General features: G+C 49.5%; 3 protein-coding genes and 1 pseudogene across 3 annotated transcripts; 2 read left to right on the top strand and 2 right to left on the bottom strand.

The window, feature by feature from the left end:
- The first annotated feature begins 29,784 nt into the window (after nt 1-29,784).
- LOC136475285 (probable CCR4-associated factor 1 homolog 7) lies at nt 29,785-30,954 on the top strand. The gene has a single exon (XM_066472837.1). The coding sequence runs from the start codon at nt 29,898-29,900 to the stop codon at nt 30,759-30,761; it is 864 nt and encodes a 287-aa protein (XP_066328934.1). The 5' UTR covers nt 29,785-29,897; the 3' UTR covers nt 30,762-30,954.
- A 2,232-nt stretch (nt 30,955-33,186) lies between these two features.
- LOC136475284 (pentatricopeptide repeat-containing protein At5g27460-like) lies at nt 33,187-36,208 on the bottom strand (annotated as a pseudogene).
- Nucleotides 36,209-39,741: 3,533 nt separating this feature from the next.
- Nucleotides 39,742-44,263, bottom strand: LOC136475283 (two-component response regulator ORR23-like). Its single transcript, XM_066472836.1, has 6 exons — nt 43,298-44,263; nt 42,703-42,855; nt 42,113-42,526; nt 41,937-42,013; nt 40,141-41,331; nt 39,742-40,028 (listed from the first exon to the last, which is right to left on the bottom strand). Exons 1-6 carry the CDS (start codon nt 43,434-43,436, stop codon nt 39,960-39,962), a joined length of 2,043 nt encoding a protein of 680 aa, XP_066328933.1. The 5' UTR covers nt 43,437-44,263; the 3' UTR covers nt 39,742-39,959.
- Nucleotides 44,264-54,179: 9,916 nt separating this feature from the next.
- On the top strand, nt 54,180-62,212 carry LOC136478480 (uncharacterized). The gene is made up of 5 exons (XM_066476947.1): nt 54,180-59,112; nt 59,196-59,815; nt 59,901-60,642; nt 60,731-61,139; nt 61,218-62,212. The coding sequence occupies exons 1-5, from the start codon at nt 58,195-58,197 to the stop codon at nt 61,640-61,642; spliced, it is 3,114 nt and encodes a 1,037-aa protein (XP_066333044.1). The 5' UTR covers nt 54,180-58,194; the 3' UTR covers nt 61,643-62,212.
- Nucleotides 62,213-70,243: the final 8,031 nt, after the last annotated feature.

The raw sequence follows: 70,243 nt of genomic DNA, 5'->3' as shown, positions 1-70,243 counted from the left end.
AGGATAGGGTTTCACATCCCGCAGTGGAGTCGATGATTTGGTCAATTCAGGGCAATGGGAAAGGGACTTTTGGACATGCTTTGTTTAGACTGGTGTAGTCTACACACATTCTCCACTTCCCATTTTTCTTCTTAACTAATACAGGATTAGCTAACCACTCCAGATGGGACACTTCTTTGATGAATCTAGCCGCCAGGAGCTTCTGTATCTCTTCACCGATGGCCCTGCGCTTTTCCTTGTCAAATCGGCGCAGGCGCTGCTTCACCAGCCTAAAGCTGGCCTAGATGTCCAAGGCGTGCTCGACGACCTTCCTCGGTATGCCTAGCATGTTCGAGGGACCCCACACGAACATATCGGCATTCGCGTGAAGAAAGTCGACGAGCACGGCTTCCTATTTGATGTCGAGGGTGGCACTAATCCTCAGCGCCCAGTCGTCGGGGTAGGTGGGATTGACCGGGACGAGCTTGATGGCCTCCGCAGGCTCGAAAGTCCTAGCGTGACGCTTGGAGTTGGGCGCCTCGCTACCGAGTTGGTCGAGGTTGACGATGAGGGTCTCGGCCTCTATGATAGCCTCGGTGTACTCGATGCACTCGACGTCACAGTCGTATGCATGCTCGTACGTGGACTCGACAGTGATGACGCCGTTGGGGCCCGACATCTTGAGCTTGAGGTACATGTAGTTGGGGATCGCCATGAACTTGGCATAGCACGGTCGCCCTAGGATGGCATGGTAGGTTCCCTTGAACCCAACCACCTCGAAGGTGAGGACCTCCTTGCGGTAGTTGGAGGGAGTACCAAAGCAGACGGGCAGGTCGATGCGCCCGAGGGGCTGTGTGCGTTTCCCCAGCACATTGCCGTGGAAAGGAGCGGCGCCACCCTGGAGCTGCGACTGGTCGAGCTCTAGGAGCTCCAGGGTGTTGGTGTAGAGGATGTTGAGGCCGCTGCCTCTGTCCATCAATACCTTAGTGAGCCAGGTGTTGCCGATAATGGGGTCAACGACAAGTGGGTACTGCCCGGGGTTCGGGACGTAATCGGGATGGTCGTCCTGGTCAAAGGTGATTGCCTCCCGAGACCAGTTGAGGTACCGGGGAGCGTCCACCTTCACCGAGAAAACCTCCCAACACTCCCTCTTCCGCTGTCGTGCTGTGAGGCACGCCGAAGGCCCGCTGTAGATCATGAAAGCATTGTGCACTTCGGGGAATCCGTCGTCCTTGTCGTCGTCCTTGTCACTGGTGCCCCTCTTCTTGGCATCGTCGTCGGGGAGCCCGAGCTTGGCGTAGTAATGCCGGAGCATGGTGCACTCTTCAAGGGCATGCTTCATCGGGCCCTGGTGGTAAGGGCAGGGTTTCTTGAGCATGTCGTCGAAGAGCCCGGGGCCTCGAAGATTTTTGCGCTCTGTGGCCACGACTAGGCCGGCCTCGAGGACGTCCTGCTTCCCCTGGTGACCCTTTTTCTTTTTCTTGGGGAGGTGGGGAGCCAAGTCCCCAGGGGCCTCATCCCTCTGCTTCCCCTTGGCGTCATCGTCGGGGAAGATGGCCCCAATGGCCTCTTCGCCCGAGGCGAAGTTGGTGGCGATGTCGAGGAGTGCGGCCGCCGAGGTTGGTACGTTCTGACCCAATTCTCAGACCAAGTCTCGGCAGGTGGTGCTAGAGAGGAAGGCCTGGATGATCTCTGAGTCACCAACGCTTGGCAACTTAGTGCATTTCTTGGAGAAGCGTCGGATGAAGTCTTGGAGAGACTCGTCTAGGCCCTGGCGACAACTTTTAGGTCCCAGGAGTTCCCAGGGCGCACATACGTGCCCTGAAAGTTCCCAATGAAGACCCTTACCAAGTCACGCCAGTCATGGATCTGTGAGGGAGGGAGATGTTCAAGCCAGGCTCACGTCGAGTCTGACAGGAACAACGGGAGATTGCGGATGATGAGCAGGTCATCGTCCACGCCACCTAGCTAACAAGCCAGGCGGTAATCGGCCAGCCAAAGTTTGGGATTGGTCTCGCTGCTATACTTCGTGAGGTTGGCTGGTTGTCAGAATCGGGCCAGAAAATGAGCAGCGCGGATGGCTCTGCTAAAGACTCGAGGACCAGGCGGCCAGGGGAAGGACTGTGGTCTTCCCCGCTGTCATAGCGGCCACCTTGGTGTGGATGGTAGCCCCGTGCGGGCCCCTCATTGTCGTGTTGTCGTTGCCTGCTGACCACCTCGTGGTCGCCCTATGCCTCGCGTTGGTTGCCGAGGCAGTCATGCAGCAAGGGGACCCTGTTGATTGTTGGTGCGCGAGTGGGTTCGGGATGAGCCGAGGCCACCCTATCCTGCCAAGGTAGTGTCGTGGGAAGGTTCGAGGCACCTCCGCACTGTCGGGAGGCGGAACTCTCGGACTGCTACACCGCGGTGGTCTCAGGGAGATCCCGGAGCTCGACGCGGACCCATCGCCCCTCCGTAGTAGAGGGCTCAGGCATCGTTCAGACTAGCATTGCCGCAGCCGCGACATTATGGCTAGCGTGATTGAAGATTGGGGGTTGCTCACCCCCTTCATCATCGTTGATGCGGTGGTGGACATCGTGGGCCCTCCATCGGGCTCCTCCACCATCACCGCGACCCTGCTGCTCCTGCTCGAGAGTGTCTCGAAGCTGCTACAGAAGGAGTCAATCTTGCTCGACCTTGGCCTGAAGCACACGGAGCTACTCTAGGTCTGGGCGTCGAAGTTGTTCGAGGGCGAGGCTCTCATTCCGAAGCGGGTTACGGTTGCCTACCCCCTCATCCTCATCGCTCGTGCTCAGCATCCCGAGTCCGACATGGAAGCACTCACGAGTGGGGTCGTAAGTGCCTTCATCATCAGAGTCGGAGTAGCCAAAGCAGTAGTCGCTCATGGCCAGGAAGCGGCGCATGGCTTTAGGGTCGCAAAGTCCAGAGAAGTCCGCCCCGGCCCACGCCTAGTCTTCCTCCGAGGAGTCAGCGTGGGTGTGAGTCAGCGTTGGTGGCGTCCTAGGGCTCTATGTGAGCATAAGCGTAGGCGGAAGCATAGGTGGTGGTGGCATTTCTCAACCCAAAGGGGTACGGGGATGGTGCTATCGCCAGGCTTTGCTCCACCAAAGTCGATTCCTTAGGAGGTGGCGGGGCCGAGATTGATGACGGGGCATCATCGTGCGCCACCGGTGCCTTTCCCTTGTCTAGGCTTAGGCTAGACAGGTCCCCAACCAGGGGCCTTGTGCCAACAGCTAGGCGTGGGATACCAGTGGAGCATGGCATGTCGCCCTGAGTTTGCATGGTGTCGGGGTGGCCCCACTCGTGTCGTGCCTGGCGAGCGCGACGAGAGCGGCCGCCTGGGCGCCGCCTATGCCTAGGTTGTGGGTGCGTGATGTCATCATCGGTCGGTGGGGCTCGGGGTGTGAGAAGTACCATATCGTACTCACATCCTAGAGACATGAACTCTAGGCTCCTGAGCCAGATCACCGTGCTGAGACACAGTGGTTATACGGGATCTGCCATCTGGAACTTGTTAGGGAGATGAAGCTGACACACAGAACCCCTACCTGACGCGCCAACTGTCGGTGTTTCGGACCAGCGGGCCCTCAACTAACTAGTAAAAATGCACTGTGTGCCCCTAATCCCGGATGGTAATGTAAAGAGACATAAGGTTTGTACTGGCTCGGGCAATGGGTGCCCTACGTCTAGTCTGAGATATCGATCTTGTATTTCTTGCACCAAAATGCTCATAGTAGGGGGTTACAAGCAAGGTGAGAGAGGGAGTTAGTCCCAGGTCTCTACATGGAGCGGTGTGAGTTGCTTGAGATGTAGATCTCAGGCAGCAGGTAAACATGTGTGTTACAGAGCGTTGCTTGCACGTGAGTGAGTGAATTCATCCGTCTGCCTATGCGTGTCCCCTAGAAACGGCCCCGGTCCCTCCCTTTTATAGTTGAAGGGGGGTCAGGGGTGATACATGCATTCGCTATGCGGCATCCTATGAACAGAGGTGACATGTTCGAGCCCTGTAGCCTGTTACTATGGTGGCATGGTTGAGGGAGTGGTCCTGCCCTTGAAGTGTTGGAGCAACATGCTGGTCACATCTGATCTTGTGCGACATGGGAGCTCCAGTGATAGCTTGACGTAGGGCCTAGCAAGCGACGTGCTGGTTGCTGTGTGTTGACCATGTGAAGAGCCGAGGTTTAGTTAGTGCCGAGGCCGAGCCATCGTGGGGGGCCCGGCGGGCGTGAATCTCGAGGTTGCCTAGACCTTAAAGTAGACTACCGAGGCGTGGAGGGAGTGGTTGGGCATGTACACTGATTCCGAGGCTATAGTAACCTGACCCTGACTCTGCACGCCACGTTGTCCCTGGAGCAGGAGTTAGGTAGCACAGCGCAGTACGAGCACCGGTCGTGGGCATAGCACCAAGCACAGCAGCTGGTAACCCCTGCCCTATCCTGTCTGGATGGCATGGCTTCGATGTGACTAGCGTCCAGTCGGCCACGCCGCTGTGTCAAGCCATCGTTCGGCTGATATTGTGGGAGCGGTTGAACACGCCGGGCGGACGTGACATCTTGTCCGAGAAGTTGGTCGAGGCGGAGGCGATGGGGCTATTTTGCCGAGCCGTCCTTGAGCGAGGCGGAGAATCGGCGTCTCGTCCGAGGCTGTACGCGCATGGCCTCAGGCGAGATGAAGAATCGGTAGGCCATTTGAGGCCTCTCGTGCGAGGCCTCTAGCGAGGTGGCGAGTAGGTGGCCTCGGACATGGCCAGGGTTTAACCAATAGTTGTCTCTTGGCTTTGATTTTGACGGGGTATAAGCGATTTTTTTTATAGTTGCTTAGGGGACCCCTTCTTGTGGTACCCGACACATGGCATACTACATGATTCCTATCATACTAGTAGGACTCTTAGGATAGAATATTTATGTAGGTGGGTTTCAATCAACTCCTGTAGCTTAATGCACATCAACATAATAATAAATGCTTGAAAAATAAGGGTTATGCACCGGGGCTTCTCTGGGTAAACCATCATTATACTATGTTGGTCGGCTCCATCTTTGGGATGTGATCCAACCATCTCCATCTTCTGGACATGGTCACATTACACCGGCTTCTGGTTTAACTCCATAGGCCATCAACCCATCCATCAACCACCAACGCACCTAAATGATATGCATAGATGCAAATGAATGCTTAATTCAAACAAGCGTAACAAAGACATTTACAAACACTAGAAGACAAGCAAAACGTCAACACGGTGAAGGGTAACTAAACGTGGGAGGTTTGACTCTCATCCTCTCCTAGCGACTTACTTGCGAGTTACTACTATCAACCTAACACAAGTAAGCAAAACAACCATTTGCATTTTAAACATACAAGTGAAAGCTTATCATAACATGCCAAGCACACTTCTACTTACTAAACACACTTTGCCTAGTCATCATATAAAACAAGTAGTATAGACAATATATTAACCCTAATCTAAACACCTAACATATATAAAAGCTTTAATAATTACAACCAAGGAATAAAAAGGTGACGCACCAAACATCTTTTTTGGACATAAAAAATTTATGGGTGATACATCTTAACTAAACATAACTACCGCATAAATTTTATAATTTTAGGACTAGCAAATTATTTACTAGCAATTAATTAAGATTTAAAAGCAATAAAGGCATGTAACACATGATAAATCAATAACTCGGTAAATAAGCATCCATTGTACATGAAATTTTTACCATAGCACAAGCATGCAACAAGTAACCTACCATAATAATTTCACAGCAATTGGATTCATATAACAGCAGATATGAATTTAACATTAAAAACATAGACAAATATCTATAGCAAAACTTTTGTACTAAAACATGTCATATTATATATCTACTGCATAGATCTACTTGTGTGGAGTGTAACAAAACTGGTTTGACATTTTTATGCTTTTTCTACAGTTTACTATTAATTTTCAAAGTTTCAGCCGAATAAAACATAAAAGAAAAGGAAAAACCATAAAAGACAAACACCTTGCACAGTGGCCCCTGAGCTTTTCTTGAATCAACCCGTAGTCTAGTAGTACTATTCATGTGAGTAACAAGATTTACATTGGGAACCCAAGAAAAGCTTCTATTTAAGCGCGAGGTCCTTTTCTTCTTCTTCTTCCTCGTCTTCACTGAGCAGAGGAGGGCCGCGGCAGGGCCGATTTCTGGCTGTGGAGGGCTAGGCGCGTGACGATGGACTAGTGGAGGGGTGAGCAGGCCTCGCGGAGACCTAGGGCTATCCATGGCCTCGCTAGAGGTGGCCCAAGGTGGTCTAGCCGTGGACGCCAATGGCTAGCGGCTACGGTGGCAGGCGACAGCGGCGCCGTGGGGCGCGGCGGCTGGCAAGGGTAGGCTCCTAGGAATTGGGCAGACATGGAGCGCCCACGGCTAGGTGAAAGCTCTAGTTTAGTTTTGGTTAATTGATGAAACCCTAAGTGCTAACCTAGTTTATCAAAGTGATTATGAGATAGGTAGCACTACTCTAAGTGATGAAGTAATGACGAAGATCATGACGATGGTGATGATCAAATGCTTGAACTTGAAAAGAAGAAAGAGAAAAATAAAAGGCTCAAGGCAAAGGTATAAATAGTAGGAGCCATTTTGTTTCGGTGATCAAGACACTTAGCGAGTATGATCACATTTAGGTTAGATAGTCGTACTATTAAGAGGGGTGAAACTCGTACTGAAATGCGGTTATCAAAGTGCCACTAGATGCATTAACTCATTGCATATGCATTTAGGATCTAGTGGAGTGCTAACACCCTTGAAAGTATTTTATGAAAATATGCTAACACATGTGCACAAGGACACTTGGTGGTTGGCACATTTGAGCAAGGGTTAGAAACTTCACTGGTGGAGTGTCCGCCCATAGAGTGCGGATAGTCCGATGGTGCCACCGGTGTCCTATACAAAAAAGACAGAGGTTCACGCAGTGATCGAACGCTGGTGGCGTAGTGACTAGACGCTAGGGTCCTACGTCCGGTCAATAGCACCAGTGAGCACGTGTCTCGGTCTTGTGACCGGACGCTAGCATGAAGAGTGATCGAACGCTGGCAGGGTGCGTCCGGTCAGTGCTGATGTACACTGACGTGAGGCGCATAGAGGAAATGTTGAGTAACCGGACGTCAGGTGAGTCTGGTCGAGCTTGACCGGACGCGTTCGGTCATGAAATTTTGCGTTTGAACCTTACTAGAAACGACCGAACGCTAGGGTCCTGCGTCCGGTCACTTTCTAACTGACGTGTCCGGTCATCACTTGACCGTTGAGATCAGACGATTTGCGTTTGAAGCCGATGACACGTGGCACGCATCGCGTGACTAGACGTTGAGGTCCAGCGTCTGGTCGATTTGACCGGAGCGTCTGGTCACCCTATGTTGTGCCCAGTGAAGGGGTACAATGGCTCTATTTCATGGAGGCTTCTATTTAAGCCCCATGGCTGGCTCAAGCTCATTCTCTTGGCCATTTTGCATTGACATAGCAACATTATGATCTTAGCCAAAGCCCTCCCACTCAGCTTCATCATTGTTTCATCATCATTGTGAGATTGGGAGAGAATCCAAGCGCATTGCTTGAGTGATTGCATCTAGTGGTGCTTGGCATTCGTGTTTTGCTGTGGGATTCACTTGTTACTCTTGGTGGTTGCCGCCACCTAGACGGCTTGGAGCAGCGAGGATCGTTGAGCGGAGGTTGGTGATTGTCTCTAGCTTCGATCGTGGTGATTGTGAGGGGTCTTGTGCCTTCTCTGGCGGAGAGCCAAAAGGTAACTCTAGTGGATTGCTCGTGTCATTGAGTTACCTCACTTGTGGATAGGTTCTTGCGGTGTCCAATTGTGTGGATGAGGTTCGTGCAACACCTTTTAGCCACTGAACCACCAAGTATTGGTCGACATAACGGGGACTAGTGTGCCGACAAGCACGTGAACCTCAGGAAAAAAATTGGTTGTCTCTTGCCCTTTGGTATTCTCCCGGTGATTGATTTAGTATTCATCTTGTGATTGGTTCACTCCTCTGCACGGCGGTATAATCACCCTACTCTCTCATTTATATTCTTGCAAACTAGTTGTGGCAAGCTCTTTAGTGTAATTAGAATTGAGAGCTTGCTTTGTTATGTTAAGTTCATCTAGTGGAGCTCTTTAGAGTAGTAAGATTGAGAGCTCTTAGTGAGTAGTAACATTGCAAGTTGTGTGTCTAGTAATCATTGCAACTAGAATTGTTGGATAGGTGTCTTGCAACCATTGTAGAGCTAGAGCAAGTTTGCATTTTGCTATTTGTTGTACTAATCAAATTGCTCTAGTTGATTTGTAGATTTTTAAATAGGCTATTCACCCCCTCTAGCCATATTAGGACCTTTCACTAGGCCCTGCTCATGCCAGGGCAGGGCGCAGTGGCCTGGCCGCGTGCGTGCAACACGACGGTGACTAGAGCAGGAGCCACGGTGGCTCCCGACAACGCGGCTACGGCGAGCGCGTGTGGAGCATAGCGGAGAGCGAGGCGGGAGGTGGGGCGAGCTCAACTCAGCCTGCGACCAAGTGCAACTGCAAGGACTATGGCGCTCGAGCTTGACCCCGAGCTCAGGCATGGTGGGTGCTTGCGAGCAGCAGAGCAAGGGAGAGGCTGAGGGAGAGCAAGCAGGGTGCGAGCGAGTGAGCTGCGTGAGCTGGGCGTGTAAAAGAAGGAAGGGAGGGGGAGCTGCGCGGCATGTGTAACACCCTCGGTGTTACATCATAAATCATTTACTAAAACATATCATGAGCATCATGTTTATGTGTTAATGCATGTGATGAAGTGTGTAGATCAATTTCTGTAACTCAAAACGATCAACTAAATTGCGGAACGAAAGTTGATTCGATAGTCATGTTATATCACTTAGGGTTTAAAACCAATTTTTATTAAGCAAAAATGCTATAGAACATGTATGTGATACTTAAATAAAGTTTGAAGTATAAACTTTGTAGATGGCAATGAAATACTTATGGTCGAAAAATGATATTACTAGTTAATATTTCCACTAGCTTAGAAATCGCAAATGAAAATCAAATTTAGCTCTAAAACTTAGAAATTTTCAAGTCTGCCAACAGCTAGACATTGCTATGTTTAACAATTTATTATGAGAGATTGGGTTAAAGGGTGCTGTAGTGTTATAGCTTGATTTGGTAGTCTCATGTGCCATCTTGAGCATGGTGAAGACGATTTAGGTTTAGGAGCAACTGTCTGGTCACGTTGAAGGCTTTGAAAATCGTGCGTGTCACGGTTTTGGGCTGGTTGGCTACGTGGCCATGATCACCGTGCTTAGGCGCTTGGCATCGCCACATTGGTCACACATGTGCGCGCGCACTACTGTGAGCGGCTAGCCATGGCTGCCTCTGGCCTGGCTAGGTCTCGGCTGCCGTTGGCCCCACCGCACGGAGCCGTTGCCGCTGCTACCGACTGCCCCGCACGTGCCGCGACGGAGCTGCTGCCGACACCATCAACTCACCGTCATGTTCGCACTATCGACCTGCCTCGCGTCATGACGCTACCGCTACCGATGCCACTACAATGATGTGCTGCTGCCACTTGCCTTGTCCTAGTTCGCACATGGGCTGCCTCGTGCCATCGTCTCGCCTTAATGGCACTACGGTCACGCATGCCGCGCCCTCACCTACCTCCATGCTTGCACATGGTTTGGCCGTATTGTCATGTAGCGGGTGCGTAGATGCCGCCCTAAGTCTGGTCGGACGTGTCCCACCAAGGCATAGACGAGCGAAACCCACTACCGCGCCCGTCTCTCTCTCCCTCTGTTTTTTGCCGCTGTCACGTCATGTCATGGTGAAGCCAGAGAGCAAGCACCTCTCATCAATTCCTCATGCTCGCGTCTCCACCTTCACGCCGCCTCTCTAGCTGACCCTACCCCACCTTAACTCGCGTCACGCTGAGCTCTAATTTTGGAGCTTTGCCCGCCGCCATGCCGTTAAGGCCCGTCATCGCCCGCACCGTGGCCAGCCTCCACCATTTCACCCCGCGCTAATTCCTCTACACCACTAGCCTGCCTTGGCTCCCTTTTCATCGTGCGCACACTAGTCGTAGCTCTAGTGCCGCCTCCTCGATGCTGATGTGGCTGTGCCTTTACAATCCATCGTTCACCTCGTAGTGTGCATGTGGCTAGCCTTGTTTGGGTCATCTTCGGCCGAGCTGGCTTCTCAATAAGGTCACTGGTGAGTGGTCGTTGCTTACCCGCTACCCCTGCTGCCTTGTTGTTGCTGCGGCTTGCCTAAACGCCATCGCCATTGTCGTAGGGTGCGCACCATCATGGAGAGGTCCCTCTACGGTGTCCTGGCTCATGCAACCGCTGCCCATCGTCTCGCATCCAACCCTAGGTGAGCATCGACCTCGTAGATAGGTCAGCGGGTGTCCCGTGTGGCCGGCGTAAGCGCCAGTGCCACCGCTCGCCGCGCTGGAGCGCGTGGGGATGGCCGAGGACCTTGCCGTTGTAAAGAGAAAGATCTGGGGGTTTTATTGCAAAGTTGTTGTATATAGAAATAGTAATATGGACTGTGGGTTGTTTTGCTCATAGTCCAGGGGCATTTTTGCAAGAGTGTCGAAGCGCGCGGGCTTCCTCGCCATGGGTCGCCTCCGCGCGTGGGTCGCGCCTCACCTATGGCCCATAGCGTGCTCGCGCATGCGCGCGCGTTGCGTCGCGTGGGCCGCGTTGGGCCAAATTGAGTTTATCTTTTTCGTGGAGAATAGAAATAGCTTTTCATTCTAATTCTGAGCTAAACTTTGATAATTAATATAAAATAATGTAGATGTCCAAAAATTGTGAAACAAATTTTGTTAAGTTTCTAAAATTATGCTCTATCTATTAGTGTATTTAGTTCATATATATATTTGCTGATACTAGGAGGTATTAAATCATTTGAGAATGCTTAATATTACTAGGTTAGATATTGTAGGAATTTTTGTGGCCAAATAGTGATAGCTTTAGCTTTGAAAATTTTACAGTAGCTTCGTGGTATTATTATGTGCTCACTGTAATTTTTGTAGCTTTAGCATAGGCTTAACATAAGGGTAGTTAAATGCTCTTTGTTTCAAGTATACATTAAATCATTAGTAGAAATAAAGATAAATTCTCCATTTGTAAAGCTAGGTGTTTGAAACCAACACTTTACTTGATGAAAATGATAGCTATCTTAGTATCTTAGTCATTAGAGTTACCTTAGTAGATTGGTAGATGTATTGTTATTTTAAGAGTTGCTGTTGTCGTAATACTAAGTGTTGCATCATCATCGCATGCATGTAGAGAACGAGTTGGTGGAGATCGTGACCAATGGAGATCACGAGTTTGAGGAGGTGATTGAGGAGTACAAGGAGGAAATCCTCGTGCAGGAGGAGGTCCTAGAGCCGTCACTGACTGGCTAAGCTAACACCCGCCTACCTAAGGCAAGCCCTAGTGCATAACCCTTATTTTGAATAAACCTACCTATGAGTCCTACTAGCATAGGTCGAGTCGCTACTATGCTTAGGCTATTAGTAATGTGAGTAACCTGCATGTAGGCCGAGTCCTACTAGCATAGGCCATTACTCACAATAGGTGATTATTATTATCACTTCCATGATAAATGGTGAAAAAGAAATAGAGACTGGACAGGGATATGGTATGGGTATTGGTGGGTGTAAGAGGTTGTGTCCCATAGCCAATGGGGCATAACTTGGTTGTACTGTTTTCCCTGTCCATGTTGGTTAAGGACCGACCGTTGCATTGGATTCTAGTTAGGTCATAGACTTATTATCCTAAGCACATACTTGTTTATAGGAGTAGGGAAGGCTCATTGCTCTCTTGTCATGGGTTTCGGCTCTTTCTGGACTGGCTGATTGGAGACGAGGATGGTGGAGGTCTAAGCACCACACTGAGTCTGAGACTCAGGTGTGGGGGCTTGGAGTCCAAGTTTGGACGGGGACATTGTCGATGTTTGACCACCGATAGCCTGCCACGGGGGTCCCTGGGGCAGTATGTTCGGGCTTCAGCGTATGCGGAACTCAACGGTTAACGCAAGAGGCAGTCGATTTATCCTGGTTTAGACCCTCGATCGTTGATCGAGTAATAGCCCTACGTCCAGTCGGCGTTAGCCTTTGCGTTGGATTGATTGTCCAGTGTCGTGTTGTACAATTGTTGTCCTTTTTGTCTAGGAGCCCTGTCCTCCTTTATATAGTCAGGAGGCCAGAGTCCTAGTCAGTTTATAATGAGAGTTACTAGTAGGATTACTGAATAGTACTTCTACTAGGATTATAAGGGAAGAATTCTAGTTAGACTAGATCTTCTCTCTCCTTTGTGGGGTATCCTGTGGGTCCCGTATCGACAGCTGTCGATGTTTGACCACCGATAGCCTACCACAGGGGTCCCCAGGGCAGTATGTTCGGGCTTCAGCGTATGCGGAACTCGACGGTTAACGCAAGAGGCAGTCGATTTATCCTGGTTCAGACCCTCGATCGTTGATCAAGTAATAGCCCTACGTCCAGTCGGCGTTAGCCTTTGCGTTGGATTGATTGTCTAGTGTCGTGTTGTACAATTGTTGTCCTTTTTGTCCAAGAGCCCTATCCTCCTTTATATAGTTAGGAGGCCAGAGTCCTAGTCGGTTTATAATGAGAGTTACTAGTAGGATTACTAAATAGTACTTCTACTAGGATTACAAGGGAAGAATCCTAGTTAGACTAGATCTTCTCTCTCCTTTGTGGGGTATCCTGTGGGTCCCGTATCGACAAGCCCCTGAGCACTTTATGGTTGAGCTCTGAAAGTCTCGTTTTGCTCCTTCAGGTCTTGATGAGTAGTAACAAACGTCATCCGAGTGCTTTCTGGGGTGAAACCTTATAGCGCTTCTTGGGACCTTCGAGTGGTGAGTGCTTTTTTGAAGAAAAAGTACATCTATCTAGTTGTAGCCCCCGAGCCTCTTGCTATTTGGAACAAGGAGTTGGAGGATCTTGTCTTGAAGTTGCTCTATTTGTTCGTTGAAGTTTTATCAAAAAGAACTCGAATATGGCTCGTTCCAGGTTCTTTTTGTTGTAATGTCTTAAAGTGGTCTGTGTTGAGGAAGTCTTTTGGTGACGTGCGCTTTTTCGAAGAAAAAGTGCACTCACTGAGTGTAGCCCCCGAGCCTCTTGCTATTTGGAACAAAAAGTTGGAGGGTCTTGAATCTTTATGTTGTTTGAAAATTTATGTTCTGAAGTAGTTCCTGAGAGTTGGATTATGTCATCATCTGAGTAGTTTTGCGACATCTTTCCGAAGCAGCCCTTTAGTCTTGGATTAAACCATCATCCGAGTAGTTTCGCAGCATGCAGCCTCCGAGCGTATATCCTTGTTGTTTTGTTCAGGAAGAACTCGGATGCGAGGTCTTGGCGTATTCTTTGATAGTCTGCTGTTGTCAGATGTAGTTGTATGGTGGTGGTTGAGTGTAAATGCCTTTTGTTTATGGGTTGTACTGTGCTGGTATATTCTTTCGAATATGCCCGTCTTCGAGTACTGTTCCCTCTCGCCTGAGTCATCCATTATTGAGTCCTGTCTTTTCACTGTGTCCTTTGTTAGGCTTATTTCGTTGGTACTCCTAGTCCATGTGCGCCGCTCCTTTGATCTATAAATACTATCCCAGAGTGCTTGTTTTCATCCATTGGACATTCTGTTGAAACCTTTGTGGTCATAAACATGGTAGTTTGTGAAGTAGAGCAGCCCCCGGGCATATTTTGTAGTTCCTTTGCGTCTTGTCGTAGTTGGAGGAAGTCTTGTGATAGGGATTAGAGGGAGGCTAATCCTGCGACAGCATTGTGCCAGGATGTACGTGGTGGTAGTTGGAGGAAGTCTTATGATGTGGGCTTCGTTCCTTCATCTGGCAGTTCTGGGTTGATCCTCGTCGCCTGTCTTGAGACTGTCCGGTGCAGATCAACACCATATCTAGCATCACATCGGTCTTGGGTAGACAGATGCCCGCCGGCCTTCTCTGCTCCATGTTGCCTTGCCGTGCTGCCAATTTCCACCTTGGATGCACTGCGTCCGTCCTTTGAAGAAAACAGTGTAGCTGATGGCGGTTTGTCCTTCTGAGTAGCAATTTGGGACACATAGTCGTTCCAGAGCCTAGCCGTGTCCGTGTTCCTCTTTGCTACTTTGCTTTTCGTGGTACCGAGTTCATTGGGTCTTGTAAGATTTGTAATCTTCTATTTTTGAAGCCGCTTGTAATGGAACGAATCTTGTCTTCTGAGTTGTCTTTTACTTTTCTGCTATGATCCCTGTCGTTCATGAGATTACCGAGTTCTTTCTTAAATAATCGGGTTCCTTTGTTCCTTGTGAGGTAGCCCTTTCTTTCTTCTTGGTTTGACGAGTTGTTCTTGTAGCGATCTGATAACCCTGTCGTGGTGCTGGACGGATAAGTCTGAAATCTACCCGTTGGTTTGTACCGTTGTGTGGATTTGTGCCCTCCGTCATTTTAGCTACGTCGGTAAATGGACCGTTGCGTTCTCACACTGTGTTTTAGCGGGCCTTGTGGGCCATTTTTATTACCGAAAAATCTATTTAAAGACCTTTTATCTTCCTTTCCTTTGCTGCCCAGCTCTTGCCTTTAAACCCTAGCTTTCAGAAATCCGCCGCCGTCATCGTCGTTGTCACCTAAGCACCACCATCCTAGCTTCATCTTCCCTAGTGCCTTTTTGCTTCCGCTAGTTCATGGGAAAGAAGAAAACCGCAAGCAAGTCCCAGGCGACCTTCGTGGACGAGGAGTCATCCCTTTCTTTGATCGAAAACCAGGAGTTCGTGGCCATGAGGGCTGCTCAGAAGGTTTGGACGTCTCCAACAACAAGCGAAGATCAGCTGCGCGAGCTCATCAGCGACGGCTTGATCCAAAGCAAAGTCATCGCTGAATGGAGAGTTCCGAGTGAGCATCGGGTTCCAGCTCTGGGTCCTGGTGAGATTGTCCTCTTCGTTTCCTTTATCCATGCCAGACTTTGCCTTCCTGCTTCCACCTTCCTTCATCAGTTTCTTGGTTATTTTGGGGTTAGTCTGAACCATCTAACCCCTAATGCCGTTCTCCATCTTTCTGTTTTTGTTCATCTTTGTGAAGCTTTCCTTGGAATCCCTCCTTCTCTATCTCTTTTTCGCTTTTTCTTTCGTCTGAAACCTCAACCCCGCCGCGAAGAAACCAGCGTTCTTAGCGGTTGCGGGATTCAGTTTCGCTAGGGTCTCAAGATTAAGTTTTTTGACTATGACCTAGTCGATTCTGTAAAAGATTGGCGTGTCGAGTGGTTTTACGCTGCCAATCTGATCCCTTCCCTTGTCGTCCACTCTGGATCTGGTCCTATGGTGAATGACCGATGGGACAAGAAACTTGAGTCACCTATTGAGATTCAAGTGATCCAGCCACTCCTTGATAGGATTAGTATGCTGAAACAGTAGGGTTTGACCGGCTTCGGTATTGTTTCGAGCTTTCTTCATCGCCGAGTTCAGCCTTTGAAAGAGCGGGAGCACCTTTGCTTCGAGTATTCTGGGGCCGAGGATCCTTCACGCATGGTCCTAGCTCTTGAGCTGACTAGTGAGGAGGTACTCGAGCGTCTCCAGAAGATGCTGAAAGGAGTGAGTGTTATTCCTCCTACTGTCTCCGAGTTCTCTGCCAATAACCCGCCCCCAGCTGTGAGTTGTCTATCTCTTTGTTTGGGTACTTTATGTACTCTTGCTGCATCCATTTTTGCTTAGCTTTTCCTTGCCTTGGTGTTTTATCCTTTTTCGCAGGAGCTTGGGTGGAACTTTGTCGACCCGATCCCTCTTGATGTTCTCCCCGCCATGGCGGAGACTGGGGATAAACTTGCTAGAACTTCTACAACTAGTAAGTCCCAAACCTCTACAGCCCTTCCTAGGGTTTCTTCTGGATTTGTTGATGTATTTGAAGAATATGTTCCTAGTCTAGTCCCTCGCGGTCCTCGCAGTGTCCCGAAGAGGGGGCGAACGGATGGGTCTTCATCTGGCCTGCCTGTCTCCAAGAAGCCTCACAAACCAAGTACTCCCTCAGGTACTCCAGTTGTTGCTAGCATGCTCTTAGGTGAGCACATTTAATACTCTTTGTTCCTTTGTTTTCCTGTTTCTCTTTTGAACCGAGTACTTTTTATTCTTTTTTCAGCAGGTACTCTGGTTTCCTTGGCTGAGGGAGAAGAGGATGATGAAGTTCCCCTCATCATGCGGTGGTGAGTTGTTTTTCATATTCCTGTTGCATTGAATTTCTCTTCTTTGTCTTGACTTTTAGTCTTGAACTTTTTGAAGTAATCGAACGTCGGGTGTGAGTTCTTCTGAAGCTCCCGCGTCGACTTCTTCTGAAACTCCGGTGTCGAGTTTTTTGGTAGCCTCGGTACCGAGCTCTACCGCTCCTCTAGTGCAGAGTTCTTCCACGGCTCTAGCCCCGGCTTCTTCCGTGGCTCCGTTATCGGCTATCCCACTCCCGTCGCCGGGTGGCGGGGACGTTTTCGCCGTCGTAGTCCCCCCTACGAGGCCTTCTTTTGGCTTCGCGAGGAAGAAAGTGGTTGGGTGAGTAGATTCTGGCTTCATCTTTTTGCTTCTGACTTCCTTCTTCTGGTTCTCATCGGTGCTTTCTTTTATCAATTTTCAGTGTTTTGTCTTCTCTTGTTTCTTCGTCGACTTCTCCTCAGCCTCCCGCCGTGCCCTTGAGTTCCGAGCCTCAGGACTCGCAACATACTATTGATGAAGTTTCTACGGGGGCTTCGGAGCTACCTAGCAAAGTTGCGGACTTGGCCGCCCCGGAGGTGACTGTGGCCGTCGCGTCGGGTCCTTCTGAGGGATTGGCTTCGGCTTCCCTGGAAGTTGCTTTGGTCGCTCCTTCTTCGCCCCAGCCGGCCTCTCCTTCCCCTTCTCTTTCTTTCGGCGGTCCCTCTTTTACCGGTGACGTGGTGCAACAGTTCGATGCCACCCATCGGCTATCGGAGCTGACCGCAGCTTGGGGGAGCTTGGTGTCCTCTGCGACTTCTTTCGGGGAGAAGCTTCACGTAAGTTTTTCTAAGATTCTTTCTTAGGCCATTTGTTTTGCCTTCGTCCTTACGCCTTATTTTTCTCTTTCTTTAATTGTTTAGACTTTCTCTCGTGACCATACCGGCTTCTTCTTTTCGTCTGAAAACGAAAAGAAGTTGTCCTCCGAGGTAAGCTCTCTGAAGACTAACCTTGACCTCCTCCGGGCCGAGTTGGAGACTGAGTGTAAGATGCATCAAAAAGAGGAAAAAGCTCTCCGTGCCTGGGTGGTAGAGGCAGAGAAACAGAGAGATACTGCTGCCCAAGAGTTGGAGAAACAGAAAGATGCTGCTATCCAGGAGGCTTCAAAGAACTCGGAGGCCATGAAGAGCTTGGAAGCCATGAAGAAAGAATGTAAAGGTATTCTGGGTTCTTTTTGTTTCTTTCAGTATTCAAACCTTTCCCTTTTGCTGACTTGTTGTTTGGTGTTTTGTCCAGCTCTTTGAGTTGAAGGAAAAAAGCTCTCGGAGGGCATTAATGAAATGAAGACTCTTGTTCGTACCAGTCATAACAAGGCTAAGGAGGTAACTACTCGTGCTGAAGAAGAACTTGCACTTGCTAAGTTGATCAGGCGTGGAGCTGATAAAGATCTTGTGCAGGCCCAAAAACTATTGAAGACTTGTCTGGGAAGCTGGCGATGGCTACTGAAAATTGGAACATTTTGTGGAAATCCTTTCGTTCAGTAGCTGATGTTCTTCGGACTCCAGCGGATGACGGGCAATCTTGGGCTCAGTTCATTCCTCGGATTCCGACTTGTTTCCAAGAGTTCGCGAAGAAGTGCGCTCAAGTATGTACCAAGAATGTGCTGGCCCAGGTCCGGGTCCTTGCTCCAGAGGCGCCTCTGTCCAAGATAGCGGAGGAAGCTGATAGTCAAGAATACCTTGATGCCGTTGAGAGGATGGAGCCTGAGGTCAAAGATTTAGCCAGTAGGGTTGTAGACAGTCTTAATATTGATATTTCCCTTCCTGATGACAATGCCTGATCCAATTGATCAGCCTCTTGTAATACTATACTCCTCTTCAAATGAAGATTCTTTATTTTCATTGATGTATTCTTTGCTCGGGTGTGGTCGGAGTTACTTGACTTGCTGAGTACTTTGTCCCGTTTTCGTCTCCGCTCTGTAAACAACTCTGTGCGTTATCCTGACGAAATCCCTCGATTTGTCGAGTACTTTTCTTTTCTTCCTCTTTTGTGACCCATCGAGTGCTTTGTCCGCGCTATGACTTGTTAGACGTAGATCTTTGTGTTGACAACCTTTCGTCTGCGCTATGTAAAACGACTCGGTATGGAATGTTGCTTTGACAAACTCCGGCATCCGAGTGCTTTTTTGAGTGGCGCTTGTGCTTTTCTGATGAAACAGTATTCCTATCTGGATGTAGCCCCCGAGCCTCTTGCTTTTCGGAACAAAGAGCTACAGGGTCTTTTGAAGCTCAATTTCGGTCGACTAGTTTTAGGTGTTAGCTTTTAGCTACCCTCATCGGCGGGCTCAAGCGTGTTTTCAGCTATTTTGCTCTCGGCTGGGATGCTCAGGCATGTTTTCAGCCATTTTGCTTTTGCTTTCGGGTGTTAGCTTTTAGCTACCCTCATCGGCGGGCTCAAGCGTCTTTTCGGCTATTTTGCTCTCGGCCAGGATGCTCAGGCATGTTTTCAGCCATTTTGCTTTTTGTTTCAGGTGTTAGCTTTTAGCTACCCTCATCGGCGGGCTCAAGCGTCTTTTCAGCTATTTTGCTCTCGGCCGGGATGCTCAGGCATGTTTTCAGCCATTTTGCTTTTTGTTTCGGGTGTTAGCTTTTAGCTACCCTCATCGGCGGGCTCAAGCGTCTTTTCAGCTATTTTGCTCTCAGCCGAGATGCTCAGGCATGTTTTCAGCCATTTTGCTTTTTGTTTCGGGTGTTAGCTTTTAGCTACCCTCATCGGCGGGCTCAAGCGTCTTTTCAGCTATTTTGCTCTCGGCCAGGATGCTCAGGCATGTTTTCAGCCATTTTGCTTTTTGTTTCATGAAAACAACTCGTTGAAAGTCATGACAAGACATGCTGTGGATGAATCTCATCTTTATTGATCATGAATATAAACTAATACATATGTTGTCGAAGAATATTGTCCTTTGTCGATTGTGAACGTTGGTCCCTTGTGGCTTGCATATCTGTTTTTTTTTTCTTGAGTTGTTTTTACACGTAGAATCTTCTTAGCTGGCTGATGTGCCATGTATTGCTAACTTCTCTTCCATCTTCGGTTATTAACTTGTATGTGCCTGGTCCGGTAACTTTTGTGACAATGAACGGACCTTCCCATGGACTGAGCAGCTTATGTCGTCCGTCAGTCTTTTGTATCCTTCTTAGTACTAAGTCTCTGACTTGTAATGCTCGAGGATGGGTACTCTTGTTGTAGTGTCGTCTTAAACCTTATAGATATCTGGCTAATTGGAGGGTAGCGTTTACTCTGACTTCTTCTGAGCTGTCGAGTTCTAATCTTCTTGTGTGTTCTGCTTCTCCTTCATCGTATTGTTCTATCTTTGGTGATGTCCAGATCAAGTCGGCAGGCAGTACGGCTTCTGACCCGTAAACTAGGAAGAAAGGTGAGTAGCCTGTTGCTCTGCTTATTTGAGTTCGTAGCCCCCATACTACTTTAGGTAATTCTTCAATCCATTTGGACCCATAGTCCACTAGTTCTTCGTATAACCTTGGTTTTAATCCGGCTAGTATGAGTTCATTAGCCCTTTCTACTTGTCCGTTGGCTTCTAGATGTGCAACAGACACGTAGTCTATGCTGAAACCACAGTCTTGTGCCTAGCTTTTGAATTCTGTAGCTGTGAAGGGAGAGCCTAGATCTATGATGATTCGATTGGGCATGCCGAAGCGGTGCATAATGTCTTGGATGAACTCAACTGCTTTGGCTGCGCTGTATTTCGCGAGTGGTTTGTATTCAATCCACTTGGTGAACTTGTCGATCGCTACAAAGATGTACTCGAAGCCACCGTTTGCTTTCTTCAGAGGTCCTACTTGATCCAGCCCCCAGCAGGAAAAAGGCCAAGCGGGTGGGATACAGATAAGATTGTGAGCTGGCACATGGGCTTGTCTTGCAAACATTTGGCAACCTTTGCATTTTCTGACAAGTTCTTCTGCGTCTTTCAAAGCGGTTGGCCAGTAGAATCCGGTGCGAAATGCTTTGCCAACCAGTGTTCTTGAAGCAGCATGATTTCCACAGCAACCTAAGTGTATTTCGTCTAGGATCTCTTTGCCTTCTTCAAATGAGACACATTTTAGGAGTACTCCTGATGATGCTGCTCTTCTGTAAAGTCTATTTCCTACTAGAACGTAGTTTTTGCTTCTGCGAACAACTTGGGTGGCTTCTGTTTTATCTGCTGGCAATTTATTTTCTTTGATATAATCGATGAAAACTTGGCTCCATGAAGTATTGATTACCAAGATCTGAACGCCTTTAGCCTGAATTTCATGGGTTGTTTCACCGGGTTGTTTGATAGAGGGAACTAATAGCTCTTCTATGAATACGCCAGGTGGAACCTTTGCTCTGTCTGATCCAAGCTTGGCGAGGACATCTGCCGCAATGTTTGAATCGCGCAGGACGTGTAGAATTTCTAATCCTTGGAAATGTTTTTCAAGTTTCCGTATTTCAGCACAGTAAGCGCTCATATTTTCTTTGGTGCAATCCCAATCTTTGTTGACTTGGTTGATGACTACTGCTGAATCGCCGTATACGAGTAATCTCTTTATTCCGAGGGTAATTGCCACTCGTAGCCTATGGATGAGGGCTTCATATTCTGCTTCGTTATTTGTAGCTTGCCATAATATCTGAAGGACGTACTTGAGTTGTTTTCCTTCTGGAGAAATGAGGAGAACACCTACACCGGCTCCGCCTAGTTTGAGTGACCCATCAAAGTACATCTTCTAGTGGTCAAGGATTGTATCTGATAAAGGCTGTTGAATCTCTGTCCACTCAGCCACAAAATCGGCAAGGGCTTGAGATTTGATTGCTTTCCGCAGGGTGAAATCGATGTTAAGAGCTCCGAGTTCAACTGCCCACTTTGATATGCGTCCCATCACATCTCTATTGTGTAAGATGTCTTCGAGCGGGAAGTCTATCACCATGGTAATCTTGTGGCTTTCGAAATAGTGGTGAAGCTTGCGTGAGGTGATAAGTAGAGCGTAGAGTAGTTTTTGTACATGCGGGTACCGGATTTTTTATTCAGATAATACTTCGCTGATGTAGTATATGGGTCGTTGTACTTTATACACGTGTCCTTCTTCTTCTCTTTCTATGACTATTGTCGTGCTGACCACAGCAGTAGTCACCGCAATGTATAGCATCATATCTTCGTCTTTCCTTGGGGGTGTGAGAATTGGTGAGGATGTGAGGTATGCCTAAGTTTCTTGAAAGCTTCGTCGGCCTCTTTTGTCCACTCAAACTTGTCTGTCTTCTTTAGTAGTTTAAAGAAAGGTAGTCCTTTTTCACCGAGCCTTGAAATGAAGCGATTGAGTGCCGCCATGTAGCCTGTTAGCTTTTGCACATCTTTGATGTTTCTGGGTGGGCCCATTTCTGTTATAGCTCGAATTTGCTTGGTGCTGGCTTCAATCCTGTGTTGACTGACCAAAAATCCGAGTAGTTGTCCTAAGGGAACCCCGAATACACATTTATTTGGGTTCAACTTCCATCTCCATCTCTTCAAGTTTTCGAAGGTTTGCTTTAAATCTTCAATCAGAGTGTCTGGGTTCTTTGTTTTCACCACTACATCATCCACGTATGCTTCTACATTTTCACTGATTTGATCCCCAAGGCAAGTTTGAATAGCTCTTTGGTATCTGGCGCCAGCGTTCTTTAGTCCAAACGACATGGTCTTGTAACAGTAAGCACCGAATGGAGTAATGAAAGACGTCTTGCTCTGGTCTTGTTCTTTTAATGTGATCTGGTGATACCCTAAATAGCAATCGAGAAAGGATAACAGCGCAGACCCTGCTGTTGAGTCAACTATCTGGTCAATACGTGGTAGCCCGAACGGATCTTTTGGGCAATGTTTGTTGATATATGTGTAGTCGACGCACATGCGCCACTCGTCCGTGTTCTTCTTCTGCACAAGGACCGGGTTTGCTAGCCAGTCTAGATGAAGGATTTCTCTGATGAATCCGGCTGCCATCAGTTTTGTGATTTCCTTTTTAATTGCTGCCTTTTTGTCGGGTGAGAATCGTCGTAGCCGTTGCTTTATAGGCTTGGAGCTTTCATTAACATCAATTCTGTGCTCAGCCAACTCTCTTGGGACACCTGGCATGTCGGCCGGCTTCCAAGCAAAGATATCTTTATTGTCCCGAAGAAAGTTGGTGAGCGCAAGTTCCTATTTTGCCAAGAGGTGAGCACTGATGGTTGCTGTCTTGGAGGTATCGCCAGTACCTAGGTTGATCTGCTTGACGTCGGCTTCTTTTGGTGGCGTGATGATGCTGGGCTTTTTAGCCAGTATTTCCAATTCTTCTTGGCTCATCTCTGTAGCAATTGTGGCTATTTCTTTTCTACTTTGGTCATCTTGTGCTCTGGCTGCAATCTGGATTGCTTGAACATCGCAGTCAAAAGCGCGTTTCAAGTCACTTCGAAGGGAAAGTACTCCATTAGGTCCTGGCATCTTGAGCAACAAATACGGGTAATGCGGTATTGCCATGAATTTTGCTAGTGCCGGTCGTCCGAGAATTGCGTGGTATGATGACTCAAAGCCCGCCACCTCAAATTTGATGAATTTCGTACGGTAGTTTGAGGGTGTTCCAAAAGTGACTGGTAGAGTAATTTGTCCGAGCGGCATGGCTGCTTTACCGGGTACTATTCCGTAAAAAGGTGTGCTTGTTGGTGTGATCATCCCGGCGAGTTGTAGTCCCATCTTCCTTAGTGTTTCTGAAAAGATGATGTTGAGTCCGGCTCCCCCGTCGATTAATACTTTGGTGACAGTCATACCCGCAATAGTTGGATCTAGAACCAGTGGATAATGGCCTGCGTTTCCCACGCTAGTCCATTGGTCTTCTCTAGTAAATTGGATAGGATACTGTGACCAATTGAGATATCTTGGTGTAGCCGGTTCTGCTGTCATGATAGTCCGTAGTGCTAGTTTTTCTTGATGTTTGCTTCTGCAATCTGGAGCCCCTAAGAAGATCACTGCTACCGTTCCCCTGGGTTTTTAGAATCCTTTGTCCTCGTGGTTGTTTTCATCTTTTTTCTGATTGTCCTCTTTGGTGTTCTCCTTACTATCTTTTCTTATGTATCGATCATTGAAAGTGTAGCAATTTCCGATGGTGTGTCTCCCATTGGGGTGCAATGGGCATCGTATGCTTTCAATGTCATCATATCTTCTGGGTTTGAAAAACTTCTTTGATTTGTCGACCATTGCCACAATATTGTCTGGTCTACGTTTTCTTTCTTGATGTCTGCTATTTCGATGATTTTGCTTGTCCGGGTTGTCCTGGTTGCTTCTATCCGGGAACCTCTCTCGTGTTTTTTCTTCCGTAGTAATCATCTTTTCTACTGTTCATCTGAATTCTTCATTGTTTCTCGGATTTTCTTTGCAGAAGTCTTGAAATTGCCATCTAGCCATGATTCCGTGAGAGAAAGCTTCAATCACTTCTCGTTCGGTGATGTCGTGCACTTGAGCCCGCAGTTCGCCGAATCGTCGATAGTAATTTCTGAGACTTTCGCCTCCCTTTTGCTTGAGCCCTTTCAGTTCTGCATGAGTGATCGGGTGTGTGATGATACCTGCGAAATTTTCACAAAAAGCTCTTTGCAAGTCTTCCCAATTTCTGATAGATCCTGGATTTAATTTGTCGAACCATTGGAGGGGCATAGCTTCTAGTGCCATGGGAAAGAACAGGGTCTTGATATCGTCGTCTCCTCCGGCTAGTTCAATTGATTGTGAATATATTCTAAGCTATTGCCTTGGTTCAGTTTTGCCATCATACTTAGAGTGGTTAGACGGTTTGAATTTGTGAGGTAATCGCACCGATGCAAGCCTATTCGCGAAACAGGGGAATCTATCGTGTGTTCCGGTTTCTTTGAATTCGGATTCGGCACCTCCTTCTGGCCAACTGTCGTTTTGATGGGAATAACTCTGCGAGGCTGTCTGAATAGGCACCCTACTCCTGGTCTTTCTTGGTTGTTCAAATTGGTGGCCTTGATTATGTTCCTTCCTACTTTCTCTGTTATGGCTTCCACCTGGCCCAAGTCTTTCAAAAGCGGACTTCCTTTGATTTTGATCTTCTTGCCTATGGGTTGTTGATCTGGCGGGTAGTCTCGATCGAGCTCTCTCTTCATGCATTCTTGGGATCATTGACCGGAGCAAGTCCTGGAGCTATTCATACTTCTCTCCGTGATGTGAAGTTGCCCTGAGTTCTTCTAATGCTTCTCGAATCTTATCGTAAGGCGTATTCACCGTGCGTCTTTCTTCGACTTCTTGTTGTGATTTTCTTTTGTCGTATTCAGCCAAATCTGACTCGTATCTGATCCAGGCTTCCCTGCGCTGCCTAGCGCGGTGTTGGCGCCCTTGCTTCAACTTGTTTTTCCTTTCTCTAGCCTGTTTCTGACTCTCGGTTTCTCCATCGTAGCCCTGGGCAAAGGGTGATATGTTGGATTCTAATTCATCTGATGACCTGACATCGGGTGCTTCTAGGGGATTTAATGGTGACCGAGGACGTCGAACCATGAGTACTTCCCGTGCGTGAGCCGTTCTGTTATTGGTGTTAGTTTTCATACTGTTAGAGTTGCTGATGACTTCAGTAGACGCCTCGATGTCGCAGATCGAGTCTCCTTCTTGGTAAGGTAGAATAGCTATTGTTGTTGTGCCGACTAGTTGGGTTCCGCTATCTTCAGGAACGGAACCTGGCTAGTGGATGATACAGTCTTGCGTTGTTATCGTTAGCACGAGACCCTCCTGGGCTCCTGTCAGTGGTATCCCAAGCATTGGATTGAAAGACCTTTTGATCTGTCCCTGATAGGATTTTGTCGTGTTGTCGAGCCCAAATGGAAAAGAACCCAACTTTTTGAAAGAACTCTGAGGGTAATCCGAGTTGTTTTGGGTTGTGCTCTGGAATCCTGCCAAAAAAGAACTCGGTTTCTTGAAAGCACTCGAATAAGACTTCACCTTGGACACGGAGCTTGAATTCGAGTCGGATGCGCGTAGCCGTGAAATCTTATTCGAATTGGATATTATGAGCTACGCGAATCTTCTGGTGAGCTGATCCGTCGTAGTTGTCGAAATAGGAAATTCTTCATGATGATCCGGATCTTTGAGGAGATGGCTTTGAAGCTTGCCGTAGTTGTCCGCCTCACAGATCCATGAGCCGAAGATGAAAGTTGATCCCGTCGGGAAGATCATGTTATCGAGGTCCATCGAGCTCTCGGATGCAAAGTCGCCGAAAGCCCCTACCTGGCGCGCCAGCTGTCGATGTTTGACCACAGATAGCCTGCCACGGGGGTCCCCGGGGCAGTATGTTCGGGATTCAGCGTATGCGGAACTCGACGGTTAACGCAAGAGGCAGTCGATTTATCCTGGTTCGGACCCTCGATCGTTAATCGAGTAATAGCCCTACGTCCAGTCGGCGTTAGCCTTTGCGTTGGATTGATTGTCCAGTGTCGTGTTGTACAATTGTTGTCCTTTTTGTCCAGGAGCCCTGTCCTTCTTTATATAGTCAGGAGGCCAGAGTCCTAGTCGGTTTATAATAAGAGTTACTAGTAGGATTACTGAATAGTACTTCTACTAGGATTACAAGAGAAGAATCCTAGTTAGACTAGATCTTCTCTCTCCTTTGTGGGGTATCCTGTGGGTCCCGTATCGATAGACGTGGACTCCTTGATAGGAGAGTGGTGGGTTGGTCCTACTTATGCCTAGGGTACAAGCAAGGCATGTGTTTTAGGGTACCCAGCTAGGCTACATTGATTCATGAATCGCCGTGTAATACGATACGACTTGTCTACGATCTAGCACCGTAATAAGAACTAGAAGATGAAAGGTGGTGAAATTGATCTGATTGCTCAACTCTTGCTTGAAAGTAGAACATGTGCTTACATAGAATAGTTAGCTAATGAACTAATCATGACTGCTAATAAAATGCATACATAAGGATTCACTACTAGTGTTGCTTTTTGCAAAAATAAGGAAACCCAACAAACCATAAAGCTTATCATATCATTTGGAGTTAGGAAATTATTCCCACTAGTTGGGTAAGTCTTGCGAGTACATTGTGTACTCAGAGTTTATTTACCCCTATTGCAGGTCCAGCTTGAGGAGTAGTTGTTGTGTGGAGGATTCTTCTAGTGGGCACAGATGAATCCTTATATCTTATCGCTAGATGTTTATTTTAAATTCCGCTATTTAAATTCCACACTCTGAACTTGGTATTGTAATAATGTATTTTTGAGAACTCTTGATGTATGAAATGGACTAAGTATTGTAAACTCATTCTTATTATTGGATTCTGAAGGAAAAACATGGATTGTTCGAGTTCTCCATTGGGGTGTGCTCGACGAAACCGTCCGATGTAGCTTATTTTTGGGTGTTTAGTGTCTGGTGGAAGACGAGTGCCTTTGAAAGCGTGCTATTTCGATCGGTTCTACCATAGCATGGGTGCGACGTGGGCAAGGCAGGGCATGGGCGAGGTCAGAGCAGGGCGTGGGCATGGCAGTGGCCATGTGCTCCTCTTTGACGTTCGGTGCAGCGAGTTTGGTCAAGAACTAGGTCCCACGTCCTATACAAAAGATCTTCATCAAATTGTAGACTACAACTTTGCTTAAGGGACCAAGGGCATTAGGACAACGAATTAGCGGGTAATTAGGGCCAAAGTTAGCAGTGTCAGTGAAAACACTAAGCACTTGGAAACTTTGTAAGTCTTCTAGGAAATGATATTTTATTCAAACTTTAAAGCACTAATTAACCTATCAAACAATTAAACTAGGCCTGAACAAGTACTCTACCGCAAAGTACAAAACTTAAACTAAGTTTTTCATACCCACATATTTTATAGTTTCTATATAAAATAATTATTTATTTATCCTTCAAAAAGCTATTGAGCAATTAAAACAAGGTAATATTTTTGGCATTTTTAATCATTTTCTCCACATTTTCCCAACATGAACCCTAAATAACTTTTGTTTGCAAACTCATTTAGAGATGTTTAAGCACAAAATCGAGGTTGGTTGATATCACACATGTTGACTATATTCACAAAGGTGATTTAAACAAACATGTATTGTATCATTTCATGCAAGAATTTATCACCAAGCATAGAAAACTTATTTATTAGGTTTTATTAAGCCTTAAACTATTGTTAAACAGGTATGTAACACCGAAGGTGTTACACCCTCTGAGGTATTGTTGCATCATCGCGTCCTTGATACTACACTACTCTCACCTCTCTAAAATTCCAAGTGCTTTGTTTTTTTCTAGAGCATTTCATCCTATTCACCAATTGGACCAACCTCTAGAATACCAAAAATAAACAATAAGATGGCCCATAGTTTCCAACTCAACTCAATTTCCGTTGACACTAAGCCGTATTTTTGTTAAAATATCATGTAACAAAAATTAGTTATTTTCCACCATCCAACGTACATTGAAACCATGTTATAGACTTAAAAATAGTCACAACTAGCACATTTTAAAATCATGGGTTAACATTTATCTTCTGTAGGTGCACTAAAATCACTATGAGAATTAAATATCGATCACGTTTGTAACGACAAATCGGTTCTAATTTTAGTTGTAGACATGCACCATACTGTTTTAGCTAGTTCAACACTTGCACATAATTTGAATTTCCAATCAAGGAAGAAAAGACTGCCTTCTGGCTGTATATTTGATGTACAACAGTTGATATGTCATAGTGGTACTGTCGTATTGTCTTGGCTACCATGCCTACGGAAAGTGCTCTACAACTAAACATTGTCACAACTAGCTATTTTTAAAAATCATGGTAATCAACGCTTTCTTTTTAATTAGGAGCGCTAGATAATATCTAGTGGCTCAACATGTTCATTCTATGATAGATTGGTTTCCGTTTTGGGTTTAAACATGAACCACCACTTTCTATTGTAGGTTATAGAATTTGAATTTGCATGTAAAGAAGAAAAAAGTTGTTTCATAACAACATATTTAATGTGAAAATTGATCTCGGTCATTGGTACATGACAGAGATATTGCTGCAGCGTCATGTCATGCTACCACATCTATTTGACTAAGCCCACCTCTCTAAAATTCCAAGTGCATTGTTCTTTCTTGAACATTTCGCACAATTCACCAATTAGACTAACTTCTAGAATCTATACAAAGGACAATGAGATGGTCCATAGTTTCCAACTCAACTCCATTTCGAGTGACACTTAGTCATATTTCTGTTAAAAATATCACATGGCAAAGTTTTATTTCTTGCTCAAAACTAGTTATTTTCCACCATCCAACGTACGTTGAAAACATGTTCTAGACTTAAAAATAGTCACAACTAGCACATTTTAAAAATCATGGTAATTAACATTTATCTTTTGTAGGTGCCCTAAAATCAAGAGGAAAATTAAATACCGATCACGTTTGTAACGGCAGATCGGTTCTAATTTTAGCTGTAGACATGCACCATACTGTTTTGGCCAAATCAACACTTGCACATAATTTGAATTTGCAAGCAAGGAAGAAAAGACCGCCTTCTGGCCGCATGTTTGATGTGGATGTTTGATAGAGGTATTGTCGCATTGTCTTATGTCTTGGCTGCCACACCTACGGAAAGTGCTCTACAACTAAACATTGTCACAACTAGCTATTTCAAAAGTTCATGGTAATCAATGCTTTCTTTTTTAATTAGGAGCCCTAGATAATATCTAGTAGTTCAACATGTTCATTCTATGGTAGATTGGTTTCAGTTTTGGGTTTAAACATGCACCACCACTTTTTATTGTAGGTCATAGAATTTGAATTTGCATGTAAAGAAGGAAAAAAGTTGTTTTTATAGCAACATATTTAGTGTGAAAATTGATCTCAGTCGTTGGTACATGACAGAGATATTGTTGCGCCGTCATGTCATGCTACCACGTCTATTTGACTAATCCCACCTCTCTAAAATTCTAAGTGCATTGTTCTTTCTCTAACATTTTGTACAATTTACCAATCAGACCAACTTCTAGAATCTATACAAAGGACAATGAGATGACACATAGTTTCCAACTCAACTTCATTTCGAGTGACACTTAGTCATATTTCCGTTAAAAATATCACATGGCAAAGTTTTATTTCTTGCTCAAAACTAGTTATTTTCCACCATCCAACGTACGTTGAAAACATGTTCTAGACTTAAAAATAGTCACAACTAGCACATTTTAAAAATCATGGTAATTAACATTTCTTTTCTGTAGTTGCATGAATCGTATGAGGAGAATCAAATACTGTTCACGTTTATAACGGCGGAATGGTTCTAATTTTAGATGTAAACATGCACCATCCTGTTTTGTCCAGTTCAACGCTTACACAGTTACACGTACAGGCTTGTTTGTCTATCGGCTTGGTAAAGCTCTCTGGGCCACGCAGCAAGGCTAGGCGTCTGATTTGGGATGCCTGTAACCACCCGGATGGCTGGTCTGGCCAGGTAGCGCTTGCCAGCGTACCATCCAAACACGCCTGTAATTTGAATTTGCAAGCAAGGAAGGAAAGACTACGCTGCACATTTCATGTGGATGTGATCTCAGCCGTTGATATGTGATAGAGGTATTGCCGCATCGTCTTCTGTCTTGGCTACCACACGTACCCCCCTCCTATCTCACCTCTAAAAATCCAGAGGCTTCGGCCCCCTTCTCGAGCCGTTCGCCCAATTCCCCGATCGGACCAAACCCTAGGAGAGATTCGGTTTGAACTTTGGCATGGCAATGTCAGATCTCACAGCCACCGTGATCCCAAAGCCAGACGGGGCCGGCGACGAGTCGGTGGAGATCCGGGAGGTGTGGGCGGACAACCTGGAGGAGGAGTTCGCGCTGATCCGCGACATCGTCGACGAGTTCCCGTTCGTCGCGATGGACACGGAGTTCCCGGGCATCGTCTGCCGGCCCGTCGGCGCCTTCCGCTCCCCCGCCGACTACAACTACGCCACCCTCAAGGCCAACGTTGACATGCTGCACCTCATCCAGCTCGGCGTCACCTTCTCTGGGCCGCGCGGCGAGCTGCCGACCCTCGGTGCTGGCCGCCGCCGCTACGTCTGGCAGTTCAACTTCCGCGAGTTCGACGACGCGCGCGACATCTTCGCGTCCGACTCCATCGAACTGCTCCGTCGCAGCGGCATCGACTTCCGCCGCAACGCCGAGCGCGGCGTCGATGCCCGACGGTTCGCCGAGCTCCTCATGTCCTCTGGCGTCGTGCTCAACGATTCCGTATACTGGGTCACCTTCCACGCAGGATACGACTTCGGGTACCTACTGAAGATTCTCACCTGCAATAGCCTCCCAGACACACAAGCCGGGTTCTTTAAACTTATGAAGATATATTTCCCGACTGTGTATGACATCAAGCATCTCATGAAGTTCTGCAACAGCCTGCACGGTGGGCTGAACAAGCTCGCTGAGCTACTTGATGTGGAGCGTGTTGGGCAGTCTCATCAGGCTGGGTCTGATAGCCTGGTCACGTCCTGTGCATTCTGGAAGCTCAAGGATTCATTCTTCACGGGCTCAACAGAGAAATATGCAGGTGTGCTGTACGGGCTCGATGCAGAGAATGGTGTTAGTGCACATTGAGGGGTATCACTCTCTTTGAATTTTAGCTTTGTGAATGTATTGATTTAGGACAGAAAGGGTGACAAGTGTGCAAGAGGGCTCACTGAAACATCAAATCTATAGGTTAAGTCTGTCTCACTCATTTGGGTGTATTTGGGATGTAGTCTTCTCTGGTTGCTCATTATTGAAATAGCTATTTCTCTTTTCTCTTTCAGCTTTTGTTCTCAATTTTTATTTTCTCCAAGCAAGATACTACACTCGATTAAAAATAGTAAAAGATGACCTCTGAGAATTAAGCCATGATACTTGCATTGCCACAATTTGTACGACCCATAGTCTAATTTAATTTTCTTTATTTCTTTATCTTCATGGTAAAAGAATTGATATATGATGCCTTTTTATATGAGTAGCTGATTGTCTCGAAAGAGTAATAGTGTAATACTACGTTATAATATCTAAGCATTTGTGAGCATAAACTTGGTGATGCTATACAAGAGAAAATGCCACCCACATTCACAGGACTATGCCTGAGGATGGCTCTCTTAAGGTTCCCACAATAAAGAAACAGCTACAATATACTTTAGGAGACTAATACTTCATAATCCATTATCTATCCTTAGAGTAAGCACATCACCCATTTCATTTTAAAGCTGCAACTTTTCCAGAAATAGGATTCTGAATGCATCTTGATTGAAAACTTCTGGTTTCAGTAATTGTGTATGCAAGTCACTTTCTAATTTTCAGTATTCTTCCATATGAGATGGAGCTAACATATTTCAGTAAAAATTCCCAACAGCAGCTTGGAAAGCTCTCGCTTGATAGTTGTGCACGACATGTTTCTTTCGTTTTTTACTAAGGCCTTGTAGAATCTGTTTATGGAATCTGACCTTCATGCCAGTGCCTAGTGCTCCAATTGACTGTTGGAGTTTTTGTCTATGTAAGTGTATCTTTGCATGAGGACAATTACAGGTAGCATTGTTCAAGGTTGAAATATTTGAGTAATTTAGAGTTTAACAACCCCTCTCTGGCCCTCATTCTTCCAAAATGTAGGTCGTTTTAGTTATGTTCTAGGTCAAACTTCTCTAACTTTAACCAAGTGTATAGAAACATGCACCATCTAGAACATCAAAATTAATTACGTTAAATCCACCATGAAAATATGTCTCGATAGTGTATTTCTTTTGTATTTGTAAGTGTTGATAGTTTTTTTGTATATACTTGGTCAAAGTTAGAGAAGTTTGTCTTAGGAAAAAACTAACCTACATTTTAGAACGTAGGGAGTATTATATATGTTTTTTAGAATTATTCTTTCTAACTATGCACTGAACATTCAACGGCTTATTTTCTTCTTGGACACTTCTCTCCATGATACACGGTGTATCTAATAAAAATGTCCTGAGCCATTGAGATATATTTATTGATGCTGATGCAAGTTTACAAATGTGCATTGCATATATAAATGTGCATCTACTGCCAAAGTACAAATGTGCATTGCATTCAATTCGTTTTCTTTTATCTTTATTACTGTTGTTGTATATCTTGTGCTGATCATTCGAGCACTTTCAGGGCAATTTCATTGCCAGATGCATCCTGCTTGTCTTTTTCCACCTGCTTTTAGAATATTTGACTGTCAATTGTTGTGGTACTTATTGATTGTGCCTTCCCTTTTCACTTGGCGCTTTGGCCTGTTCATTTTGCCCATGTTTCATGTCGTTGTTGATCCTGGTAGATGGTCTGGATCATTTGCCTTATTACTTTTACATCTGCCTCTTAAAGATTCCATATCCCAGTATACCATCTCCATTGAGGAAAGGTTCGGTTTGAATTAGCCTGCATCTGGGCCAGGGTTGGTGGTCGTTAAGGTTAGATCGTTTTAATTTTTTTGCTTAGCCTGCCCTTTATTATCATCTATTATTGATGCAGCTGATATTGTTCACCTTGGCCATTGCCTTTTGCCTGCTTATTCGGGGCGTTCGGCTGGTCAGGTTTTGGCTGGTTTTGGATGATTTTGGATGGTTGAATAGTATTCTGTGAGAGAGAATAAGCTGAAACAAGCTGAAACAAGCGGAAACGAGCCGAGACCCTTGGATCTTGTAATGGTTACAAGTGACACCCTTGTATAAGGCTGAGTGAGGTTCCTGAATTGGCACTATGCAAGATTGGTATTTACACCAGATTCATAAAACCTCCATACATCACACCTAAAGGTTATCATGAACTTTGATTTTTTCCTAGGATTTGCAAAACATAGTTTCCCAGTACCTGTTAATCTGTAATTATCTGGATACATCACTAATGGCATCAGTGCTAACTTTTGAACTCCCCCCCACCCCACCCAACCAAAAAAAGGAGGATGCTTCGGTTGCACAAATAAAATAAACAAGCTTTAGATTGTTTTGGTTGTCTAAATGTCCTATATTAATGACTTGAGCAAGTAATGTATCGATGTTAAGCTTTCTATAATAAAAGATGAAAAGGTATTAAAGTTGATTTCCAAATAACATTACTGAAAAACGAAAACAAAAGGCTGCATTCTCTGGCTCATCTATTTTGCCAGTTACACACTAACTCTAAATTTGTATGCAAAAGTACTTCTGAGAATGAAACCAAATTTGCAATTCACTTTGTTCAAACCCACTGCCGAAGCACGTTTTTGGAGACTGATCAGTGGGAAATTCTCCCAGAACAATTCATAAGAGAGATGTTACACGCAGATGTTACGTGGCTGCAAACCAGCTTTTCGTGGATAGTGATTTTGAGAAACAAATAAGCAAGCTACGTGCTTGCATCATAAAACTGGTTGCACCACTAATTACAGGTAATGACTAGGGAATGTTGATTCAGGTTCGATGAGGTTCTGATAGTCCAGAGGTTCTGGTGATCCTTGAGAGCTGTAAGCATTCTTCTGTGCTGGTTCAGGTCATCAGGTGATACACTGATACCTTCATGTTCCACATTTTCCAAATACACTGTAAGATCCCCAAGAAGATGGAGTTGTTCAGATTAGCAGGGCTGCAGGAACACCAAACAGGGTCTCCAGGAGCGCCTTTTTTTGTATCTAGTAATTTGCAGGTTCAACTTGCCGCTCTTCACTTTGCAGCTCTAATTGACAAAGTCAAATGAATGATATTTATCATTTGACTGGTGATTGCCTGTTCCAGTTAAAGACTATCCATTGCATGTGATATCTATCTTGCCAGCAAGTATGATCAACCGGTCCATTTCTTCGTCCATATCAATCTGATCTTTTGCAATCATCTCAAGGATATTCGGTGGCACAACGTCAGCATTGATATATGCTCGAATCAATGACTTATACAGGGGCAAGCTTGTCAAGTTAAACCTCCGGAGAACCTTAATGTATCGATATGCATCGTCAAAATTTCCTTGCTCTTCGAAATGTTTGCCAATGGCCTCCATCAGTTCAAGTGGAGGTCTCCAATGGCAACTCTTCAACAGAGACAAACCTTTCTTCATGCAACCCACAGCTTTGTCCATCTGCCTACTCTGAACATAACCCTCCATCAATATTTCCCATGTCTTGTAATTTGGACATGCTCCTTTCTCTAGCATGTGGAGGTGGAGCCTCTCAGCCTTTTCAATCCACCTATTCCTCACATAAGTACCAAGAAGAACATTTCAAACCCGCACATCATGCTTCCTGCACCCTCCTTACCAGCTTCCAAAGATCCACTCGGCCTGGCTGATGTCGCCAACTTTTATTGAACATAACATAGCAGTCATGTAGTTTGCAGTGGGGATTCTACCTGGCACACTTTTGCTAGCCTCCCACAATCTCATAATTCCATCGCTGCCATTCAGAGCCGCATAACATGTCATTACAAAAGAGTATCCTAAGCGCCCTGTTGGTGACAGTTTTGTTTCAGCTTTCCTAAGGCAAGCTTGCGCTTTAGTGTTCAGTCCATTCCTCCTGAAAATGTTGGCTAGTGTGCAGTATGTGCTCCAACCAACCTCAACCGTCTCATCATTCAACATCTCCTGGAACACTGATTGTACTGAGGCAACACCAGAGACTTCAGCACAAGCATTCATCCAAAGGTTGTACGAGAACATTTCTGGGAATGTTGTTCCGTTTCATGAGGTCAATAACACTAAGGATCTTCTCATACTGACAGGTTGCAACATAGAGTTTCATGATTTCATTGAAAGAGTGAGGATCTACAGGTAACCCGTGACTCTGCAACTGGGCCATGAAGTATTCAGCCTTCTGTACATTTCTTTCTGTAACATAGCAGTGGAGGAGAGGGAACGATGCAGCTTGTCTGGCAGCAGGGCTCTGTAGTTTGTTGTAGTATTCCTCAGCTTGAGAAGTACTGTAAGCTTTAGCAATCAAGTCCAGTCTTGCTGCATGATCCCATGACGACAGTTGACGAGAGTTGCATGATTCCATCCAAGAGAAAATCTGCAGCACAATGTAACTTTGTTTAGCCGGTGTACCCTTTAATATGCTACGGAATATCCTATACCAATGCTGTCAATAACATAACAGCCAAGCTGCTAAACCCTCGTATCCCAAGCTTCAGGGTCATGATCGAAAATAAGAAATAGGTGCCCCTTGCTATCAACTCTTTAACGAATCAGTACCGCATGATTTGCAATAAAAATTAGAAATAACAAATCGAATTTATCACTTGTATGTGTGTAGCAATCAGCTCAGAAGAAAAACTCCAGATCAGACTACACTTGCAATCTGACAATGCTTAGGCCAAGAATGCAAAAATGATTCCAATTGTCTATAGAAAGGGGCAGCAATATTGTCACTGAACTCCCATTCCTCGTTCGTTTTATTAGATTAGATCCTTAATTCAAATGATACAGTAACAGTCAGTGCGTTGACAAAAATCAGAGCCAGGAGAACCCAAAAGTTCCACTACTCACCTCGAGGGCATGCTCGTAGCGGCGCGCGCGCCGGAGCATCGCGATTGTGCGACGGAGCTCCGGCCGCGAGATGTGGACGCGCTCCCGGGCCCATCTCTCGATGGCAGCCGCGGCGGCCCCGCGCGGCGAGCGGAAGCGGAGCCGGAGCAGGCGCCGCGAGAGGAGGCCACTCTCATCCTCGCGGACCCGGTCGGCCGCGAGAGGCGCGGAGATGGTCGAGGAGGAGAAGGCGCAGGAGAGGTGTGGCTTAGGGTTTGGTCGCGTGCGGGAGGCGAGGCCGAGGCCGAGGAGGCCGGCGAGGCGCAAGGGCACGGCAGCGGCCATCGCCCGTGGGCCTGGTTTGTCGTCGACTCGTGTGATCTTGGCTTGTGTGGCGGTCCGGTCGAGTTGGCATTGGGTTCGGCAGCAGCTGAGCGTCAAATTCAAATCTCCCAATTTGTTTTGAACTTTTGAATTTGTTTACATGAATACAACGTGTCATTACTCAATCAAACGGTTTACGTTTAGGCCATCAGTGTGTTAACAACACGCAAATTGGCCCCAGACTCGTTTTAGAATCAACCCATCCAGGTCCGCCCCACTCCCATACTTCCTCTCTCCTCTCTCTCCAGCGCTGCTCACGTGTTGGGTGTTCCTCTCTTTATTCTGTCACAGTTCCCTTCCTTGCCTCCTAGCCATTCAATGAAATGCCTCAGCATGCTTGTCTCATTGTTTGCCAACAAAAATAATAATATTTATTGCAGATTCTTATGCTAGAGGTCTAACGGCTGCCATTGGTAAGTTTATTGAAAGCTTCTTTTTTCCGTTACAAGACTAAATCTCTCTTTCATTCTAATCCACTTACCCATAAACAAAGGGGGCATACCGTCCACTTGGAAGATGTAAATAAGGCCTTGTTTAGTTGGCGATTTTTTTTGGGAAATGGTACTGTAGCACTTTCGTTGTTATTTGGCAATTAGTGTCCAATCATAGTCTAATTAGACTTAAAAGATTCGTCTCGTGAATTTCGTCTAAACTGTGTAATTAGTTTTATTTTTTATTTATATTTAATGTTTCATGCATGCGTCTAAAGATTCGATATGACGAGGAATCTTGAAAAATTTTGCAAAATTTTGGGAACTAAACAGGCACTGAGGCTCAAGAGCTAGCTCAATCATTTAATGTAAATATTGAACTCACTATACAACTATCCAAATAAACTTTTTCCCTGATATTAAAACAAGCAACAGAGTATTGCGGATATAGAGTGATTGCAATTTGGTCTTCATCGTCCCGTACTAGGCTTGCCGACCAGCGACCATGTGTTTGACAAAATGTCCATGTCTTACAAATATACAATTTCACGGTATCCAATAGCCTCTTGCTTGATTTCATGAGCTGTGATGCTAATGGTTCCATCCACTAACCAACTACCCAGATAAACTTCTTCCCTGGTATCAAAACAAGCAATAGAGTGTTGCAGATACAGAGCCAGGCTCACGCCGTTCAGCTTAGGCGAGTTAATCGTCGTAGCAAAGTGATTGCAATTTGGTCTTCATCCTCCCGTACTAGGCTTGCCGACCAGTGACCATGTGTTCGACAAAATTCCCATGTCTTACAAATATACAATTTCACGAGCTCTAGTAGCCTCTTGCTGGATTTGATGAGCTGCGATGCTAATGGTTCCATCCAGTAAACTGCATAAACTTTGCTTTTGCTTTCAATTAGCCAAAATGTGATGTCTATCATGTAAGTTCATTTGCCCTCATTTCTGGTTTTTCTTCTTGGCATACACATCTGTGTGCTGATTGTACGGTGTCGATAATCTATTCCACGCTTCAGAGAGACCCGCTACAGCACCTTGATGCAATGATGCCTTCCATCACAAATTTGTGCTTCAACCTAGAAAATACAGAATGAAAGATGTCGAGTTCTTTTCCATATTTTCAGAGAAACAAGATTGAAGCAGCCGCCCTGCTTATCCAGGTAAGAGCAAATGCACAATAAAATTTGCACTTGTGCAACCGGGCTATCCACCTAAATTGATGCAATTTAAAACAGCGAATGTACTGGTAGTGCGTGGAGACGTAATGGCAGCTGCTGCAACATACTAAAGTGTATTGTGAACACACACAATCTATCTGGTTGACTGCCCGAGGAAAGTCCCATTTGATTTTAGAACATAGCAGTGTATGAAGTCATCATTAGAGTGTATTAGAACTCAAATATGCCCAGATTAGGTGCAATAGAAGTGTGCATAAGAAACCAGTACTTTTTTTCTCTAATGAAAGTCCATCGTCTTGGTCCTTTTTTCTCTTTGTTATCCATGCAGTTCTATCCCACTATGGATACATCCAAGAAGAGTTTCCATGATCCCGAAGCTTTTCCATTTAGCAATGCCACAATACTTAATACTGATACTTGTGTATTTTTTTTACTTCTTACTTCTACTTCTACCTAATGCTAAACCTATTGTGATCTACAGCTAATTGGTTTATCAAAGTGAATTGGTTTAACAAGTGTAGAAGTAGAACCTAGGTAACAGGATTAACTTCTAGCTTACCTCCTGGAGTTTGCTTTCCCTGTCAGTTTCAGTTGATGCTAACTTGTATTTTCTTTAACTGTATGTGAATGATTATTTTTGCCTATGCCATTTTGTATTTGAGGCTATCGTTCCATCGTCGTCACAGGTCAAACAAGGATGATGATGAATCGGAGAGTACGAAGGACACTAAAGCTCACCTGGATAATGCTTGTCTTTCACCTGCAAAGTCTTGCTGGCAGCCACGTCTATGACCTAGTACTGGTACCTTCCTGAGCTTATGATATGAGTTGTTTGGTACTCCATCTGTTCCATTATAAGTTGCTTTGACTTTTTTATACATCTATTTTACTATGTATCTAGATATAATAATATGTCTAGATACATAACAAAATGGATGAACTAAACAAGTCAAAGTGATTTAAAATTTGAAACGGAGGGAGTAGCTAATATTTCATATTTATATAGTTGTTGTTTTGTTTTTATTCTCCAAAGTGAGCCCAGCATCACATTCTATATAAATTCACATATGGCAGGATGCCCAATACAGGCAACCGCGTGGTTTCTTAGTAAACGACATGAAATTATACCAAATTGGTTTTCTAATGGGATAAAACTATCCCTACTCTATATCAAATATGGAATACACCGCCGATTGAGGTGTCGAGCTACACATTCGATCTTTTATCAATCTACTCACTTTTTACTCCTTATATCTCTTCCAATCCCCTCGCTGTCCTACATGTGTCCCTCGATGGGACTGTGGATGTTTTAGGTGACCTTGCCAATTCTAGACCCCTTCCCCCTAGATTTGTGGACGGTGGCCTTGTCGATTTTAGGACACCCTCACGACCTCGTCAACTTGGTAGCTGGCGAGGTGGCCTTGTTGATTATAGGACACCCTCATGGTGAATTAGAACTTAGCATAAACAGGATCTTATCTTAGCCTAAACATGATCACTAACCCATCTTAATGCGGAAACTAATCTTAGATACTAACCAGAGCCTGTGGACGCCATCTATGTCGCTGGAGATGCGATGAAGGTCGTAGATGTAGCAGATGATTTGAGTTCACCGCCGGAGGACTTGAATGTCCTATGTTGGTGAAGAACGTGAGGAACCAGGTAGCGGTGGCCTTCTGGACGCCGCCGAGATGTACCTGGACGAGATGGACATGGGAGATGACCTTCCTATACACTCCAACGCCTAATTGACAGGTTGTGTGATTTGTTTTACGTGGATGGAGCCGCCAGGGGTGTCTCTTCTTATTTATAGATGCGCTGTGGGTCAGGGGGCGAACCCTAGAATATCTAAGGGTCGCCACCGATCACGGTAATCTCGTAATTAAGTTCAGAATTAGCCCAACCGATCACATTCCAACACCTCACTGTGTGTCTCCCGAGAGGTCTTGACAGGAAGCGTTCATGGGTTTATCAAGTTGACAGACCTCCGCTGCGTGTTGTGGCCTTGTCGACCTACTAGTCAGCCTTGCCGTTTAGACCTCCCTCTTCTGCGTGTTTCAGCCGTTGCTGCCCGAACGATCTAGCTCTTGCTAATGTGTGACCGGAATTTGCGTCAACACAGTGTCCAGCTCAGTTTAGCAAATGGACATTACCTTCCAGAATCCAGATATCTTACTGCTAGCACATTACATACAGAACAGACCTAGTAGTTACTGTATTTTCTTGGCTGTGAGCAGCATAGATAGGCGCACAGCTACAATGTTACCTAAGATTAACACTAGCTGCACAGCATACAATGAGAGATGAACACAGATGCAGATATGTGGAAGGTGGCGATCATATGCAGGCACCCAGGGAGTAGAAGTCACATCCCAGGTCATCGCTGAAGGAAGCATCGTCCTTCTCCTGCACGGGGATCAGCACTGCTGTTAGATGAAATGTAGCAGGTACTCCTTCCTTTCGTCAGAAGACGAACCCTGCACAGACTAGTTGGGAAACATAACAAGAGCTTCCTTACCACTTTGATTATGGAGTTGAGGAGGCCATCGAAGCTGCAGCTGCTAGAGCTAAGCTCGCTGTGGACCCTAGGGAAGCTCAAATCCGATGCGCTCTTTGGAGTCGGTGTGTCTCCGGAGATAAACATGTCGATCCTCGTCTGTGGAGCAGCTGTTGAAGCACTTGCTGTTGTCTGTCCAACCATTGAGCCACCAAGGTTTCCATTATTTGGTCTTTGGCTCATGGGATGATGACTTACGATAAGATTCGGTGGTTGAGAGGTCTGCAAACAACTCCATATGAACCTGGGATTCAACAGATTGTCTGTGTTCCCTCCATCCATGCTCTGCCTCAAATTGCTTCCACCACCAAAATTCAAGTATTTTTGGTTTGGCACAGTGTCTGGAGACAAAAGTATCACATTACCAAAAGAGGTAGCTCCCACTTTGTTGTCTCTTGCTACCCTGAGGTCATTGGAGGGGCAAATATTTGTACCTCCAGAGGACGTAGCACCCAACTCAGCTATGTCGTTACTGCAAAACGAGCCATTCATTGGCGATGCACTGGTAGAAAAGGCAGACAATGGAACAACCCTCTGCTGGGATGCACAAGAATCAATCAGACTGGAGGAAACTCCAACAGTGCCTTCAAGACGATCTGAACTTCCAGATGAAGATGGCTGGATAACAACTTTGTCTTGTCTACATTCAACAAGGCCATGCTGCAGCAAATGACTATTTGTGACGCTTTGGAGTGTGCCAGGCACGCCATTATTAGCCCGGCCACTCACAGAAAGGATAGTAGATAGATCGTCAGTTTCTTCATGAAACCACTTTTGTGTCAGCTGGACCTGCCCAACTGAAGTTGTCAAACCTTGTGCCAAATTTCCTTGTCGGCTACTAGTACCTGGTAGGCTAAGGTGATATTTATTTGGATCGCCAGTGGAATGACTTATTGTGGAATTGCCGGTTTCAATCTGAATTGGCCTGTAAGCAGACATCCCTTGAATTCCAAATGATGTTGGATTATTTCTATTTAACAACCCCTGTGGACTAAAAGATGGCAGAGCTGCTGAAGAGGCAAAAGATTGATAACCCTGGAGTCCTTCAAATGCACCCATCCACATAAAGGGGTCGTTGCCTCCCAAACCGACAACAATGCTAGCCTGTTGCGATGCCACAGCACTTAGCCGTTTAAGATAGAGTCTATACTTCTGCATGGCACACAAAAGCAAACAGTTTAGATGTGTAGTTTGTTTAGTATTGGACATGTACAGTAACAAGAGGGCCAATTTTGCATTCGAGATATGAAAGCTGAGTCCTTTTCAGCTTCACTATGTATGCAAGATGTAGTCCAAATCATTACACGATAAACTGAAAATGGAGCTATGGAACAAACCGTGTTCTTTCTTCCACGTTTATAAGACTGAATCAGCAAAAACCAAAGAACTTCAATCAATAAATATATGCACTTGTCACGAATTCCCACTGCATAATATGCCTAAAACAGGTATGTCTTTGCTTAATCAGGGGGGTGAGGTGGCTTTCTTGTAGTAGTTCACAGTAATAATGTGTGAGCAAACAATCTATTAGCACCTTTTCATGCTCAAAAGCTCCAGGACACTTGCATATTTTTACAGAGCCTAATGCCAGATAGCTTGAAAAGTTAAGCCACACATCTTCTGAACAGTGGAAACTAAAAATTTAATGCTATCCTTATTACACGTACTGGTGAACCACGCTACTGAACACCACAATTCTTGAGTTACCAGTACTTGCTAAACTGAACAAAGTGGGGTTAAGTCCATAAGTGTCTTGCCTGCAGGTGACTTGCAACATTTTCCCTGGTGAGTCTCTCAACATTCATGAGCTCAAGTATCCTTTTTGGCACAGCTTCTGCATCAACAGAAAAGATTAGGTTGTAGAATGGACCGTGGTAAATAACTTAACAGCAGCAAAGCTGAAAAAAGAACAGCGGGTGGCAGTGGGACTCACTGTCAATTCCTAGCTGATTGACAGCAGCAACAAATTTTCGGTGTAGTTCAACTGACCAAACAACCCTTGGTTTCTTTGGAGCTGAAGGATCATCGTTCTCTTGGCCATTACTCTCTTCTCCTTCATCTTCCTCTTCACTATGATATTCCTTCCTCTTCTTGCTGGGCCTTCCACATTGGTCAGGTCTCCCACCTGTAATTTGGCTGTGTACATGATCAAAATCTGCATTTGATGGCCTAGTCCACTCCTCATAACCATCAATGTTAGCACGCTCACAGTTACTGAATTTCCTTCTAACAACATGCTGCCAGATATTCCTAAGCTCTTCCAGCCGAACAGGTTTTAAGAGATAGTCACAGGCGCCATGAGTTATCCCCTTCATTACAGTTTTTGTCTCACCATTCACCGATAACACTGCATGGATAATGACTGGTTAGCAAGTTTTGCATTCCTCCAATACAAGCTTAAGATTTGCTGTATGGCATGGATGCTTTGCAGATAGTATAAGAATATCATTAAGTAAAAGCTGCATATTACTATCAACAACAGTGAGAGTCGGCCACCAGTAAGATATAGCATTTTGGACTTACTAATGACAGGGAGGTCCATTTCGAGCCCCACAAGCTCCAGAAGCTTAAAGCCATCCATGTCTGGCATGTGCACATCACTGATAACAAGATCAAACAAGTCCCTGTTTTGCCTCAGCATCCTCAAGGCGACAACAGCCTGATTCGTCGTTGTCACTGCAAATACGAAACAATCCGGTCTTACAGATGAGTAGCTGTAGCAAAAGCCATAACAAGCATCTTGTACATACTGCATGAGAAACTACCTAACAACTTGTAGTAAAAGCCCCAAAAAATGCAGCATTCAGTTACATGGTGATAGTGAGGTCAACAATTCAGTGCTTAACTATTTTCATCATTTGATGTAATCAAATCTGTAGCTGCGGCAGGAATTTACACATGATAAGTGCATACATAACATATACCTGTAACAGCTAGTATAACACAATTACACAACAGCATTTTTTATTTTTATTTTTAATACTCTGGAAGCAGATAATTCAGCAAAATCCAGGAAAAATAGAAATCTAACAGCACTGAACCAGAAATATACTAGGCTTACTAGCAGGCCGCAAAAAAGAAAATGACAGCGCTGCCGCCGTGTCGCGGAAATCCTTACCATGATACTGGCAGCGGCGCAGGAGGTTCTCAAGCACCTTGAGGCACACGGGGTCGTCATCCACGGCGAGGACACGCATGCCGACGGGGAACTGGTCCCTGACCCTCCCCACGGCAGCATTTCTCTCATCTAGCCTCATCGGAACGGGAGAGAGCCTCCCAATCTCGACCCAATTCACGGCAAGAAATCAAACCGGCGCAAGAACACGCTGCAGTTGGTGCTCCCAGCAGAGCAGAGCAGAGCACCAGCCGCTGGGCCGAGAAGCAAAGCCAACAGGACAGACCTGTGGTTGGCACGCACCAATCCTATCAAGAAATTGGGCTCCTAACTAGCAGTAGCGGCACCACCAGCCGGCACCACCCCGCACAAGGAGCGAGATGTGGACAGCAGGGAGGAAGATGGCTTGATGAAGGCCTCCCGATCCCCAGCAAGGAAAAGGGATGTGGGGAGGGGAAGGCAAGCAGGACCAACCTACTGCTGCCCAACTGCAGCTGAAAAGAGGAAAAGGAGGGGGTGGCGCCTGGCGAGCCGGGATGATGGAAGGGAGAGGAGAGGAAAGCAAGCGGCCGGTGGATTTGGAGGAGGTAGCGGCGAGGGTGGGGATGCAGCGGCAGGGTCACGACCAAACCCACCACCCCATCATTATTGGAGCAAAGATGTGGGAAAGCAAAAGGAGGATAGGGAGTTGGAGGCGGCCGGCTTGGATGGATATGGAGGGAAGGGCAGGCCAAAACAAAAGAGATGTGCAGGGAAAGCAAGCAAAGGAGCTGAAAAGCAGGCAGAGATGGCGACTGTTGCAGATGAACCAAGCCACCTGTCTCCCTCTCTGACTCTCTCTTTCCTACCCCCACACAAGCAAGCTCAGCAGTCACTACAGTCACACACCAGCTCCCCCTCCGTCTCTTCTCCAGCGGGCGCCACTGCTCACGGCATGGTGCATGGAACGCAAGGGATGGAGAGATTGGTAGCTTTTGGTTCCTGTGTTGGGGAGGGAGAGGGGAAGGAGGGAATGGCTGCGAGAGGCACGGCACGGGCTGTTCCCATGGCCAGCCATGGCTGATAGATATATGTGGGTCAAAATGGAGGTGGCCGCGGCAAATGCAAGTGGGCCCCGCCCATGCACAAGCAGCGACTGATGATTACAGGCGTGAGTGATCCTCTGCGTCGTGCAATGCAACGAAGCGATACGACCTGAGTAGTACTCTGCAAGCACTCGGTAATTCTCGGTGGCGTGCTACTGCTACCTCTAGTGAAACTGTCAAAGCCTTCTCTCTCTGTGTGAATTTATACTACCGCTCTGTGGTGTCTTCCCCTTTTTAGCTTTTTATGAAACATTTTTATCTTTTTTTTTAACTCCTTTTTTTTATCTGTAACATAGAATACTAAGGTCCTATTTAGTAGGGATCTAGATTCTCCTAGAAGATCGAGATTCTCTCTAGAAACGTTTCTATGTTGAAATAGGAATCACTTGGTAAGAATCGGTGAAACGTTTGGCTATTGATCCAGATTCTCCTTGAAATGAACTAGAATCACTGCGAAACACCTATTTAGGTGATTCTCGTTCCTAGTACAAAAACGAGAAACGTTTCCGCGAGACTCCGAAACGTTTTTGTCACCTATTTAGGTGTTTGGCAGCGATTCTGGTGATTCACATGAGAATCCGAAACGTTTATGTCATCCAAACGGGGCCTACGTCTAGGGCGCATTTTGCAGCGCTTCACCGATTGCTTCAGAAGCTGCTTCACCACACCTAAATAAGTAAATAGCATCTCACGAAACGGCTCCACACCTAAAGTCTCACAAAACCTGGTTATTGAAGTTGAAACATGATGGACGAGCTGAAAAATCGAGCTTGACCTCGCCCAATCTCGCTCTCATGGGTCACGTCTTTGCATGCTACTCCGGACGTCGACGCTCGCGATCCCGCTCCGTCTCGCCACCAATGGGCAGGAGACGTGCTTGACCAAGAAATCATGAGGGACCCGTCTATGTAATATTTTGTAAACAACAATCAACAGTACTATATTTACTGTTTACTCAATGCTAATTATGTTAGACACCAACAGGTGAGGGCGATGCCAGTGGAGTCTTGCATGGGTGGAGGAGTCCAGTGTGGTGGTGAAGGGTCGATGTCATCGTGCTGAGAATTGGGGGCAACGGTAGGCGAGAGAATTTTAGGGTGGGGAGGTAACGGCGAGAGAGATGCGGGAGGAGGGGGAGGAGGAGGAGAGAAATTAAAGGAATAAAAGGATTAATCCAATGACAAGTGGAGCATACATGAAGTAGGTCTAATGAGAAGCTGTTTTACTAAACAATACTCTGATCTATTAGATGAAGCTGGAGCAAAATGAAGTTATTCCACGAGAGAAGCCGGGACCAAAGCTATTTTATCCTCAATCTGTTATAAAGTTGTTCCACGAGACAAGCCGGAACCAAAGCCATTTTATCTAAAGCTAGAGCCCTGCCAAACAAAATACGATTTTGCCTCTATTCCTAGTCAAACTAAGTAAAGTTTGACATTTTTAAAAAAAAAATATCAATATTTATGATACTAAATAGATCTATGGAAATACACAATTGCACTGGGAAGTAGATTAGATAACACTTATTTCATATCATAAAGATTCGTATAAAATTAATTCAAGCTAAGATTGTTTGACATATACATGATAGAACTGTATTATTTTCGGGACGAAGAGAGTAACGAGTACTTGGAAAAAATCTCTATCAGGTGATGATGAGCAAGACCATGTGATGGGCGACAACGAAGGTAATCATCATAGTTGAGTACATGTATATACTCCCATACACATCTGACATCATTGCGTGCGTCATCACTGGCTGTCCTGTTTTGCTGGAGGCCGGAGTAGTAGTGCGAACTACTAGCAGTACTACTACATACCCACATGCGAGTAGTAGCTGCTTTGTTTCTGATTGTACGTGCTTTGTTGTTTCCGAACGCGCACGTCTAAATATTAACGTGATGGAGAGAGTGTGAAAAAATTTGGAACTTTAAAGCTAAACAAGTTCTGAATGGTGCGGCATGCATGGCATCAAGACTCTGCCACGTGTACGTACGTGTAGACGGTGTAGTAGTGCACAGCAAATTAAACGCGATGCGACGGAACGGAGCAGGAGGCGATGACGCGTTGACATGGAGAGCATACGACGCGCCCGTGTTGTCAGTCACCAGAATGGAGTAGTTGTGCCTGCTAGGACGGATCGGACATGGAGGTGGTGGACGATCGATGGAACCACTCGTCCAGTACGTCTGCTAGCCTTCAGGGCCGCCAGCGCGCGCGCGGTAGCCAGACCACGCTATATATAAGTGTATTGTGTATATATACGTAACATGACGCAAAAGGTCTGTACAAGCTTACAAGTACCTCGCCTACAAGTATATGCGCACGCGCGGCCGTACGTGTGGGGCCCTGCTACAGTACTACCCCAGATCGCTCGCAGCCGCGTAAATAGATCCATCATCGTTCCTGTGGCTGCGGCCTAACTTTGCAAAGAGAATTCCAGCCAAATGTTCCTTTTTTTTTTCTTGGCCTTAAAAAATTTCAGTTCCCTATTTGACATCGAGTTCAACTTTCATTCCTTATATGACACTTTGTTAGATTTTTCATCCGTGAGCCGTTAACTGCCATCTGAAAAGACGATTTTACCCCTGTGGGTCCCACCACCCTTCTCCCTCCTCTCCTCCCCTTCTCCCTCCTGTTCGTGCACGTATTCCTCCTGTCCGCGCCCCCTCCCTCTCCCTCCCTCTCTCGTCATGCGGGCGACGACAACCGGTCCTCGGAGCAGCGGCGGCCGTCCTCCTCCTTCCTCCCTCTCCCCGCCCTCTCCCTCTCTCCCGACATGCTAACGTGCCGGCCAGGCCCAGCGACGCCGGATGGCCGGAGCGGCGGCTCCCTCAGCACGCGGCGCAGCGCTGCGCGTGCGCCCCACCGGTGGTCGTCCCCGGCCACGGAGCGACGCGGCTGGGCCCCGCCGGTGGACGCCGACGCGGCTTCCCCTGCGCTGCATCCTCCCGGCGATCCGCGGGCGCTCGACGGAACCCTAGCTGCCTCTTTCTCGCTGGTGGCAGCGCCAGCCCTCAGCGCCTTCCTCCTCCTCCGCGCCCCTCCCCCCACGCCGCAGGGACGGAACGACGGCGCCCCCCGCAGGGTGCTACGCCGGTGGGGCGGGTGGCCACCCCCCACCGAGGGGGCCCCGACGTCCGCCGTCCCAGGGCACGACGCGACCGAGCGAGCCCTGTCGGTGGTTGACGGCATGGCTGCCGGAGGTGCACGGCTTGTCGGAGGAGGGAGGGGGCTCCGGCCGCAGCAGCGGGGACGGCCGACGAGGGCCGCGACGCGCCTGTCTTCTCCACCGCCGGCATGCTGCTTATACGGGCACGGACATGAGGGAGAAGGGGAGGAGAGGAGGGAGAAGGGTGGTGGGACCCACATGGGCAAAATTGTCTTTTCACATGGCAGTTAACGGCTCACAGATGAAAAATCTAACGGAGTGTCGTATAAAGAATGAAAGTTGAACTCGGTGTCAAATAGGGAACTAAAATTTTTTGAGGGCCAAGAAAGGAACGGGTCATTTGTCTGATGTCAAATAAGGAATTCTCTCAACATTGTAGCCGCGCCCGCTAGCCGGCCGGCCGGGTATTACTACAGTAGCAGTACACACCTACACGACTACACGGGCGGTTGCTCACCACCCTGCAACGAGGGTCGAGATAGAGTACTATACGTACGTACTACTACGCGCGCTTACCGCTTAGCAGCGGTATGATATATTGCAGTACCTCTAAAATGTAGATTAGGCGATAAACTTGACTTAGATAGGGAAACTTGTTCCTGTACCTCGCCCTAGCGCAGTTGCGTCCATGGCACCATAGCGACGTGGACACTGGTGTCGTGGCAGCGTAGACGCGGTGGAGTCTAGAGGACGGGACGCTGCCGCCGGCGCTTCCCGTCACTTGCAGCGTGCACGCGATCGGAGGGGCTTCTAGGGTTCTATGGTAGGGTCCAATGACGGCGTTGAACCTCATGTCTAGCATTCTGGACCCCACCTCTCTCTTATAGCGCTATGTAACAGGTGCTCGCCGACCAGTGGTCGGTTGTGTGTCCTCAATTAGGACACGGTCAAGGGGTCCGACTCAGTCGGATGAGATTAAGGCTGGACGAAAAACTCGAAGCTCGTTAGCTCGCTCAGCTCGTGGCTGGCTCGACTCGGCTCGGCTCGGCTCGTTACGATAACGAGCCGAGCCGAGCCAAGATTTTAGCTCGTTAGCTATAACGAGCCAACTCGAGCCAGCTCGCGAGCCGCTCGCGAGCTAAACGAGCCAAGCTTCTAGGAAAAAAAGTATCAAAACTTGTATTAGTTTTTGTATTACTTCATGTCTTGCACTTTACAATTGACTGGTAACTGGTCTAGACCCTATAAATTGGCTGGTAACTGGTCTAGATGCATTTCTTTTGTATTATTATTATTCTCAAACTTTAGATAAATGCAAATATTATATTTTGTGTATTTTTTATACCTGGCTCGCGAGCTTAACGAGCCAGCTCGAGCTTTTAACGAGCCGAGCCGAGCTAGCTTTCTGGCTCGTTAGGATAACGAGCCGAGCCGAGCTAGCTCGTTATCTTAACGAGCCAGAACGAGCCGAGCCCAAACGAGCCGAGCCGGCTCGTTATCCAGGGTTAGATGAGATTAATCCTAACATTCTCCCCCTTGATCTCACCTTATGACTTAAACTTAACTTACTTTATCTTGTTCCCATTCAATCACAAATCAGTGCATAGAGCGTGCCTCATCGTCACGGTCAGTTGCCATTAGACTTAACAGCTACAATACACCTCTCTGTTTTGAAACAATACTCAACTAGGCCCTTAGTATCTAGAAATCATAGGTTTTTCCATAAACCCATATCGACTGTGTGTTCTCTGAACGCATTGAGTGGTTAGCCTTTAGTAAGCGGATCCGTAAGTATTTACTCGATAATTATGTGCTCAATGCTTTCAAAATGATTCTAGATTTTCTCCTTTATAACATATAACTTAGTGTCAATGTGTTTGACAGCACACTTGATATGTTGTCTTAGGAGTTAACTTACTTTAAATGGTTATTGTTGTTGTCTACCATTGTTAAATCCGGGTACAAATTCGTTCCTTAAGCCTCATGTCAAGGTATACTATGGTATGCATCACTGATGACACCGTAACTATTTCTTTGGAGTTTTTCCACAATAATACTCTAACTGTGGGTGTTAGCAACTACTATAGATTTCACTACACATCTCACCATGACTTAATATTTGTACCCTCAACTATTTGAGAGTACTTATTCTTTCTTACTCAGCGTGAGGCCTATGATACTTTGCAAAATTACAAGACATTCTCAACTCCATTTTAGTGATCTATATCTGAACTGGACTTTTGTCAAAATATCTCGGATACGTAACTACGTCAGGGTAAGTTCTTACTTGTACTTGTATACTCATCAAGCTTCCAATAGCTGAAGCATATGGAACCATATTCATTTAATCAATCTCATATCGATTTATGGAACACTTAAAGTTTCCAAATGTATTACCCTTGACTATAGGAGCAGGCGTAGGTTTACTCGCATGCATACTTTACTTCTTTAGAATCTTTCCTAAGTATGCCTATGCGATAGTCCTAATAGACCATTTTCTTTTATCTCAGTGAATTTCGATTCATAGAACCAATGACGCTTCACCAAAATCATTCACATTGAAATTTGAGGACAAAACTTCTTCTCCAATGATAGATTAACATCACTACTAATGAGTAGAATGTCATCTATTCATAGGATGTGGAAAATGAATTTTCCATTCTTGATCCTCGCATAAATGCTATTGTCCTTCTTATTTTCTTTAAAACCTAAACTTTCTTATTGTTTCATCAACTTTAAATAATATAGTCTAGAGACTTAGTTTTAACCCATAAATGGATTTCTATAGGTGGCATCACATATGTTCTTTTTCTTCTATGACAAAATCTTTGGGTTGTGCCATGTAAATGTTTTCATATAAATCCCCGTTGAGGAATGTCGTCTTTATATCCAACTGATGTAACTCTAAATCGTAATGTACCATTAACACCATTATGATTCTAAAAGAATCCTTACATAAGGCTGGAGAGAAAACTCTCATTGTAATCTTTTCATTCTCTTTGCGTAAAGCATATTACCACAAGTCATGCTTTATATCTTTCTACATTCCCTTTGGAGTCACATTTTATCTTGTAGACCCATTAACAACCTACTGTTTTGGCTCTATTAGGAATTACTTCTAAGTCCCAAACATTGTTACTATTCATTGAATTCATTTTAACTTCATATCTTTCTACATTCCCTTTGGAGTCACATTTTGTCTTGTAAACCCATTAACAACCTACTGTTTTGGCTCAATTAGGAATTACTTCTAAGTCCCAAACATCGTTGGTATTCATCGAATTCATTTCAACTTTTATAGCTTCTTGCCATTTAAACAAGTAAACGCTTCTCATGGCTCCTTCAAATGAGGTGGGATCACCCTTCATTTAAATTTCTTTACTAACATAGACTTTATAATCATTAAAAAACTTGTTTACAAATTCTTTGAGAACTTCTAGGGCCTCAGCTACTAGCACTTTCATATGGGGCTATTGTTGCTCTTCATTGCCAAGAGGCAATTAATTCTACAGGCTCCTGTATCACAAGATCCTTGTTTACATTATTCATCTTCTTCAAAAAGCCAACAACAGATGTTGTATAAGTCATACAACATCAACAGGTATTGAGAAATTCTTTGTTTTGAATCACTGAAGTGGGCACGTAGTCCCGCTTCGCTTCAAGTCTTAGGTCTCTACATACCTCTACATACCTGCTCCCTTAGATCTTCCCATCTTTTATAAAGATAGTGTATCTTCCAATTTATTATTTGGGTTCAATCTGTTAAAACCTCATATGGCGCTTTAAGCACCACCTTAACATCTTTGAGGCTGACTACACTATTTTTCTGTCGGAACTTTAAAAGGTCTAGGAATTTAGCTATTTCTCTACTTAGGGGTACCATTGTTGTGACCGTTGTACTACTCCGACGGTCGCATACATCTTAATTAATCTTAATATCCTCCCTCTCGAAATATGACATGAACTTTACTGTCATAATTTTGAAAACCATTAAGAAAACCTATGAACGAGAAGACATATATAACTTACTTCATTCACATGATTATATCATGCGAATATAGTTATTTCTTGATTCGTGTAGGAGTACACTTTCCTTATTTTACTTCGAGAACTCAATGAGATCTTTCATTAGTAGTGTTTTTGCAAGTTACACTTGTATCTTTTCTTATCTTTTGGTTGGTACTGACTATGACGATGCATTTCTATTGTGCCACGGTCAATACTAGGACAGCATAAGAGCTACCCAAACTTCTCTCGCTATACGGATACAAAACATGTGAATCATCACAAAACTTCTCCCGCCATGCTGGATTGACTAGCATAAGTACTATGCCAAAACTTCTCCCCATGCAGGATACATTTATACGAAAATTTAGTCATGACGACTAAAACATTCACTTATACTTTATTTTCCAATTAAATCTTTCCGTTTGTTCCAATTTAATCAGAAAATTAGTAAACTAAGAAAAAACTATCTAGAACTGGCTTGACTCAAGCCTTTTCATTCACATACCCTAGCATTGCATCCCGTTGGCATGCAGCCGAGTGATCTCGTTGGTTAAAAATAAAACGTACAATATGCTTCTGCATCAATTCTACATCACCGTTGAGCAGAAAATAGAATTAATGCATAAAACTCATAAATTAACTTGAAATCCATATAACTACTGTTCAACATTAGATTCTCCAGCTGGTTCGAATTTAATTAGAAGATGATCAACTTCATTGCAGCGGAAACATATTAATAAAATATATTCTATTAGTTCTGGAGCATTTCTTGGTCCTTATCTACTTTCTGAAAAACTAACCATGTTTGTGTAAAATTTATCACAGATTTAAACTTTGAACTTAAATTCATTATAATATTGTTATCACCAACGTTGGTTAGAAGATAATAATACCATAACTTAACATAAACAAATTGGACTACTCCTCTAATTTAAATTTTTCTGTTGGTTCTAATTTAATTAGAGGATAAACATAATCATAATTTACCAAATATAACTGTTCTTCAAATTAAATTCTTCCGTTGGTTCAAATTTAATTAGAAGATAATAAACTTTAAACTTTGCGGCGGAAACTTAAACATAATTGGTGAATTTTACCCATAGAAATTTCTCTTTTGCTATTTTTTTTCTTGAGCCATTAATCATTTTCAAGGAAATAACAATTTACTGGAAAAAGAAAAGGAAAAATTGGGCTCAAACTCTTCGCTGTTGCTCGGCCCAGTGGTAAAAACTAGCCCGGCCTGCTCTTCTCGCGCGCGCTGTGCCTTCCAGGCCACAACCTGGGCCTAGGCAGGCAAAGCCATCCGCCCACGCTCTCCCGCCGGGGCCGGACCCCGGTCCGATCAACGCTGGTTGTTGATCTTGATCAGACAGCCGTCCGTGCTCCTCGACGGAACAAAACCGCCTGGCCGATCGCGCGCCCCAGAACCCTAGCTCACTCGCGTCCCCTACCTCTCTCTCTTTGCCCATGACGGCTGGCTCTCTCTCCTTTCTCTCTCTAAAACCTCAGCGGTCGGAGATGGTGGCGCCGCCCTGGGGCCCCTTATCGGTGAGCGCGCTCACCCAAGGCGGAGCATGCCACCGTCGAGCGGCCTTGCGCCATTGCCCTTGACCCCACGTGGCTCCGCTCCCCTAACCCTAAGAGAAGGCAGAGAGATGGTGGCACCATCATCGGCCCCCTCGCCGGCGCGCGCGCTCCCCTGCGGGTGAGCGCACTGCCGTCGAGCGGCCTAGCAGTAGCGCCCTAGCACGGCTATGGTGCAGAGGTGCGGAGATCCTTCCTAGAGTGTAACGGTGAGTGGAGGCCAGCGAGGTAGGGCGCCTCCTTAGCCCTTCCCCTTTCCCCTTCTTCTTCTCTTGTTTAGATCTTCTTTCTTTTCTTTCAGAGCTGGTCCGATCTAAGGTTAAGTTAGGGTTCAGGTTACTGTTCATCTTCCCCGATGGGTTAGGGTTCGGGTTGAGTCACTATTCTTCTTTCTCGATGGGTTAGGGTTCGATTGAGCCCTGTGCATCTTTGTTTCTTCCCCGATTAGGGTTAGGGTTAGGGACCTTTTACTTCTATCCGAATCGGATCGTTCTCATCTTCTTCTAAACTGCTACTACCCTGATCTAGATCTACACACTAGAAAAAACCCGGCTCTGGTACCATTGATAGATTATAATACCTCTAAAACGTAGATCAGGGGATAAACTTAACTTAGATGGGGAAACTTGTTCTAGTACCTCGCCCTAGCGCAGTTGTGTCCATGGCGCTGCAACGACGTGGACACCGATGTCATGGCAGCGTAGGCGCGGTGGTGTCCAGAGGACGGGGCACTGCTGGCGGCGCTTCCCGTCACTTGTAGCGCGCCCACGATCGGATGGGCTTCTAGGGTTCTACGGTTGGGTCCAGTGGCGGCGTCGAACCTCATGTCTAGCGCCCCGGCCCCCACCTCTCTTTTATAGCGCTGTGTGATAGGGGCCCAGTGGTCGGTTGTGTGTCCTTGATCAGGACACGGTCAAGGGGTCCGACTCAGTCGTTGGACTGAGTCAGATGAGATCAATCCTAACACGGTATACTGTGCTGTACCTACATGTTCTCGCGTGCATCTCGTACGTATATACACGCGGCTACAATGCACCAGCTACCCGGGCAGGTGATTAGAGCGAGTATAATAAGGGGCTGTAAGCAGGCTTGTCGGTGTTTTGGAACCGGGGGTCCCTCAACCAACGAGTGAATTTGTGCTGCGTGCCCCTAATCCCGGATGGTGATGCAAAGAGACACAAGGTTTATACTGGTTCAGGCAATCGAGGCCCTACGTCCAGTCTGAGAGATCGATCTTGTATTCCTCGCACCTGAGTGCTCGTAGTAGGGGTTACAAGCTAGGTGAGAGAGGGAGCTAGCCCTAGGTCTCGGCGAAGGTGGTGCGGACTGCTCGAGACGTTGTTCCCAAGCAGCGTGGAAGCGTGGTTCTATCGGTGTGTTCGTCTTCTTGTTTTTTCCTCTTTCTCCTTTCTGAAATGGCACCGGCTACCTCCTTTTATAACCACAAGGAGGAAGCTAGAAGTACATGAGAAGTTTACTATCTGCTGACGTGTTCTGCTCCCCGGAGCAGCGCGGCGTCGTGGGAGTTCCCGTCGGTGTCTAGTCGGTATGGTCTCCAGGCCGGCGACCTGCTGCGCTCCTGTACATTTGTTGACTTGGTGAAGTGCCGAGGCCTGGGGACTGCTGCGGTCGGTTGTGCCGGGACCTGCTGTGCTGAGGCCGAGACCCGCTGTGCCGAGGCTTGCTGTGCCGAGGCTTGCTGTGCCGAGGCCTTTGCAGACGGCAATGCGGGGTCTTGGCGGCCATCGTCGTAGTTGATTTAGGCGAAATCAGTGCGGAACGTGCGTCTACAGGATATGGTACCCTATATTGTCAGCAAGGGGTGGTAAAAAGGTGATTTGACCGTTGTCCCGTCGCTCCTGTCGTGATGCATTGCCGATCGTGGCTTACGTAGTGGGTGCAGCGGGACGCATTGATTGGATGCGACAGCTTGCTAGGGCGACTTTTGGGGCGGAGGCGACGAGGTTGCGGGACGTGCCCAGCCTCGGACGAGGCGGAGCATGGCCAGCTCGCCTGAGGCCCTATCGGGAGTCTCGGGCGAGGCGGAACTCGGTCAGTTCGCAGGTCCCGAGGTCACGGGAACCCAGTTCTGACTCCCCACGTCGTGTTCGTCCTTGGTGCAGGAGTTTAGGCAGCACAGTAGCCGGTAACCCCTGCACAGTCCCGTCGTGGATGGCAGGGCGCTGACGTGCTGGTCTGTTACTTCGCCGTACTGTGCCGTCGTGTGGTTGTCGGAGCGGTTGAGCGCCTTGATTAGATGTGATGTCCAGCCGGGTAGTCTAGTCAGATCGGTGGTCGCGGGGCAGGTGGCGAGCCGGCCTCGCGCGAAATAGGAGGATCGCAGACTTTGGCGAGGAGGCCTCGGGCGAATCGGAGATTTCTGGCTGAGACCTCGTTTGTCTTATTGATCCTTGTTACTGATTCCTAGGCCACAGTATCCCAGACATGTCTCCCCATGCTGCGTTGTTCTCGGAGCAGGAGTTGGCAGCACAGTGAGGCATGGGCGTCAACCATGTGCGTAGTGGTTGGCATAGTGGTTGGTATAGTGGTTGGTAACTCCTGCCCAGTCCTGCCTCCTGTCCCGTCGGCCATTCCTCTGTACTGTGTTGAGCATGCGGCCGACGCCAGGGGCGGCGGTTGGCTGAGGTAATGCGACGCGACGTTTTGTCAGAGGGATGGGTGACGGAAGAGGCAGCAGAGTGCTGCCGAGCCTGCCTCGCGCGAGACGGAGGGTCGGCGGCCCGGTCGAGACCCTGCGACGAGAGGGGGGCGGCCGAGGCCTTCGGTGGGGGATCGCCCGAGGTCAGCGGTGAGGGGGCCTCGGGCGAGTCGGAGAATTGGCCGAGGCTAGCGGTGTTTAACTGGTTTCGACCTTTTTACGAAGTCTAAGCAATCGTTTTTTTTGGATCTTGCTTAGGGTACCCCTTCTCACGGTATCCGACAGTAGCCCCCGAGCCTTGGGGGGAGTGGAGGCACTCCCCCTGAGGTTCTGACGAGAATTGGCTCTTGATAGTTCCTGTCGGGATGGTGTTTTGTTTTCGAGGTTTCGGTGGGTGCGCGCGAGCGCACCCGCCGGGTGTAGCCCCCGAGGCCCTGGAGGAGTGATTTCACTTCTTCAGGGGCTTTTTTCTCTTTCGAGCGAGGCGTTTTCATCGTGTTCGCCGGGCCCGTGGGTGCGAGTTCGGATCGCGGGGCCTCGACGATGTTGCGGAAAGAGCCCCTTAGCCTCCGCCTGGAGCGAGAAGGCCGTCAGGGGTTCCCCCGGCTTTTTGTACGACCCTCGTGCTTCCTTTTCGCTCGGAAGGAGGGGTGGAAGATGCCAGTGCTACCCTCGGTGGGCGCGAGCGACGGCATTTCCGGTGAGCTGTTATCGGGTAAGTCCGAGTGGAGGCCCGTACCCCGTTCGCTGGGGGTCGGCTAGCGGTCCGGAGACGCGCTCCAAGAATACCGGCGGGTTTCTCTAGTGGGTGCCGAGGCCGTTCGCTGGGCCTCGGTGGCTCGGTGCCTCCCTACGGTGGGATCCCATTCGGAGACCTCCCTGCCGGTCTCGGACACGACCCAGGGCGTGCCTGTACAGGCTCGCCCGTAGTCGTCCCTGACTCCCTTGTCCCGGGGCGGCTGTCGAAACCCCTGGGGGCCCAGCCTTCGAACCCCTGGACCGTAACGGGCTTGGGTCGCTTTGTCTTTATCTTGGGTGCAGGAGGAGCCCCCGAGCCTCCGCACGGAGCGGGAGGGCGGTCAGGGGTCCTCCCGACTTTTTTGTCCGTCTCCCGCACGTCCTTTTCGCTCGGACGGGGGGCTGTTTGCCGAGCCCACTCGTGTGCGAGCCTGAGCCGCTGGGTCTCGGCAAAGTTGCAGGAGGAGCCCCCGAGTCTCTCGCACGGAGCGAGAGAGCGGTCAGAGGTCCCCTGGCTTTTGGTTCGCCCCTCGCGCGTGAGGGTCTGTCCGCCGAGCCCCCCTCGGGGGCGAGCCTAGGTCGCGGGGTCTCGGCGTCTTTTGCAGAAGGAGCTCCCTAGCCTCTGCACGGAGCAAGAGGACCGTCAGGAGTTCTTCCGGCTTTTTGAATCGACCCTCGCGCTTCCTTTTCGCTCGGAAGGAGGGTTTGTTTTGCCGAGCTCCCTCGTGTGCGAGCCCAAGTCGCTGGGCCTCGGCAATGTTCTGCAGAAAGAGTCCCTTAGCCTCTGCGCGGAGCAGGAGGGCCGTCAGGGATTCTCCTGACTTTTTATTCGACCCTCGCGCTTCCTTTTCGCTCGGAAGGAGGGGTGGAAGATACCATGCTACCCTCGGTGGGCGCGAGCAACGGCATTTCCGGTGAGCTGTTATCGGGTAAGTCCGAGTGGAGGCCCGTACCCCGTTCGCTGGGGGTCGGCTAGCGGTCCGGAGACGCGCTCCAAGAGTACCGGAGGGTTTCTCTAGTGGGTGCCGAGGCCGTTCGCTGGGCCTCGGTGGCTCGGTGCCTCCCTACGGTGGGATCCCATTCGGAGACCTCCCTACCGGTCTCGGACACGACACAGGGCGTCCCAAGCGTTTCGCTTGCTTGGGCCTTGGCCTCGTATAGGCTCGCCCGTAGTCGCCCCTGACTCTGTTGCCCTGGGGCGGCTGTCGAAACCCCTGGGGGCCCAGCCTTCGAACCCCTGGACCGTAACGGGCTCGGTGCCCAGTTCCTTTGCCTGAAAGGAATCGGGTGGGGGCTATCCCTCTCCCTACGGCTAATAACGTCAGGCGCGCCTTTTGAGGCGGCCTTTTTGGGGAGGTGAAACGGCGCCTGTCGTTGCTGCGGTTGGACGCGACGTGGCTTCAGCCGACGGGACATAACTGCACCCGCAATTAATGAGGGAGTGGGCGCGTGGGCGGTAAGATCGGATCTGGGTAACCGCAGCGGATTTTCTGGGGGAAACTTCCCCGATTTCGTCGCCCGGTGGTTTCGACTCGTCCCTGCATAAATACGCAAACAGCCTCGCCCTCCCCCTCCTTACCTTTTCCGCATTCGCTTTTGCTGCCTCCGTGCCGTTGCTGAGAGCATAGCGCGCCGGGGAAGAGAAGGGCGAGGGCGAGAGACCGAAAGAGAGAGGGAGAGAGATTACCGTCGTAGCAGCGTCCTCCGCCGCGCAATGGCTGGTGGTCCCGTCATCCTCCCGGCGGGTCCCTGGGAGCGGTCCGACGTCACCGAGGAGAAGCTGCAGTCGCTCGTGGAGGCCGGTCTTCTTCGCCCGATCACCGACCCCGACGAGCCGGAGTGGATTGTTCCGGGGAACGAGTCGGAGCCGAGGCCGCGCGACGGCTATGTGGTGAGCTTCGTCGTCTTCCACGAGCGAGGCTTCGGGTCGCCGGTGGACAACTTCATGCGGGCGCTCCCGCACTACTATGGCGTGGAGCTGCACAATTTCAGCCCCAACTCCATCGCGCAGGCGGCCATCTTTGTCGCCGTCTGTGAGGGGTACCTGGGGATCGCTCCCCACTGGGAGTTGTGGCTCCACTTGTTCCGAGCGACGTTCACCACCAAGCCGGGGGGAACGAGGGGGGCTCGGAAGGCGCAGAGGGCCGGCGGCTGCACCCTTCACGTGCGCCAAGATCGGCAGTCCCTCTACATCCCGGCCCAGCTGTCATCGTCCAACCGTCGTTGGTATGACGGCTGGTTCTACCTCCGCAACGACGGCGGAGGACTTCCCCCTTATACCGGGCGGGTTGTAGAGAGTCAACCAGAGAAGTGGGGGTACGGCGTCATCAAGGTCGATCAGCCTAGGCTGGAACCGCTCTTGAGGGCCTTGGGGAAGCTGCGTGACCACGGCCTTTCGGCGGCCGTGGTCGTGGCGGCTTTTCACCGCCGGAGGGTGTTGCCGCTGATGGCCCGGCGGCGGCGGCTGTTCGAGATGACCCCGGGCGATTCGATCGTCGGTGTCAAGATGTCCGCCTTCGCCCTTACCGACGACGAGACCCTGCGTCGGGTGAGAGAAGCGGTGGACGGGAAGCCGAAGATCGACGATTTGATGCCGTTTCCGATGCGCCCGTCGCGGGGGTATGTCTCGCTGGTAAGTTGGGCGTTGTCGAGGCTTTCGCGGCCTTCTTGTTTTTCGCCTTTTTTGTCTGTTGTCTTACTTCGTCGTTCTCGCAGGGGATAAGAGACGTGCGAGGCTCCCCGCCGCCCGTTCCCGAGGACGCCCGGCGGCGATCCGTGAACAGGGCGCGCGCCGAGGAGGAGAAGAAGAAGAAAGATGCCGAGGTGGCGAAGCGCACGAAGAAGATCCTCGCGCGCGAAAAGATGGACGCCCGTCGCCGGCGCCAGAGGCTCGACGGTCTCCCTTTGGAGCCGTCCCCCTTGTCATCGGTGTCGGATTCTTCGAGCGACGGCGGCGGGCGCGAGGTGGGGACGGCCTGCCTGGAACACCTCCCTGACATCAGGGAGATGGTTCCCGGGGCGCCGGCAAGGAGCCTGACGCCCCTAGGAGGAGGAGGAGGTGTCCCAGGGCCAGTGGCGGCCCGTCCTGGGGCCGAGGCCGACACACCCGAGGCGCGGGTGTCGGAGGAGCGTGCCGTCAGCCCGATGGGTTCGACGGTGGAGGTGGAGCGGGTGACGGTGGGGGCGACCCCATTATCTCCGCGAAGGGTCGAGGAGGTGCCGGGGTCCGACGGAGGCCAGCTGGCACTGGTGGACACCGAGGCCGCGCTGCTGCCACCACCGCTGCCGTTGCAGAGGAGGCAGGCGGTGTCGAAGCGGCTGCATCCCCGTTCGCGGTAAGCGTCTTCTCTGGTGGAGTCCGTAGTACTTCTTGTTTGCCCCTTGGTTGCATGCTGACCTTGGGAGTGTCTTTTCTTCCAGCCAGACGCTTCTGGTGGAAGATCCTCCCTTGGCGCCCCGTAAGGCGCTCAAGGTGAACGTTAGCTCCTCCGCCCATCAGGCAGCGGAGGCGCAGGCTGGCGTGCGACGCGGCGCGGCGTCGGGCGGAGCCATTTCGGAGGAGGCGGCTGCCCAGGAAAAGGGGGCCGAGGCGGCCGTGGAGCGAGTGGAGGAGGAGCAGCCCATGCCTCGTGATGTTGCGGGTCTTGGGGCGAAGGAGGCTGGGGCGTCTGCTATTGCCGAGGCCATTGGGGGCGAGGCCGGAGCCCCCAAGACCTCCGATGTCAGGGCGGTAGACGCCGGGGCCATCGAGGTAGAGATGGCGGAGGCCAGAGCCCCCGGGTCCGTCGAGACCGAGGCGATGGAGGTGGAGACGGGGCAAATTTTGGCGCCGCCCCTGGTTCAGACAATCTCGTCTGATGATTCCTCCCGAGGGAAGGAGGCGGCGGACGTCGAGGCGGCCAGTACCGCGGAGCAGCCAGTCCCAGATCCCGCCGAGGGGAGTTCGGTTCTTGTCCGGCTACGGCCCGAGCCTCGTGGGTGGAACTTCCCGCGTGTTTTCTGGCAGAACCGGGCTGACCCCGAGGGGGAGCCCGTGTTCGCCCTTGAAGATACCGCAGAGGGGGGGCATTGGGGCACCCTCGAGCAGTACCGCCAACTGGCAGTGCGGTCGCTGCAGACAGCGATGACTATTATGGGTCAGGACTTGCCCGGTGTCACGCGGGTAAGTACTTTCCTCTCTCGTGCCGCGTTGTTTTCTCTCCGAGCCCCCTCGCAGTGTTTGACGTGCGTTTTTTGTTTTGCCTCCTTAGGAGCTCGAGACCCGATCCCTTGGGAAATCGGTGTTCCTGCGAAATGAGAGGGATATCTGGGACCAGCTCCGGCGCCAAAAGGGCCTGCTTGCCGATGCCCAGGGGCTATTGTCGGCGCGGAGTGCGGAAGTGGAGGACCTCCGCCTTCGTTGTGCTGACATTCAGGCCGAGTTGGCCACGGCTAGGGAGCAGTCCGCCCCTCTGGTGGCCAAAATCAAGGAACTGGAGGAGGAGCGAGACTCCTTCAGGCTTCGGGCCCAAGAAGCGACGGCCTCTGCTAAGGTCACAGCCGGGCAGCTGGGTACGGAGCAGAGCGAGCATCAGGCGACGAAAGTCGCCTTGGCAGAGGCTACCAAGGCGGCCGAGGCCTCTCGGGTCGAGGTCTCAGCCTGGAAGAGCAAGGCCGAGGGTAAGTTCCGCTGAACCATGTTCCTCGCTCCATTTGCTCTGGTTCGCGTTTGACTCCTAACCCCTCGTCACGACGTAGATCTGGGGAAAGAGGCCTCCCAGGCGGCTGAGGCCTCCGTCGCAGCGCAAGCGGCGCTGGATGTCGAGGTCCGGGAGCACGAGGCGCTGCGCAGCGCTGTCCGGACCGCCTGCGAGGCTCTGGACGTCGAGGAGGTCCAATCAGCTAGCTCCCTTGGGAGCCGCCTGATTGCGTTGAGCGGCCACGTCCGTGAGAGACTCCGAGGGGCGTTGCACACGAGTGTCAAGCGCGCCCTGGCCGTCGTCTCCTCGCACTATGCCATCAACCTCGAGGCTGTCAGCGACGGCTATGTGTTGCCAGAAGATGACGAGGAGGCTGATGCAGAGGTCGTGAGGCTGTTGGAGGCGGCCGAGGCACCTGGCACAGCGCTGGCCCGTCTATTTGAAGAAGAGGTAGTCCCTCCCGCGCCGGCCGCCGATCCTTGAGCTTTGACCTGGGCCAAAAGGGGCCATGTAACCGGATTGGGTTGGTTGTCATACCGTGACGTCTTTGTGGCCGTCGAGGCCTGTAAAGTATTTGCGTACGTGCGTCTTTTAATCGTTTTCTGTTCTACTTCCGAGCCTGTGCCCTCTGTCTCGATCTTGGGAACCCGCAAAGAAAACCCTCGGGACCTAAGCCGTCCTTCGGCGAAGGGTGGTGAGGGAGCTGCCGTAGCCCAGAGGCGTAGGCCGTTCTCACGTCTCGACCGGCCCTTTGGCCTCCAGACAAACTTTTGGTCTTTGGGTTTCTTGTGAAGGTCCCGTCGGAGCCCGAGAGAGTTTGGCGTAGAAATTTTTTGAAAGACCATTAACGAATGGTGTTCGGGACTTAGGGGGTTCCCCCTTTCTAGCCCCCGAGGGAGGCCCGGCTTTGCAGAGGCAGAGCCGAGTCTCCCTTATATCGTTATTGTGACGTCGAGCCCCTATTGATAGACAAGCTCTTTGTACAGAACTTCCTCGGAGCCTACGCTGTCCTTTGGGTGAAAAGGTGGTGAGGGAGTTGCCGTAGCCCGGAGGCGTAGGCCGTTCTCACTGGCTCAGCCGGCCTTTTCACCTTTGAGACGATCGTACGGTCCTTGGGTTCTATACAATCGGCTTGTCTATAAGGGGGGTTTCTCGAAAAATTATAACAACTAAGAACGCTTCTTTATTGCATTTCGAGAAACAATGTAAACAACGTTTGGAATTTTAAGGGTAGAAACGACGTAGCTGTTCTATGTTCCAGGCGTTGGTGAAGATTTCGCCCTTCTCGTTGGCTAACTTGTAGGTCCCGGGCTTCAGCACTTGAGCGACGATGTACGGCCCTTCCCAGGGTGGGGTCAGCTTGTGGCGGCCCTTGTTGCTCTGCCTCAGTCTCAGCACCAGGTCGCCCACCTTCAGGTCTCGGCTTCGGACGCGCCGGGCTTGGTAGCGTCGTAGGGCTTGCTGGTACCTGGCCGAGTGTAGCAGCGCGACGTCTCGGGCTTCCTCCAGTTGGTCGAGGGCGTCTTCGCGGGCAGTGCGGTTGCTTTGCTCGCTGTACGCCTGTAGCCTCGGGGAACCGTATTCTAAGTCAGTGGGGAGGATGGCCTCGGCTCCATAGACCAGGAAGAACGGTGTGAATCCCGTGGCTCGGCTCGGGGTATTTCTTAGGCTCCAGATGACAGACGGGAGTTCGGCAAGCCATTTCTTGCCAAACTTCTTCAACTGGTTGAATATCCTTGGCTTAAGGCCTTGTAGGATCATGCCGTTGGCACGCTCTACTTGGCCATTCGTCCTTGGGTGTCCTACGGCCGACCAGGCCACCCGGATGTGGTGGTCGTCGCAGAACGTTAGGAACTTGCGACCGGTGAATTGTGTCCCATTGTCAGTGATGATGGTGTTAGGAACCCCGAACCTGTGGATGATATCCGTAAAGAACAGCACCGCTTGCTCGGATTTGATCTGAGCGATCGGACGAGCCTCGATCCATTTGGAGAATTTGTCGATAGCTACCAGCAGATGGGTATAGCCCCCGGGTGCCTTTTGCAGGGGCCCAACCATGTCCAGCCCCCATACAGCGAATGGCCATGTGATGGGGATGGTTTGGAGGGCTTGGGCCGGGAGGTGCGTCTGTCGAGCGTAGTACTGGCATCCCTCGCAGGAGCGTACTAGCCTCGTGGCGTCGGCCACCGCCGTCGGCCAATAGAAACCTTGGCGGAAGGCGTTACCCACGAGCGCCCGAGGCGCCGCGTGGTGCCCGCAGACTCCCGCGTGCAAGTCCCAAAGTAAGGATTGGCCAGCCTCGGTGGTGATGCATCGTTGGAGAATACCGGATGGGCTACGCCTATACAACTCGCCGTCGCAGAGGACGTAAGTCTTGGCGCGCCGCGCGAGCCGCCGGGCTTCGGTTCTGTCAGCAGGAAGCTCTCCCCGAACGAGGCGATCAAGGAAGGGGACTCGCCAGTCCGTTTCTTGGTCGGCCTTGGGAGGCTCTGCGTCAATCGCCATGGCCTCGGGCTTGGCTGGCGAGGTCTCGGTGGTAGAGGGGGCCTCGAGCCCTGCGGTGGGCTCGGTCGATGGGCCCTCTTCTATCGCCGAGGCGTAGTCGACGGATGGCTTGCGGAGGTCTCTGGCGAAGACGTTCGGGGGAACCGGGGTCCGTGCCGACGCCATCTTTGCTAGTTCGTCTGCGGCCTCGTTGAACTTTCGAGCGACGTGGTTGAGTTCGAGGCCGTCGAACTTGTCCTCCAGGCGACGTACTATCGTGCAGTACGCCTTCATTTTGGGGTCATGGCAGCTTGACTCTTTCATCACCTGATCGACGACGAGCTGCGAATCACCTCGTACTTCGAGACGCCGCACTCCAAGTTCGATGGCGATTTGTAAGCCGTTGACGAGGGCCTCGTATTCGGCCACATTGTTGGAGGCGGCGAAGTGAAGCCGGATCATGTAGCGCATGTGTACTCCAAGGGGCGAGACCAGGAGCAGGCCCGCGCCAGCCCCAGTCTTCATCAGAGACCCGTCGAAGTACATGGTCCAGCTTTCTGATTGGATTTGAACGGGTGGCAGCTGTGTGTCGGTCCACTCGGCTACAAAGTCGGCCAGGACCTATGATTTGATCGCTTTCCGAGGCGCGAAAGACAAGGTTTCCCCCATGAGTTCAACAGCCCACTTGGCTATTCTACCCGAGGCCTCCCGGTTTTGGATTATCTCTCCCAGAGGAAAAGACGACACCACAGTCACCGGGTGGGACTCAAAGTAGTGACGCAGCTTGCGTCGAGCCAAGACTACGGTGTAAACCAGTTTCTGGATGTGGGGGTAACACGTCTTAGTCTCGGAGAGCACCTCGCTGATGAAGTAGACAGGTCGCTGGACGGGTAGAGCATGTTCCTTCTCCTGCCTCTCAACTACTACGGCCGCGCTGACCACTTGGGTTGTCGCGGTGACGTAGAGTAAGAGGGGCTCGCTCTCGGTGGGCGGAACCAGGACGGGGGGGTTGGTGAGCAGTGCCTTGAGCCTGGCGAGGGCTACCTCGGCCTCGGTGGTCCAAGAAAAGCGCTCGGACTTTCTCAAGAGGCGGTACAGGGGCAGGCCTTTTTCGCCGAGGCGCGAGATGAAGCGGCTTAGGGCCGCGAGGCATCCCATGACCTTCTGCACCCCTTTGAGGTCTCGGATCGGGCCCATGTTGGTCACGGCCGAGACCTTCTCCGGGTTGGCCTCGATTCCACGTTCCGAGACTATGAATCCCAAGAGCATGCCTTGGGGAACCCCGAAGACGCACTTCTCGGGGTTGAGCTTGATGCCCTTCTCTCTGAGACATGTGAAGGCAGTCTCCAAGTCGCCGACGAGATCACCGGCCTTCCTGGACTTGACTACGATGTCATCCACGTAGGCCTCGATGGTTCGCCCGATGTGTTCGCCAAAGACTTGGATCATGCACCGCTGGTAAGTAGCCCCTGCGTTTCTGAGGCCAAACGGCATGGTTACGTAGCAGTACATGCCGAATGGAGTGATGAAAGAAGTCGCGAGCTGGTCGGACTCTTTCATCTTGATTTGGTGATAACCGGAATACGCATCGAGGAAGGAGAGGGTTTCGCATCCCGCAGTGGAGTCGACGATCTGGTCAATTCGTGGTAGTGGGAACGGGACCTTCGGGCACGCTTTATTTAGACCAGTGTAGTCCACGCACATCCTCCACTTGCCACTTTTCTTCCTGACTAATACGGGGTTAGCCAACCACTCTGGATGGAATACTTCCTTGATGAACCCGGCTGCTACGAGCTTCTGCACTTCTTCGCCGATAGCCCTGCGCTTCTCCTCGTCAAACCGGCGCAGGCGCTGTCTTGCCGGTCTGGAGCCCGCCCGGATGTCTAAGGCGTGCTCGGCGACCTCCCTTGGTATGCCCGGCATGTCCGAGGGGCTCCATGCGAACATATCGACGTTCGCACGGAGAAAGTCGACGAGCACGGCCTCCTATTTGCTGTCGAGGGTGGCGCTGACCTTCAGTCCCGGCCGTCGGGGACGGTGGGATCGACGGGGACGAGCTTGACGTCCTCCGCGGGCTCGAAGGTCCCGACGCGCCGCTTGGCGTCGGGAACCTCGTTAGCAAGCTGGTCGAGATCGGCGATGAGGGCCTCGGCCTCCGCGATGGCCTCGGCGTACTCGATGCACTCGACGTCGCAGTCGTATGCATGTTCGTACGTGGACTCGATGGTGATGATGCCATTGGGGCCTGGCATCTTGAGCTTGAGGTAGGTGTAATTGGGGATCGCCATGAACTTGGCGTAGCACGGGCGCCCCAAGATGGCGTGGTAAGCCCCCTTGAATTCAACCACCTCGAAGGTGAGGACCTCCTTGCGGTAGTTGGAGGGAGTGCCGAAGCAGACGGGTAAGTCGATGCGCCCGAGGGGTCGCGTGCGCTTTCCTGGCACGATGCCGTGGAAGGGCGCGGAACCACCTCGGAGCCGCGATTGGTCGAGCTCCAGGAGCTCCAGAGTGTTGACGTAGAGGATGTTGAGGCCGCTGCCCCCGTCCATGAGCACTTTGGTAAGTCGGGTGTTGCCGACGATCGGGTCGACGACAAGCGGGTACTGCCCGGGGTTTGGAACATAATCAGGGTGGTCATCCCGATCGAAGGTGATTGCCTCTCGAGACCAGTCGAGGTACCGGGGGGTGGCCACCTTGACCGAGAAAACCTCCCGGCGTTCCCTCTTTCGCTGGCGCGCCGTGAGGCATGCCGAGGGTCCGCCAAAGATCATGAAAGCGTTGCGTACCTCGGGGAACCCGTCGTCCTTGTCCTCGTTCCGACCGCCGGGGCCCTTCTGCTTGGCGTCGTCGTCGGGGAGCCCGAGCCTGGCGTAGTAGCGCCGGAGCATGGTGCACTCCTCGAGGGCATGCTTCACCGGACCTTGATGGTAAGGGCAGGGCTTCTTCAGCATGTCGTCAAATAGCCCGGGGCCGCGGGGGCCGCGGGGATTCCTACGATCCGTTGTGGCGACATGGACGGCCTCGAGAACTTCCTGCTTCCCTGGGCGACCCTTCTTCTTTTTCTTAGGGAGGTGGGGGGCTGAGGCCTCGGGGGCCTCTTCCCTCCGCTTCCCCTTGGAATCGGTGTTGGGGAAGATGGCTCCGACAGCTTCTTCCCCTGAGGCGAAGCTGGTGGCGATGTCGAGGAGCGCGGCAGCAGAGCGCGGGACGTTGCGTCCTAACTCTCGGACCAAGTCCCGACAAGTGGTGCCGGAGAGGAAAGCCTGGACGATCTCCGAGTCGCCGACGCTGGGTAGCTCGGTGCACTGTTTGGAGAAGCGCCAGATGAAGTCTCGGAGAGACTCGTCTGGCTTCTGGCGGCAGCTTTTAAGATCCTAGGAATTCCCAGGGCGCACGTATGTGCCCTGGAAGTTCCCGACGAAGATCCTAACCAAGTCGCGCCAGTCGTGGATTTGCGAGGGAGGGAGATGCTCCAGCCAGGCTCGCGCCGAGTCCGATAAGAGCAAAGGGAGATTGCGAATGATGAGCGGGTCATCGTCCGCGCCACCTAGCCGGCAGGCCAGGCGGTAATCGGCGAGCCAGAGTTCCGGGTTGGTCTCGCCGCTGTACTTCGCGAGGTTGGCTGGCTGTCGGAACCGGGCGGGGAAAGGAGCAACGCGAATGGCCCTGCTGAAGACCCGAGGTCCTGGCGGCTCAGGGGAAGGACTAGCGGTCCTCACCGCTGTCGTAGCGACCGCCTCGGTGTGGGTGGTAGCCCCGGGCGGCTCCGTCGTCGTGGCGCCGTCGCCTGCCAACTACCTCGTGGTCGCCTCGTACCTCGCGTTGGTGTCCAGGTCGGTCGCGCACCGAGAGGGCCCTGTTGACCGTCGGCGCGCGAGCGGGCTCGGGACGAACCGAGGCATCCTGGCCTTGGCGAGGTCGTGCCGTGGGTTGCTCCGAAGTGCCTCCGCGCCGGCGGGAGGCGGAACTTTCGGCCTGCTGCACTACTGTGGTCTCGAGGAGGTCGCGGAGATCTCCGCGGACCCGTCGCCCCTCGGTGGTGGAGGGCTCGGGCATTGCTCGGACCAGCATTGCAGCAGCTGCGACATTCTGGCTAGCGCGATTAAAGATTGGGGGTGGCTCTCCCCCCTCGTCGTCGTTGATGCGGTGATGGACGTCGCGGGCCCTCCCTCGGGTCCTTCCGCCCTCACCGCGCCCTTGCTGCTCCTGCTCGAGAGTGTCCCGAAGCTGTTGCAGAAGGAGTCGGTCTTGTTCGACCTTGGCTTGAAGCTCGTGGAGCTGCTCCAGGTCTGGGCGTCGATGCCCCCCGCGGACGGGATTCTCGTTTCGTGCTGCCGGGGCCTCGAGACGCGGGGGTGTGGCATCGCCCGCCCCTGCCCGGGGCGGGGAATGGTTGCCTGTCCTCTCGCTCTCTTCGCTCGCCCTTGGCATCCCGAGCCCGACGTGGAAGCACTCACGAGATGGATCGTAAGTCCCTTCATCGTCGGAGCCGGAGTAGCCGAGGCAGTAATCGCTTGCGGCCAAGAATTGGCGCAAAGCCCCAGGGTTGTGGAGTTCGGAGAAATCCACCCTGGGCCATGCCTCGTCCTCGTCCGAGGAGTCGGAGCGGGTACCCAAGTCGAGAGCGAAGCGCTGGCGGCGTTCCGAGGGGTGCTCGTGAGTGGCAGCGTAAGCGTAGGCGTAAGAGGCGGCGGCATTTCTCAACCCAAAGGGGTATGGGGACGGGGCCGTCTCCAGATTCTGCCCCGCCGGGGTCGGCTCTTCAGGGAGTGGCGGAGCGGGGTTAGACGACTAGGGCATCGCCGTAAGCCACCGGCTGATTTTCCTTTGTCCTAGGCTCAGGTCAGACAGGTCCCCATGCCAGGGACCCCGTACCAACAGCTGGTCGTAGGGCATCGGCGGGGAATGGCGTGCCGCCCCGGGCTCGCGTAGCGTCGGGGTGGCCTTGCTCGCGCCGTTCCTAGCGAGCGTGGCGAGAGCGGCCGCCCGGGCGCCGCCTGCGCCTGGGCTGCCGGGGCGCGACTTCAGTCGTCGGACGGTGGGGTTCGAGGAGTGAGGAGCACCATGTCGTACTCATGCCCTAGAGACATGAACTCTAGGCTCCCGAACCAAACTATGGTGCCGAGACGCAATGGTCGTATGTGGTCTGCCATCCGGAACTTGCTAGGATGACGAAGCTGACACGCAGACGCCCCCTACCTGGCGCGCCAACTGTCGGTGTTTTGGAACCGGGGGTCCCTCAACCAACGAGTGAATTTGTGCTGCGTGCCCCTAATCCTGGATGGTGATGCAAAGAGACACAAGGTTTATACTGGTTCAGGCAATCGAGGCCCTACGTCTAGTCTGAGAGATCGATCTTGTATTCCTCGCACCTGAGTGCTCGTAGTAGGGGTTACAAGCTAGGTGAGAGAGGGAGCTAGCCCCAGGTCTCGGCGAAGGTGGTGCGGACTGCTCGAGACGTTGTTCCCAAGCAGCGTGGAAGCGTGGTTCTATCGGTGTGTTCGTCTTCTTGTTTTTTTCTCCCTCTCCTTTCTGAAATGGCACCGGCTACCTCCTTTTATAACCACAAGGAGGAAGCTAGAAGTACAGAAGTTTACTATCTGCTGACGTGTTCTGCTCCCCGGAGCAGCGCGGCGTCGTGGGAGTTCCCGTCGGTGTCTAGTCGGTATGGTCTCCAGGCCGGCGACCTGCTGCGCTCCTGTACATTTGTTGACTTGGTGAAGTGCCGAGGCCTGGGGACTGCTGCGGTTGGTTGTGCCGGGACCTGCTGTGCTGAGGCCGAGGCTTGCTGTGCCGAGGCTTGCTGTGCCGAGGCCTTTGCAGACGGCAATGCGGGGTCTTGGCGGCCATCGTCGTAGTTGATTTAGGCGAAATCAGTGCGGAACGTGCGTCTACAGGATATGGTACCCTATATTGTCAGCAAGGGGTGGTAAAAAGGTGATTTGACCGTTGTCCCGTCGCTCCTGTCGTGATGCATTGCCGATCGTGGCTTACGTAGTGGGTGCAGCGGGACGCATTGATTGGATGCGACAGCTTGCTAGGGCGACTTTTGGGGCGGAGGCGACGAGGTTGCGGGACGTGCCCAGCCTCGGACGAGGCGGAGCATGGCCAGCTCGCCTGAGGCCCTATCGGGAGTCTCGGGCGAGGCGGAACTCGGTCAGTTCGCAGGTCCCGAGGTCACGGGAACCTAGTTCTGACTCCCCACGTCGTGTTCGTCCTTGGTGCAGGAGTTTAGGCAGCACAGTAGCCGGTAACCCCTGCACAGTCCCGTCGTGGATGGCAGGGCGCTGATGTGCTGGTCTGTTACTTCGCCGTACTGTGCCGTCGTGTGGTTGTCGGAGCGGTTGAGCGCCTTGATTAGATGTGATGTCCAGCCGGGTAGTCTAGTCAGATCGGTGGTCGCGGGGCAGGTGGCGAGCCGGCCTCGCGCGAAATAGGAGGATCACAGACTTTGGCGAGGAGGCCTCGGGCGAATCGAAGATTTCTGGCTGAGACCTCGTTTGTCTTATTGGTCCTTGTTACTGATTCCGAGGCCACAGTATCCCAGACATGTCTCCCCATGCTGCGTTGTTCTCGGAGCAGGAGTTGGCAGCACAGTGA

The sequence above is a fragment of the Miscanthus floridulus genome, chromosome 8 (genome assembly GCF_019320115.1).
Source record: "Miscanthus floridulus cultivar M001 chromosome 8, ASM1932011v1, whole genome shotgun sequence".
Classification (NCBI taxonomy): domain Eukaryota; kingdom Viridiplantae; phylum Streptophyta; class Magnoliopsida; order Poales; family Poaceae; genus Miscanthus; species Miscanthus floridulus.
The sequence above is the reverse complement of the archived record's forward strand: the minus strand, read 5'-3'. Positions and strand labels throughout refer to the sequence as shown.

Coding starts and splice junctions, on each gene's coding strand:
- LOC136478480 (XM_066476947.1), top strand. CDS start 58,195: ATGGCTGGTGGTCCCGTCATCCTCCCGGCGGGTCCCTGGGAGCGGTCC. Junction 59,113..59,195: donor CGCGGGGGTATGTCTCGCTG/GTAAGTTGGGCG, acceptor TCGTTCTCGCAG/GGGATAAGAGACGTGCGAGG. Junction 59,816..59,900: donor CGGCTGCATCCCCGTTCGCG/GTAAGCGTCTTC, acceptor CTTTTCTTCCAG/CCAGACGCTTCTGGTGGAAG.
- LOC136475285 (XM_066472837.1), top strand. CDS start 29,898: ATGGCAATGTCAGATCTCACAGCCACCGTGATCCCAAAGCCAGACGGG.
- LOC136475283 (XM_066472836.1), bottom strand. CDS start 43,436: ATGAGGCTAGATGAGAGAAATGCTGCCGTGGGGAGGGTCAGGGACCAG. Junction 42,527..42,702: donor AATGGACCTCCCTGTCATTA/GTAAGTCCAAAA, acceptor TTATCCATGCAG/TGTTATCGGTGAATGGTGAG. Junction 40,029..40,140: donor TCAACTCCATAATCAAAGTG/GTAAGGAAGCTC, acceptor ATCCCCGTGCAG/GAGAAGGACGATGCTTCCTT.